The following is a 72,089-nucleotide window of genomic DNA, read 5'->3' on the forward strand; positions in this document are numbered from 1 at the left end:
GCAGAAGCACATCTACCCACTCAGCAAAGCAAGAGCACAGAGGGGCTCTGATAACTCCCTCCAGAGCCCTTCTGGCTTATTAACCCCTTTGTGTCTAAACCATTTTAGACCTTTAGGACCAGGCCTGATTTTTAAAATTTGCCCTGTGTCATTATAGGAGGTTATAACTTCGTGACGCTGTAACTTAACCAGGGGATTGTGAGATTGAAGTACAATGTGTTTAGTTATGGAAAAAATTGAAATTTGGCAAAAATGTCTTTAAATTATTCATTTTCAAAGTTCCAATTGCCCACTTTGCCTACCCATAGCACCGGCCCTGGACTGCTGTATGGGCACATGGCCGGGCATAGAAGGGAAGCTGCGCCATTCAGAGCAGATCTGCAATGTCACATTTTACAGGTTATAAAAAGTTTATTTTTTGTAATTTGGATATATGGGAGCTTACTTTTTTTTGTGGATGAGATCCTCTTTTCAGGCATTTTTTTTGACGGACATTCACCATACCATAAATATATATATATATATATATATATATATATATTTTTTTTTTTTTACAGAGCTGGTTTATAGCTTATTTTTTGCGGGACAAGCTGTACTTTTTCTTGGTATCATGTCGGGGTAAATGTCACTTTTTGATTACTTTTTATGCGCTTTTTATGAGGTCAGATGTGAAAATTTCATAATTTTTGCAAGTTTTTTTGTGTTTTTTTTAAGCCGTTAACCATACAGGTTTAGTGACAATTTTATTTTATTGTACGGGTTGTAACGGATGTTGTGATGCCCTATATGTTGTTTTTTTGGTGATTTTTTTTATGTTTTATTGGATTATTGCATGGGATGGGACTTCAAGGGACTTTTATTCTTTTTTTTATTGCACTTTTTTTAAAACTTTTTTTTACTGTTTTATTTTGTCCCAGGGTGGGACATGAACAAGTGATCATTTGATCACTTGTTCATTGTAATATACTGCAATACTAATGTATTGGAGCATCTTACATAGTCAGCCTATGCATTCTGCATAGGCTGACATCAGCACTGTTAGGATCGTGCTTACAGCATGATCTAACAGGCTTCTAGTGAAGGCAGCCCTGGGGTCCTTATCGGGCTTCAGGGTTGCCATGGCAATGACCGCGGCGTCTATAGGGTTAAACAGTCGGGATCACGATAGTCATGATCCCGGCTGTTACTGAGGGATCCCGCTGCAATTGCAAGGGCTCAGCTTCTGAGCCCGGGTGATCGCCGTGGCGTGATACTACGTCAAGGGGAGGGAACGACCTGCATCCTATGACGTAGTATCACGTCAAGGTGCAGAAAGGTGTTAACATAATTTTAAAAATATAGTTTTAGAAGCAAGGCAGCCATGGATATCAAATATAAAAAAAGATTACCAGTTTCAAAGTGCCTGGATTTATTAATAAGTGTCCCTGGTTTATCATGCCGAATTTTGATGGTAGATTTTCTTTAACAACTGGTCCTGGATAATACACTGCATTCGTGTCATGGTGGCCCCAATGTAATTGTGGCATGCATTATTTTACTCCATGTTGTAAGCATCATGGACTTGAAAGAAAATGGCTCAGTCAACCCACCAGTCCTTAAAAAAAAAAAATAAAAAAAAATAATATAATATAATATAATATAATATAATATATATATATATATATATATATATATATATATATATATATATATATATATATATACCAGTGTTCTGTAGAGAGGATGTATACATGTATGTGGGTAATACATATAGATGTAGATTATGAACATGCGCTTGAAATGTTTGCTATGGCACCACTTTAATGCTTACAAATAGCCCAATTATTTTCACCGCTTTCTTACCTTCTGCAATGCCTCATTTATTTTAAAGCCGAAAGTCAGGCAGTTCCCCGCATGAGATTATATTATATATTCTACCTATAAAATCCAACTTTTCAGCAGTTCTGTGAGATTTCTAAAATATCTGAGCAATGGAAAAAGAACATGTTACTGAAGGAAGTATTGAGAAAGTGGCTTTAGACTTAGGGGCGCTATTGCAATAATTAGAATGAGATGTTGACTTTTGCTACACAGGGGATTTGGAGACCACGATGTTGGTACCCAATTTATTTTCTGTTCATGGTGTTTGGGAATAGATAGAAAAAGAGCCATGACCAACCTATCAGTTCTGGACTCAGAAAAACTCCAAGCCCTTGGTAGGTTCAATAGTAGCTGCCGAATAAAGTTAATTAAACATATAAAAGTATGAAAATGAACCATAAAGATGTCTGCCGAGTGGGTGGCGACAGGTAGCCCCGCTATACAGCCATGTGCAGGGCTAATATTCACACTTGGTATATGTCACCATCTTCCATTACTTGACGTCTTCATTTCTAGGTATGCCTCTAAACGTGTGTGTTTTTTTTTTTTTTAGCTTTTTCCTTGAAAAACGAATCCTTTGAGATTCCGAAACGCGTTGTGTTGTTGAGCTACCAATAAAAAGTTTCTTATGAAGATTACTCCGGATTCCATTCCCTACCAGCGTGTACCCCATTGACTACTACCTTCCTAGTGATTTCTTCTGATCCAGACCGGTGTGGCTACTGTGCTCTGATGATCCAGTCGAATGGCAGCACCATACGGCACCCACTTCAGGCTTTCCACTAGTGTTGTGCCTGGTACTGGCACTGTATCTGGTACTAGCACTGTACTAGTTACTGTATCTGGTGAGCTTCTTTCTAATCACCTCATCAAAATATTCTAAATATTCTGCAAAATGCTACTCTATGAGCGCTTTCTGGTCTCTCCTTGTCCACCTTTTCTATTCAAATAACACAGGCTATGGGAACCGGTTACCAGTTAAAAAGGACATTCCGGGTTACAGGTTCATTGTAAAACTGTCTAAAAAGGTAAAAAAAAAAAAAATATTTCATGGCAACCAATAACAGCTCAGCTACCATTCTTACAATGCTCTTACAATATTAAAGCTGCACTTTTGTGGGATGCCATTTGTTACAATGGTTTTTAAACATTTCTCTACTTTTTACATGATTATATTTAAGAAAATGGCATTGCTCAAAAATCCTCTACATAAATAAAAAATAAAACTAGTGATCGTGCAAACCTCTAGGACAGAAAAAGAGCAAAAAAGTTCAAAATGAAAAGTGTAAGTTAAAAAGTAATTTTTACCTTTTTCCTCTATAGATTCCAGTGAAGAAAATAAGCAAAGGAGGTAACTCCAATAATGGTCCAGTGAAAAACCACCAACAAAGTTAATGACAAAACTCACAGCCCCGGGGGATCTGTGCTATGACACTACTGTACTGATGGTTTTACACTTTAACTATGATGTAACCAAGTTTATTTCCATTCCTTGAACAATACTGTGACATCACTGCACATCAGTAATACCCTTTACTACAGTCTATATTATGTTCAAACTATGACATCCCTGCGGCCACTTTTCCTATGCTACAACTTTCCTTTGGTCAGAACCCAGTATTGTAGCATCAATGTATTCCCTCCGCAGTTATATCATTGTTTACCATCTCTCTATTGTGTAATGTGCATAGTATCTCTAGGATGTGCATTATCCAGGTTGTGACATGGCTCTATATTGTCAGGGGCGGTGCAGGCATTGTGCAAGACTTCTATTCATGGAAAAAACACATGGAAATGTTCATGGATTGTTTATTTTGAAGAACATTCACTTATAGTTTGTTTAACTATATTCATAGATTGCTGGTGAGCTTTAGCCTTTAATGAGCAACTAAACCTTTGAAGCACTTAATTTTTTTTAATTTCTGAAATGTATAGAGCCGGGGATAATAGTAAACTTTGTAATATACTCAGTAAAGCAGATTTCATGTGCCCCTTTTTTTTTTTGTTTCTTTCTCCTGCAGAGAGCAATGTATATAAAATGTATTCAGAAATGTGTCCCCTTTAGACAGATAAGGAGACTAATGATTAACTCCTACCATACCGACAGCATATTTCCAATAATGGTTATGCTCGCTGAGAAAATTATACTCAAGGTTCAGTTTGTAAAAGCAAGGTCATTAGACGCTTTACCAGATTCCTTTATATCTCAGCTGTCAGTGGGTACAGGGCAGAAAGCCGATTCACTAAAACAAGGAAGAAAGGCAGGGAGAAAGAAGGACACAGGAACATATTTCTTGAAGGCTAATGTCACACTGACAGACATGTGGCAGAGCGCTGGAGAGGGGGGGGGCGGTGCACCGCTCTCCCCTTCCTATAGCAGGCAGCCAACATACGCCTAAAAGGAGCTACTTTGTCGGCGTAAAAGGGGCTAATAAAAGTATACTACAACGTTTACTATTTTTTTTGTATAACTATTTTTATTGAAAAGGTTTTTTTTTCTCTTTTGTATTACAGAAATAAACATGGTCAATACTTGGAAGTAAATGCACAAAGAGTACATGTACATTACAAGCATAGTGTTCGTTAGCTTGAAACAGAAAGAACAGAACCATTGAGGTAAAAAGGGCTTTTGTGAGCCAATTACTTTATAACAAACGTACATTTAGAGATATGGGGGCACAAATAGCATGAGATGTATATATAGAGGGAAAGGGGTGGCAGTTGGGGGAAGTGATATCTTCGCCTGATTGTAGGAGAGTGGACCCAATATTAGACCTTCCACTCAGCACTCAACTCTTTCCTTCCAGAAGTCATCTCAAGGAGCCCATATAGGATTAAATCTATCTACAGTATTCTGGAGAAGGGCTGTGAGATACTCCATGGTACATACTTCCTGTATCCTAGTACAAAGCTTGACCCCGGTCGGGGAGGTAGTTTGTTTCCATTTGGCCGAGATCAGGCATTTAGCCGTCATGAGCAAACGTAGAAGGAGCCTGGAAGTGTGTTTATCTAACTGCTTGGGGAAGAAGTTCAACAGACATATGGTAGGGTCCTGAGGGATGTGGAGACTTAGGACCAAGCACAGAGTATCTACCACCATTCTCCAGTATGGGCGGATAGCAGAGCAGTGCCAGAATATATGCAGGACAGACAGACATTCTCCCCTCTCCACACCTGCAACAAATCAGGGGAGTCAGGGAGTCATATATTCTGTGCCATAGGGCACCATTGATATGATACCAACAAAGTTTACTATTATCTGCACTATTCACTTATAATTGTTTCTCTAAGGTCTAGTTACACTTTAAGGCAGCAGCAGAGGCATACATTGCAGTGGCTGGGGCCCAATGGCAAATCTATTCCAATCCCCCTTACTATAATGTATTAAATTTAGTACCGGTCTCCTTATGTAGGAAGAGATATATGGGTCACCAAGGCTCCTGGACATCCTCTGCGCCCCCTCTGGGCTGGAATAAGGTCTCATGGCAAAATAAGTGGACTGATCCCTCTATAGGTCAGTCATGAGAGTTGGAGGTTCGGTCCATGATAAACCTGACCACATCATCGGAAAGTCCAGGAATAGGATCCACCTTCTTGGAGACTCCTCGAGAGGAGAAGGAGCGGTTGCTGGAGCAGCTCTGTAATATTTTCTCGCCCTCCTGATTCAACACAATCTTGCCCAACTGAAAACTCCGCAAGGCATATAAATGCTGCTTCTTGCTCAAGTCTGATATTTTCTCCGAAAACTGGTGAGACATAGCATCATCTTTTCCTCTCCAAGAGCTTTGTTCATAGAACGCATCCAAGCGAGCTCGAATCTGTTCATCATTTAGGCCTTGTTTTGTCTCCAGTTTGTGTAAGGAGTTCAAGGTAGCAGCACTTTGCTGTGTAGCTACGGATGCGTCACTACTTTGTGGCACAAACTGAGATTTTTTATCTTCTTCCAAAGGCAGCTCTTCATTATCGTCACAAGAATTTTTTCTGGAACCTGCAGAAGGACACACAACAAAAACGAAGAGAATCGCTGTTACTAAACCTCTATAAATACTCAGCCATGGGTAATGCTTGTGTTATCGATAGATTATAACCATTTGAGTCACCTAGTTTTTGTTTTTTTTTTAATCAAAAGGTAAATATCTTAAACTTTTTAATGTACGGTAGATTGGGCCCTAGAGAATCACTGGGTTCTTCTGTGGGTCTAAGATACTAATCCCTGAAGTTCTAGTACAAGGCATCTACACATGGAATCGCAAACAATACAAAATTCAATTATATTAAACAGAGGTTCTTCATGGGTGGGACTTTTTCAATCCTTTCCTCTGATGAGCCTATAGGACCCCGGTCCAACACTGTTGAAAGCAATAACTCTAAGCTAACTAGTATCCTAAAGAGTTAGTATCCTTTCACTCAAAATCTTAGGGTGTGTCAAAACTTTCTAGTAATCATCTGTACCTGAATCCCAAGCGCCAATGACCACACAGTACAAGTTTTCTAATCCGACTAAGGTATTATATGTAAACCGGTCTTTGGCTGCTGCCAGTGTGTCCTGGCATATACTTTGTGGGTAATCCAATGCCAACTCCTGTATTTAATGATCAAAGAATCACTGGAAGAGACAAAAAGCATAGGACCTCATGATGCTGAAAACTCAAAAGGTTTTAAGACTAATGAGGATAGGAAACAACTTATGCTGTACAGCTCATCTGCGGTTGCTCCCTCCATTGGCCCGGTATCCATGGTGGTGTCCTGAGTCACAGCAAATAAGAGATATAGTTAATTCTGCAGCGTGGCCCTGTCCGTTTTTTATGTCAAGAAATGTGACCAGGAGATGTGAGGTTAAATTAAAAAGATAATGACCACCGCATTTTAATGTCACATCATAATATTGGTTTCTGTATTTTTTTTGTAAATTTCTTGAGATTTTAAATATTTGTATTTATAATATATATTGTTCTATTTTTCCCTATTTCAGCAGTTTATGACCAGACAAAGATGGTAATATGGCGTCAAAACGTATTGCCTATTCAATTACTCCACAAACTACCTTACAGCCAAAGGTCACCTTTGTACAGAGTGTTCTTCTCTCTGATTTTGACAAATGATCAAGGAATACTATATTCATATATGGTGCATCTGCCTGCTCCAGGAAAAGCCACAATTACTTCATTATAGATATCTCGTAAATGCCAAAAAAGGGGTCCTCATATAGGCATTTTGTCTTAGATTAAAAGGAAACCTACCACATGATATGGTAGGTGTAAGATGGAAATACCGAGCACCAGCTCAGGGTGAGCTGGTGCCGGAGCTTATTTTTGTTAGTGTCCTAAACCACTGCATCGCGGTTTAAAACACTTTTTAATCTTTATAGCCGAAGCTGCTTTGGCTCACCATTCGTGCGGCTCCCCGGTATTTCCTATGTAGTCGTGCGCACGGTCACACGCTTGGTGTGCTGAGCGCGTACCTCCGTGCGCAGAAGCAGCTTCGGCCATTAAGTTTAAAAAGTGTTTTAAACCGCGATGCAGCGGTTTAGGACACTAACAAAACTAAGCTCCGGCACCAGCTCACCCTGAGCTGGTGCTCGGTATTTCCATCTTACACCTACCATATCATGTGGTAGGTTTCCTTTAAAGGGTTACCCATGCATTGTTAGCTAAACTAGCACACACTAACTAAACAGATCTTTAAAAACTGCTATTATATAGCAATACAGTTATGGTTATGAAAATTTACAGTGTCAGTTTGTAAAGTTGACTAATCATCTATTCATATTCATGTTCTTCAAGCTATTCATGATTGAGAAGGGGTCTGCTTTCTCTTCAGCTCAGTGGACGGAGTAGTTCTACTACATCATTCACCTTCTGGATGTGTGACTTGGTGAAAAGAATTCCTGAGGGAGGGAAGAATGAAGGGGGGATGAGAGAGAGGCTGGCTGAGTGACAAGTCAGCTCCCCCCTCCCTCAGGAATTCTCTTCAGCGAGATTAGTAGTCATGGCTGAGCAGGAAACACAAGACTATGCCAGACACAGCTCAGAGGAAAGACGATGATCGGACTCACATGGGGTCCTTTTCATGGTGAATCAACTTTACAAAACGGACTGTACAACTTTTCAGGCACCGGTAATAACAATATAGAGATATGTGTATAATATCAGTTTTCAAAGATGTTTTGTTAGTCTGGGTTAATTTATATGACAGGTTCCCTTTAAATCATCTACAGAGATAGATTCAGAACGATGGCTTATTATGAAGAATCTTATTTAAATGGAATATGATAACAGTTTTTACCATACAAAGCTGCAGACGGTGTTAGGCATTGTCCCTGGAGAGCTGTGTAATTACATCTTTATGTATGTTATTAAGAGTGACATGACTTTGAAAAGTTATATTCCAGCTCTGGAGCTCTTGCAAAGGCTCTGGGTGGGTCTTTCATACTGAAGTGCTTTCTGCTCGGCCCAGTGCTGCTCCACCCCTTCTGCTAAGAGTAGGATCTGTATCAGGATTTTGGTTGGATACTTACTTGTAGTCACTTGGAGCATAGGGGAGGGGGCTGTGCAACCGTTCACTGTAAGGAGCAAAAAAGCTGTTCAAACTGGAACCCCCCAGAGAATTCGCAAGAGCTGCAAACCTGGATTAAAAGTTCACTTATCACAGCCCTGCTGCTACTTAATACACGCAGATAAAATGTATAGTTGCACAGCTGTCCGGGGCCTATACCTAGAATAGTCTGCAGCTTATTACGGTGAAAACTGATTACTGATTCCCTTTAACTGTGCAGCCTGAATGATATGATATATAGCCAGAATTATAGTCAAGGATTCATCTGCTTTATTATGTTCCCTGTTTATCACTAGATTCAGTAAAACTACATTGGCTTCAGATTTCTGTAAATTAAGGGAAATCCAATAGAGATAAAAACCACCGCATAGCAAATCAAACAGAAACACAACATGTAGCTGCCAATTATGATGTTAGGTGAAAGTCACAATTATTTCTTCCATCTTCAAAAATTTACAATATCTGGAACTTTAAATGAGAAGGAAAAAGTGGTAAACCAAATGACATGTAAATACATTTCTGTGAATTTCAATACATCAAAAGACGGTGTCAGTCCCAAACACATTGTTTATCCTTCTGAAGCCCAATTCTGGCACCGTCTTATTATTTAGAGCTAGGAAAATCTCTCTGAACTAAATAAAAGTAGAACCATTACACGGAGAATGTAACCTTAAAGTGATGATTTGATGATGGGAAGAAAAAAGCTCCTGCACAGAAATCAAAATCTGACGTTCTGTGTAAGAAACAAGAAATCTCTAACAAATGAGGTTTTGCTGCACTCAGTGACATTACTATACCTGGAGGGAAGATCGTAGTTTTTGTAGACTGGCAGAATGAGTAAAGCCAGCTTGTTTTGTTTATATGGATATTTACCCATTTTATCCAGGAAAATAAATTATGGCAGCTAAATCAAACACTTCCCTAAGCCATGTAAAAAACAAAAAAAACAAACCAAAATGATAATGAACAGCAGGTTGTGTACCCACGGTGCTATCCAACCGGTTTAGCTTTGGGTCACACATTATGGCCTCACATATGCATACAACTGTGTGCAAGAGAGGAGGGGTGAGCGCTCCTCACCCTTCCCACTTCCATTCAAAGCCGATCAGCTGCACCACAATACGGCAAAATATAGGACATATCCTAGATTTTTCCTTGCAGCTGTCCGGCCTGAGACAGTGAGACCCTGGCCCTTTAAATACAGGGATCTTGCCCCAGGGGACACTAAAGGGTTTATTTTCTTGGTATATAAAAGTTGGCTGTGTTCTTATCATGAACCTTTTCTTTTACATATTGAAACTAAATTGGAGAAGTTGACCCGTGGACCGATTTACTGGATGAGGTCCTTACCTTAACACTATATGAGGCTCATTGTTCAAGATACATGAGGTTAACCGAGTGGCTTCTCCTAAAATACGCATATTGGGGCTCCTTGGAGAATCAGACCTGACAAATATCACATCTCTTCGTATAGGTGGGATGCTGTATGAAATTGTAAGCTAACAGCTCAGCACTGGCTGCGTCCCCCTGCACAAACTATTGAAGAATATAATTTTGAGAATTAACTCAATTATTAAACTTGAAAAGGGGGTTTAATGTAAATTCAAAGTGTGGATGAGGACACCCTTCCTTCTGGGTTTCTGCTCTGTAATCGTATGACAGCCTCTCTGTTATGTAGTGATGTTCAGCGTTTTATGCCATTCGATGTCCCCTTAGATGACTTGCTATAACAAAGGTTTTTATATGATCTATTGCATCTGGGGTGTGGTAGCCTTGGGTACCTTTGTCTGTAAGTTATGTGGCTGGATATAATACTTATCCCTGTGTCCTTGTTTGCTGTAACCCTCTGAACACCTCTCTATTCCGCAATGTCCTTTACCGTGCCATGCAGTAGGATGCCTTCTCATTGACTTGTTGTAATTGTTTATGCAATGTAACGCATGTTTCTATGCAGTGCTGTTAGTCTGTTTTTATGGGGTCAGACTGTGTTACCTGATGGGTGGGTATGTTTTTCTGTTGTAAAAGGTTAAAAAAAAAAATATAAAAAAAAATCTATAAAAAAAAGGATTAAATTCAAAATAATACATACGGTACTTAGAACCAAACTGATGGCCAAAAGCAGGATGGAGCGTGAGGGCCAGAGGGCAGCAGTGAGAGCAGCAGGAACCAAAACACAGTAATCATCAGTAAAAGTACGATAAACTTCATCAGGGGAGAATAATGAGCTATTGATGGAAGAGAAACATTATGGAGCGATTGAAAAGTTGATTTACTGGGTGAAGCATAACCAACGTTTCAAGAAAGTAAGCATAATTCAGTAGTTCTGTTCGTGTAAATGACAAATATCACTTTTCTGGTCATGTGATTTGCAATATTTATTCTAATAATTAATACAATTATTATTAAATTATAATTTATTAAAAGCCTTTTCCTCTGCTGCCTCTGAGCTGGTGGGCAAAGGCCTAGCTGCTGTGCCCAACTCCTACTTTCTGTGGAATTTGACTTTTGTCAAATATTACAAAGCGTATTGTGTTTTCTTGTACTATTAATTTATACAAAGTTTGTTGAAAAGTTGATAAGTGACCATCTATGGGAGTAGTATACAAGTATGAAGATTTTGAGAAAGATTGATGAGCGATTGAAAGAGTGATTGGAATATTGGCATCACAAGATAAACCCAAGGCCTCATTCACAAGGCAAATATATGTCCCCTATAGAGGGCTATGGCACCCGGGCTTGGTACGGGGAGCACAACGAGAGAAAAAAAAAAAAAAAAAGAAAAGAGAGTCCGATCTTCAGACGTAAGAACGGCGTGTGGCTCTATTTGCTACAGGGAGAGGATGGGTGAGCCCGCCTCCCATCCGTCCGTAGAATGCAGTTATAAAAGCTCGTGACTAATACAAACCCAGAACAAATCCACCATTGTGACTATAAGATCCATCACATACATCAGTAAGGCATACACAGGCTATGTATGTAAAGACATATGAACTTAATGTAATCAAATATGTAGAAAAAAAAAAAAAGTCATTTATAAAATAGGAGTACTATTTTTGACATGAATATGCCTTTCCCAGAGACAAAGGGCATCACATACAATGCTCATTGGCGACATCTATCATGGGTTATTCTACAGATGGATGGGGAGTGGGTTGGGGTATCCCTGTGCCAGGTTATAACAATGTTCCACCCCAGGTAGGACCTGGCATAAAATGGAGTCAGACACAAAAGCCGGAGCAATGTTCACGCTGTGCACCGGGTCCCGATAAATTTCCCTAATTTTTTATGGATTCTCATGCAGTAGCCATTTTCCATAGTCCCACAGTGGCAGTCATAATACAATCACATACAATACACATCTTCCACTGCGTCTGGTGAAGCCATAATGGAAATAATGGAATCCCACCCAATATAATCTATAATCATCTCTGTAGCCCCTCTACGGAATAAGGCTGGATTCACACGGCAGCGTGCGGGGAGAGGAGGAGAGGGAGAGCGCTGCTCACCCCCGTCCCTCTCCATAGGGATATATGGCGCACCGCGCCGTATGCCCTGAAAAAATAGGACATGTCCTATTTTTTCACGGGGCATGGAGCAGTACGGTGCCACATGTGTGTTGCACCGTACTGCTCCCGTAGGGCGCCGCACGCCCATTGCCGTCTATGGGGGACGTATATCGGCCGTATATATACGTCGGCTGTATATATGTCCCCCTTGCGGTAGTGTGAATGCAGCCTAAAAGTTAATATTTGGAAAAATGTGCATAGAACCAATGCAGTCACCTAGTAGAGGGGTCTTGCCAGATGCCAGGGATCTCACATTTAATTTCCAATAGTAACGTTCATTAGGTCAGGAAACCTTAGACCTACTTTTGACTTTTGTATGAAAAACGTTAGTTACAAGATCCCCCACTCCCAAAAAAAAGGAGTTGAAGCAGAGAATGCATATTCCAACCTGTTCAAAGAAAATGTTCGCATTATACATAAAAAAGGGGCGAGCTAAGGTTTCAGGCAGACGATTGCTATTTAATTAGAAACATTAGCGTCTTAGAGACCGTCCTGTACGGTGCAAATGTCATGTTTTATTAAGGAGCTCGGATTTGGTCGGCAGCTGGTGACCTAAGCAAATAAAGAACATTACAGTAGGATGAAGCAGCCATGGAGAAGAAGCTTTGTAGGCTCTGGATAAAATCCTCTCCTACACCTAGCACTTTCACACTGTTTTCTAAGAACCTCCATGTGACAGGCTCCATGAATTGCTGATAACCTCTCCCCTGTGATTAATTTATCTACAAGAAAGTAGTGTAATGTGAAGCAAAGACCTCATTTATCTCACAGTAGGAGATTGCTGGAAATATTCCACGGACTGATGCAGCACTTAACAACCCTACTCCAATCCTACATATTGGATGATGCAAGTCAAAACAATCCAATGCAGCCAGATTTAATAAAAAAAAAAAACTACACATTTTTGGCGGTTTCAAGGAACACTAGAATATGATTTAGAGTACTGGGCCTGAGGTCACAATACATGACTTCTGTTGGGTTTTCTGTGGACAGTCATGAGATACGGTTGAAGAAAAGATGTGGGTCCATCACTTGTAACCCATACTCCTACAGCGTTGTTCAAATGGAAGGCAAAAAACCCCAAAACTCTAAAAGCCTTCCAGACCTTAAATGTGACAGTCTGCATAAATACCTGGATGGTAGAATTTTTCACCGAGTGCCACGTTGAGTAGTAGAGTTTGAGTAGGAAGGGCTGCTGTATTACCTGTAGGCCCTTACTATACAAAAACCCCATAGAGTAGATTCTAAAAATTGGAGTAAGGAGTAAAAACTCCAGGTTCTGTTTCAATCTGCGGTCTCCAGGGATAATACACAAGGTTCTTACATTTTTTTTAAAAAGTCAGACAACGAGTTTCAAAAGTGGACTGCTTCCTTCATAAGGTTTTATTTTAATCTGCTGCCTCGAGGGATAACATACAAGTTTCTTAACAGAAAATTGACTTTATTAGGACAACGTATTTCGTAAGCATACTGCTTCCTTCGTTAGGTCCAAGGCAATAGAAATACCAATTTGGAATTTATTTCTCTCCTCACTCTTCTCATTTAAATCCCTGGATCAAAATCCTGAAATTTTTGTGTTTAAGTATAAAGGCCTTTGTTGAACAAATTTAAAGGAAACCGATTATGGTGATGGGACACTAAACCACCCACAGGTCTTCATGGATCAGTGGTTTAATGTCCCAAAACGCCCTGTATAATATTTTTGAGTGGACACATACAAAACCAACAAAAAAAAAAAAATATCCTCACTGCTTGTTCCGCTCGGTGCCGATACAGCGCATGTGCAATAAAGCAGGGGTCTTATAAAGTGAGGACGTCCAATTCTTAGAAATTCGTATGACAATTATAAAAAGAAAGATATAGTTTGCCTTAAGAACCCTTCTGGGACTTTTGGGAATCTCCAGGTCAAAAACTCTTTCCTATGGTAACCTCACATCTAAACTAACTTTTGGCTTTCATCACCTGTCAGATGGAATGATTTTATTTTCTCATCGCTATACACTACAACGAACATGTGTCTATCCTTGTGCTATCCGTTTTATTGGGGGGGGGGGGCATTTCACTTCTACGGAAGTCTTATCCACAGTTGAAAAAAAAAAAAAAAACTGTGCATGTAAAAGAGGGGGGAAGACATATAAAATTGCCACATAGAAAGCAAAAGGTTCAGATAACATAATGGTCATGTGTAACCTGCTCTCTGCTCCGCACAGGACGTCCCTACGATACCGAGCAACTCTACTGAACTTCTATGACAAGCACAAAGCAGAATATTCCATTTTTTCTCTCTTAGAGAAAATGAAGACACATAAGATAATTCCCCGGAGCGTGCCTTATCGCCGGTTGTCTCTAATAACTATTAAAATGGAACTCGCATCGCATATAAGCACGAACATATTCATCTGTTGTCACAGAAACACTAGTTATACAGACAATATCAGAATATGTCAGAACGGAGGAAGCAAAAGACCAAAAAATTCACAGGGAAGCTCTGAAAGAAGAGGTGACCCCTTCATAGCCAGAAAGATAATGAAACCCCCAGATCATTGGGAGTTCAGAGTTTGGAACCCTGACCAATTCCTGAACAAGAGTTGAATAGCAACAGAGAGAAGAATAGGAGCCGAGCTGCAGTTCCAGGAGCCGGCCATTCTCTATAAATAATAATAATATAAATCTATATTATTTATACAGGGCCATCATATTCCATAGCGCGTCACAAAACAATACTCTTGACTAGAGACTTCCAGAATCAGCTGAAGAATGGGGGTTTTCGAGTTTCGAATCCCCGCCAATCTAAAATGCATGGCCCTATCCTATGTGTATTCTCAATAAACAGACTGCAGAGTCTCACATTTTGGATTGTTTCTGCTCATTAGAGGTTTGGGCACTGCAGTCCAAATGCTCCAAAATGTCATGAACCCCGTTCGTCATTACTCTGAAGTAATACAATTTATGAAATAACCTTAAAATAATGCTATTTTACTCATGTCAGCATTCACTCACCGGCCACTTTATTAGGTACACCATGCTAGTAACGGGTTGGACCCCCTTTTGCCTCCAGAACTGCCTCAATTCTTCGTGGCATAGATTCCACAAGGTGCTGGAAGCATTCCTCAGAGATTTTGGTCCATATTGACATGATGGCATCACACAGTTGCCGCAGATTTGTCGGCTGCACATCCATGATGCGAATCTCCCGTTCCACCACATCCCAAAGATGCTCTATTGCAGTGATTTTCAACCTGTGTGCCGCGACACATGGTTGAGTGTGCCGCGGGGAAAGTTCCCCGAACTATGGTGCCCCTGTTTAGCGCTGCCGCCGCGCCCCTGTGTTTCGGCCCCCATACTTACCTACAAGCCCCGCGTCGGCGATCTGCCCATCTTCTGTAGCTCCTGCAGGTGCAGGAGCTACAGAAGGTGGGCGGATCGCCATTAGGAGTGAAGGTACGCGGAAGAAGACATCAAGGGTAAGTATATAAGGTTATTATTTGTATAGGGGTATAGGGAAGGCAGCTAGGGACTTTTTTTTTAAATTAGTAAAGGGAGGCCGCTAGGGGTTTTTTTGTTAGTAAAGGGAGGCCTTTTATGACTGTTTTAGTGTCATTTTGGTTGGTGGTGTGCCCCAGGATTTTCTAATTATAAAAAGTGTGCCGCGGCTCAAAAAAGGTTGAAAAATCACTGCTCTATTGGATTGAGATCTGGTGACTGTGGAGGCCATTTGAGTACAGTGAACATATTGTCATGTTCAAGAAACCAGTCCGATTCCAGCTTTATGACATGGCGCATTATCCTGCTGAAAGTAGCCATCGGACGTTGGGTACATTGTGGTCATAAAAAGATGGACATGGTCAGCAACAATACTCAGGTAGGCTGTGGCGTTGCAACGATGGTACCAAGGGGCCCAAAGAGTGCCAAGAAAATATTCCCCACACCATGACACCACCACCACCAGCCTGAACCGTTGATACAAGGCAGGATGGATCCATGCTTTCATGTTGTAGACGCCAAATTCTGACCCTACCATCCGAATGTCGCAGCAGAAATCGAGACTCATCAGACCAGGCAACGTTTTTCCAATCTTCTACTGTCCAATTTCGATGAGCTTGTGCAAATTGTAGCCTCAGTTTCCTGTTCTTAGCTGAAAGGAGTGGCGCCCGGTGTGATCTTCTGCTGCTGTAGCCCATCTGCTTCAAAGTTCGACGTACTGTGCGTTCAGAGATGCTCTTCTGCCTACCTTGGTTGTAACGGGTGGCGATTTGAGTCACTGTTGCCTTTCTATCAGCTCGAACCAGTCTGCCCATTCTCCTCTGACCTCTGGCATCAACAAGGTATTTCCGCCCACAGAACTGCCGCTTACTGGATGTTTTTTCTTTTTCGGACCATTCTCTGTAAACCCTAGAGATGGTTGTGCGTGAAAATCCCAGTAGATCAGCAGTTTCTGAAATACTCAGACCATCCCTTCTGGCACCAACAACCATGCCACGTTCAAAGGCACTCAAATCACCTTTCTTCCCGATACTGATGCTCGGTTTGAACTGCAGGAGATTGTCTTGACCATGTCTACATGACTAAATTCACTGAGGTGCCGCCATGTGATTGGCTGATTAGAAATTAAGTGTTAATGAGCACTTGGACAGGTGTACCTAATAAAGTGGCCGGTGAGTGTATATTCACATAGGACTACACAATGACCCTGAAATTGTGTGTTGTTCTTTAATTTTGATCTCAAGTGTGTAATACATATATCACACACATAGTATATACTCGGGTATAAGCCGACCCAAGTATAAGTTGAGGCCCCTAATTTTTCCATGAAAACCTGGTAAAACCAATATGCTTTTTACTTGAGTATAAGCAGAGTTTGGGTTTTCAGCAAATTTTTTTGTGCTGAAAAACTAGGCTTATACACATATATATATATATATATATTTTATAATGCAGATAAGACAGCTTTCTTGATCGGATATATTTAATTTTTTGACTGGTATATTGGCTGTCAAAAATTGTCCCTAGGCTTCAAAGTTTCGTGATCCAAACAACCATTGCCAAATGTGCATCCCTTACCCACATAAAATAAACATGACATACAATATACTACAACATATAATATACTACAATATTATAACGGTTCCTGCCTTATTCTAGGTCAAGGACAATCCTTTTACCTCTCTATTCCCTCCTACTCATTTGCTTTATTTTTAACTAGAAAAAGACTTCAATTGCTAATTCTGATTTAACACGTCCTTGTCATTTTATCACAATTACAAACTCCATTTCAAGACAACGACACATTTAGATACTGTGTATAATTTAAAAGTCAGTGATCTTTCAGCAAAATATAAAATTCATTAGAAATGTATTGTTAGGCCTTTAAAGGAAACCTACCACTTGAAGTGGCAGGTATAAGAGGGAACTACCGAGCACCAGCTCAGGCTGAGCTGGTGCCAGAGCTTATTTTTGTTAGTGTTTTAAACCGCAGTATCGGTTTAAAACACTAACAAAAATAAGCTCCGGCACCAGCTCAGCCTGAGCTGGTGCTCGGTAGTTCCCCCTTATACCTGCCACTTCAAGTGGTAGGTTTCCTTTAAGGAAATTTCAATTGAGAAACCAAGGCTTGGCCATCCAGCATCATAATAATAGATACCCTGAAAAAATTAGTATGTCTGAAATTAAAGATTATGAGATTACTAGCAGTGTCAAAGTGAATTATTTTTGCATTTATTTATTAATTTTTTTTTAAGTTTTACTATATCACATTGTGGGCTGTGGACTCACGGTGTCACCAATCCGGTTTGGCTAAGAGTTAAATTGCAAGGGAATAATCCACTGGGGATTTAATTCCCATTCAACACGACTCAGGGTAGTCCTTGTGTTGGCAACAGTTGGCCTGAACAATTTATGGGAAACAAGTGCAATACACCAGAAGCCAAGCGGGTGCAGTATGAAGAGCAGACAGCGATCTAGGAAGCAAGCCTTAGGTTAGGGCAGGCCGCAAACAGACAAAATCCAATGTACAGGCTAGAGGTCGGGACATAAAATATATGGATTAGGATCAGGTCAAGGCTCAAGAACACAAACTTGCAATCATGGTCTAGGAAAGGAGGGGAGAGTCAACCACAGAAAATGTAGGAGTTAAGGGCGATGTCCACCTTGATCTTCAATCATTTTAATTGTGCCCATTTGATTTAAATAAAAGTTACCTCTTACCCCTAGTGCCAGTACTGGGTGATAAATACACTCACCCAGTCTCCTTATCGACTTACTTTTGCGTCCACCAGCTGGAGAATTTTTAATTAAGTTTTTAATTTAGCCACTTTAAATTTTAATTTACATTTTTTGGTGCAGGCTAACAATGAATTTTTAAAAGAGCCCATGTCCACCAGCTTTACACTTATGTTCAGGCATAGAATGTGCACAAGAGCAGCTCAGTTTCGGAAAAATCCTTTTTATTAAAAAAAAAAAAAAATTCAAACATCTCTTCATCTTTTAAATTTTCCAAAATTATATTTTTCTCCTACCTAATCGCCTGAGAGAATAAATCAGATATATTATTTGCATTACGAGCAAACAGGGCATTCAACTAAAGATTTGTTGGTTTAATTATTAAGAGCAAACGGGAGTTTTGTCCCATCACCACTCATCTTCATGCCCACCATGTTCTTTTCTTTGTTGAATGCGATTGCCGAGAAGAGAAAAATGTTATTTTTAATTAACATACGTAATGTTTCATGTACACGGTTTCTCATACAAATAATATATGCAAGGACTGTTGAAAGATTATTTATCGAGTTCAAAGAAGAATCCATGAGCTAAACTACTGGTATATTAGGACCCATGCACACGACGATGTATGGGGACCGGTGACATCCCCACATTTTCAGCTGCATCACGGCTCCATTAGAGGTTTTTGGCACCTGGCCATAGTGCAGTGAGCAGACGGGTGCACCACAAAATATAGGGCTTCTCCTATATTTTGTTTTTACAGCGTAGCCTCAGTGGAGAGGGGAGGGGTGAGGAGCCCTCGCCCTCTTAGACCCGGCTGTATACCCGCAAGGTCCAAGATGAGTCATCATTTTAAACAATGATTCATGCATGGAAAATAGATTACAGACTGCTATAAAATACAATTACTTTTGGAGCAGGCGTAGGGCAGTAATGAGAAATAGACTAAAGGTCTAGGATTGGCTAGTTTTCTGTTTCTTTATGATCCCTGACTTTATACGACATTTGCACTAAGGGTGCTCAAACTCGCCGGGAATAAATTTGTCACTAAAATCAATAGGTTTTTCACTTTAAAGGGCAAAAACCGCAATCACTCATTAATGGTGGATTTGTGCCAAATTTGATGAATTCTGCGATTTTTTGGTGGAAAAATTTACACTCAGGTTGTGGGACTTTTTAGATGTAAAAAAACGGCTCAAATTTCACTGCAAAGCCAGGTAAACCATAAATTGGATGCAAAAAAGGACAACAACTAAACATAAAAATAGCACTCCGCATGCCCAAAAGATTGATAAATTCTCCCCTTTAAAAGTACTGAAGTTACCATTCCTTTTAGAAACCTTTCTGCTACCCTAAAAGGAAACCCATCACATGTTTTATGAAAATAGTTTATTTCTCTTAATTTGGCAGATGTGCTTCGGGAGGCATTACCAGAGCCCCTCCAGACCGCGACTTAATTGCCTAATCCACAACAGCGAAGCAATTGAAGGCTGATCGCTGCCTCCTCCGAAGCCTCCTTGTAGAGCATGACATTCCTGGTGTGCGCTGCCTCCTGCTTACTTTGGCAGGAAAGAGACAGTGGGTCGGCTAGAAGTGCCCTTCAAAGGTGAAGATATATATATATTTTTTTAAGGAATGAAACGCAGTAAAGGGCAATATAGAAGGTATGCCTGGCATGCGTAAGCTTAATCTTCTAGACAATTGTTACATTTTTGGGGGTAAAAATTTTGACTTAAAAATTGTAATTTAAAATTTTTCCAGATTTACTACCCAGCACAAGATATGTAGGATCTGTAGCAGTGACAAGTCAGTCAGTGAGCTAGACTTAATGCTTTAGGCTTAAAAATAAAAAAAGAGGCATCAGGAGGTATGCAATAAATAATCTATACATATATGAAAGCCAATGGATAAGCGTTGACTCGACAATTTGTCATCTTTGCACACACTGTCAGTTTTGCCTTCTCTTTTGATTGTAGAATCTCAGAGCATTTGGGGAAATGTTTCTGAAATCTTCAAAATGTCAATTTGCTGGAGAGGAACAGAGTCCTTTAGAGAATTGGGATTATTGTCAGGAACAAAACAACATTGTAAAATCTGGATCTTGTTTCAAATCTGTGTATTGTGTGCGCCCGACAAGCTTCAGAAGAGGCAGATGAGGATGTTTCACTACTCTGAGTATTACGGTTGACTATACCAGGCAGCGCCAATGTTATCTCATAATAAATGTGTCAAAAATGTTCACATATCGAAGGCAACTCAACCAAGGAAAAGAGACAAGAAACAACTAAGCTTTGCTCTTACAACATTTCACATGTATAAGTAATCGGCAATGAAATGGTTCAAACCTATCGCTTATACTGTAAAATACTAAAGGTTATGTGAACAGAACTGATCAGAGGAGAACAGATTGTGCAGAATACTAATATTTGAAATATTTGCATTATGTAAAAACTATAACAGAGGCGGAGCAAACAGGGGCTCGGAGGAGTTAGGACTTTTAAAGGGAGTCTACCAGCAGATTTGACCATACAAAGCTGCAGGCAGTGTCCGGTATTGGCCTTGAAGATCTGTATAACCATAACTTTAATGTTTTAGTAGAAGCAGGACTGTGAATAATTGATTCATATTCCAGGATTGTAGCAGGACTTTGAGAACTAGATGAGTTCTTTGATCTCTGCATTCAGACTGCTCCCCAATTGTTCTGTTCTGCTGATATACCTAACCAGTAGCCTGCTACTTCTCTTACTCAGAGCGTAGGGCAGGGACCGTGATGAGATTTCACAAAGAAGTGCACCAAGTCCAACGGCAATCTTATAATATAAATCCAGTTTTCTCAGCCATGCTGCTATGAACACCACACATGTTTAGAGAGATCTTCAGGCCTGTTACCTAGCACTGTCTGCAGCTTGTTATACAGGTGTCCCTGGTGATCTGAAAGATGAGATCCTTATCTTTAATATGGCACAATAAACATTTCTAGGTACTACAGAACCGAAGATAGGGGCTTCTGAAGCGACTTACCCCTGCAACCTCTGAACTGGATTCCTTTTATGTGCAAATCAGGAAGAGTCATTTACCTGACCTTGGGGGGGGGGGGGGATTTTATTTATTTTTTTACAGGTTAAAGAAAGAGATTTCACATAAAAAGAGGGAATTCAGAAAGGACATTTCATACCCCACCTATGGGGGCTGGTAGAAACTTTTAGATGTCTTTATTCAAGTTCCACTGATATTTCCATGGGATTAGAGCCACATTTCTTCTAAAAACTACTTTTATTGATGCCCTCAGTCATGGAGGCGGAAAGCTGCAGTCTACAGTCAAGCTACCCTGCCTCTTCACTGAGGGAGGGGTGAGGAGCAAAGTTCAATTCTGTTCATATAGCCAGCGTCTCTCTCAGCCCCCACCTTCCTGGGGGAGTCTGTCTCTCAATGTTTCCTACCCCTGTATATGTCTGATGTTGAATATTGGCAGATGGTCCCTAAGTACTAGCTCCATACCGGCAGCATGGTGGTAGCGGTGAGACCTGTCAATCAGGAACAGGGCGGTAGGGCAAGGAATAATGAATATGCAGGACTCACTTAGTGTGATTGGACTCACCTCAAGTGAGTTGCATACATTTACAAACTGATTTTTTCACATTGCAGCAATGGAAAGGAACTGATAAGGCAGATTATTATACTTAGAAGATTATTGATCACCTATCATTAAAATGGGTAATTTAGAAGAGCATATCGGGTCTGCCCAAAGTGTAGTTTCTTTCGTATTATGTGCTAAAAAAAAAAATAAAAAAAAAAAAAAAAAAATAGATTTTAGACTTATGCAGAAATACTGAGCTGATCACAGAACTGCATAAAATCTGCAAGGACACAAAAAAAAAAAACAGAACTGCTTTGTAAAAAGATAGGACATTATGCGCTATCAGTTGCGTGCAATAAAAAGAAAATGCTTCAGGAAATGAAATATTTTCCCTAGCTTATTGGTAGCGATGTTTGGAAAGAGTATATAGCATTGTTAAACATGAACAGAAAGGATCAGTTTGCTCAAGCCATGAAATTATCAATGACGTTAATACATTGCACCGTTGCTATGTGGGAAAGCATTGATGTTGCAGTTTAAACATACATCAGATGATAAATTGTAGTCCAATGTCCATATAAGAGTAATAATTCTGATTATAGGACTAGTATTCCTCATCTAATAGTTTTCACCTTTGCAGTCTGTAATTTGCAGTAGTCTCAAAACTGGTGGGTGAAGAGCTGCATCCCCCTCCCTTCTCAATAGACTTCCTTGTAAACGGACTCCATAAACGGATTCTTGCTAGGAAGATGGAATTCAGCAGAAAACTGCATGGATCATGCTGGGTATACCAAGAGGCGCAGGCTATTGTTAAAGAGTCATCCCATTCCGGCCCTATATGCCACTTGTTGTGGAGGTGACATGGTTGCAATTCCTGGCTCTATGGAAGGAGTTCAGACTTTTTCATGGCTTGTACACCAAAAAACCTGCCAGGATACTTACTACTTCTTACTACTAATTTTATTATAGAGATTAAACCCACATTGGGGAGATGGAATTATGGCTATAGGCTTCTTTCACATAAATGTGTAAAGGGCTGTTTAACAGGAACCTGTCATCAGAAATTGGCCTAATAAACCACTACCAGTCTGTTGTCAAGCAGCTGAACATCTTCTAGATGATATTTCTGTCATGGCCTGGTGTGGTGGCATCATCCAGAAAATCAACATTGAAGTGACATGTGAATTGGTTTTATGAAGTCAAGGAGACGGAGAGTTTAACACTGAAGTCAAGCTTTCTCTGCCTTAGAACGCCTCCTTTACTGTAACTGATCAAAGGACATCTTTGAACACCTTTCATATCATTCACTAAACTTCAGTAAATCTGATCAGAAGCAGAGGAGCTTGATTTCAGTCCACCTCCCTGACTCTATACATCTACAACCTCCCCCACTGGGGCCTAGCCTTTCTTCGGTGGCTGTAGACAGAATAACGGAGTGGCTGGCTTATGCGGCCTTGAGCATGCTATGGTCACAGTGCTTGTATAGGGACCGGAGGTTGGGCCTACAGCCTGGCAGGTTTCCAGCAGGTGGTGTGTGCGAGAAATATGGAGGGAGAGGTTGAAGCAATAGGTTTCTCCCTGGGGCCATCCCTGAGGTGTATATTGGAGTCCTTGGGTGATGGAGCTTGGGGAGCCTGTGGTGGCGATAGAGCCGAATCCGGGGAATAAACAGAGACACGTTACAGTTTTTTATTAAGCTTCAAACAGCAGGCTACAGTCAAATGGTAGCAGCAGATTTAGCAAGACAAAAGGTCGATGAAATAGATGGTCCACTGGAAAAATTTCTCACAGTCTGGTAGGAACTTCACGCTGGGCAGGTAAAGATGGAGCCAAGTCTGGATGGTGGACCTCTGCCCTGGGGCTTAAGACTCCATACTTGCCTTAAGGTGCTAGGCCTGTGGCCCGAGACACCTCTGCTTCCTGGTAGTGGGTCTGGAAGGCAGCTCTATGGGAGCTGCACACTGGACCCGCTGCTCTCTCTACTGATTAGAATCCAAGAACATGTGCTCCCGCCCAGCAGGGGTTTATATACTTCTTGGGGTCATTTGGTAGCACTCTTTAATCATCTTCCAGCTTGCTCTACAATAAGTATAGAGATTCTTATTGGTAAACAACATTTCACATTTTTAACTTTTGCCTCAGCAGTCAGTGGCTACAGCAATTACAAAGTTCTCCAGTATTAAGAGACCTCAGTGATCAGTCTCTTTAACAGTTCCTTACATGGAGAGGGCACCATTCGTAACAACCACCTTACCTATGCGTTGGCAGGGGTGTTGCACATCTAACGTGCATCTCACTTCAAAGTTGATTTTCTGGGCGATGCCACCATGCTGGGCCTTAAAAGAAACATGATCGAGGAGCTGGCCAACTGCTTGACAACATACTGGTAGTGGTTTATTAGGTCAATTTCTGATGACAGGTTCCCTTTAAGGCCTGATATCGGTCCCCATAGAAGGTGTACCAATGTACTGTGCAGTCCATGGGAAAAATATACACCCAAGTTTACAGCTGAGCGCCACGCCTCGCTATGGAGAGGGGAGGGGCAAGCAGCCACAATGCTGACAAAATAGTATAATTTTCCCTTAAAATTTAGAGAATGAAAATGTAGACAACTAGGATACACCAATCATTTCTTATCACATTAAATATCACAGTATATGACTCACAATGCGTTTGTAGTAATAATACCGCCATCTCTTTGTATAACATATATCTACCATTCCAATCTTTAATATTCTGCTCCAAACTTTTATGAAAGGAAATTAAACCTCACATGTGGATAGCGAAAGGACAGCCGACATACGCTCAAAGTGGAGAAAACAGGATATTGATATTAAAAAGTTAATTACATTCAGTACTTTCCCGTGGTTGCACAGAGTATGTCTTAGGACCTCGGACCTGTAAGTAAATGTGTGCAGATGGTCTTTGTAAAATGATAAAATCTGTGGCTGTATCTCGGAGCCGCTCGTACATCTGCTGCAAACTAATTGCCTTTTTTTTTTATTCCACCTTTTTTCTAAAGCGAAAGCTCCGATGTTTTCTCCTTTCTATAATTGTACAAGTGGGTGATTAAACGGTGACTGTAATGTGATTTATGGGGAGGTTGATCATAGCCAAAAGTCCTTTTTCTAACAGCTTGAGCTTGTAATAAAATTTCTCTTTAGCTAATGTTTTATTTCCAAGCGGTTCCAGAAGCCTTACCCTAGGCTGGACACAGGAGATGGAACACATGGAGATGCTATGATAACTATTAAACAGCTCCCGTGTTAAATACAGCTACAAGGCTTACAATTACATCTACATATTAATCCAAAACATTTCAGTTCAAATTGATTTTGAATACATTTCCAAAACTAGGTGACTAATTTGTGGACTTGGTGTTCTCACTCCCTTGGATATTCACTCACAATATCAATAAGGGTCAACTATTGGGGCACCTTCCAATCCTGGGAGTATGAATGTTCAGCACCTGACACAGGCCAGCTGCAGTGCCCGACACAACTGGCCAAGCAGAAGAGGCATTGGGAAAACTTAGGGAATGGAGTCCTTCATTGTTGGTCCCAGAGGTTGGACTTTGACTCAGTAGCGTAACAAGACTCCAGTGGGCCCCAGGAGAAACTTTTGATCATGCCCCATAGACCTAAACTTTCGCTGCTACCCTCATCCCATGTTACACTTGAGAATACACATGTATGCTACACAGACATACAATCAGCATCGTTCTCATATACCATATGTATAGTGGCCAGTAGTACTTATTAGATACTGTCCAGCAGCAGCCCCATCTTATTAAGTTAATATCCAGCAGCAGCCCCGCTACTAATGAAGTGCCTACAGCAGCAGCCCCCTTAATATTAAAATGTCCAGAAGCAGCCCCCTTTCCATAAAATAACCACAACAGCAACCCCCATTTTAATGTTTACAGCAGCAGCCCCCTTAATATTAAAATAGCCAGCAGCAGCACCCCCCTTACTATTTAAGGGAGTCTTCAGTAAAAAGCACCAACAACCACAAAATGCCAACCTAGAAATTTAAAGTGTTACATTACAGCCAGGGCTGGATTAAGGTTGGTGGGGGCCCCTGGGCGCAAAATCTGGTGGGGGCCCATTAAATGTAGTCCAGACAGGGAACAGCAATCACTATATACTGCTCCCCAGTAGTCACTATATACAGCGCCCAGTATTCACTATATACAGCCCCAGGTAATCACTATACAGACAGTCCCCTACTTAAGAACACCCGACTTACAGACAACCCCTAGTTACAAATGGACCTCTGGATATTGTTAAATTACTGTACTTTATCCTTAGGCTACAATAAACAGCTATAACAGTTATCAGAGGTGTCTGTAATTAAGATTTATTGTTATTCCTGGTTCTTATAAAAATCCAAAATTTATAAAGTTCAATTGTCACAGAGACCAAAAAAAATCCTGACCGGGGTTACAATTATAAAATATACAGTTCCAACTTACATACAAATTCAACTTAAGAGCAAACCTACAGAACATATCTTGTAAACCCAAGGACTGCCTGTATACAGCCCCCTATAACTATATATATATACAGCCCCCTATAACTACATACTGTCCCCCATATTAACTCTATACAGTAACCCTATAATAACTATATACACCCCCAATAATAACAACTATATACAGTCCACCTATAATCACTATATACACCCCCTATAACTATATACAGACCCCTATAATAACTATATAGAGACTCCTATTATAACTATATACACCCCCCCATAATAACTATATACAGTTCTAGGTAAAATAATACAATTGCACTCACCTTCCATCGTTCCCCCCGATGCCGTCCTCAACTGCCCTCGGGTGGATAGCGGAGCTTCAGCAAGATGGCGGCGCTCCGCTGCAGGAGGCGTCGCGGCGCTGTACGTTGGCGCGCTATGATCCGGCTCCGATTACAGCAATACCACCCCAGCAAATAAATACATTTGGAATTTATAGTAATAGCACTGGATGCCACATAGCAGGCTTAAAATACTGGAGACCCGCAGAGCAGACAATAATACTGGAGACCCGAGAGCATAAAACTAATAACATTGGAGACCCCTAAGCCTATAGAATAAAACTAATAATACTGGCTACATCCGTAGCAGGCAAAAAAAAAAAAAAAAAAATTTATAAATCCTCTCCTTTCTTACCTCTTCTTCTCCTCCCTGCACCACACTGCAGCTTCTTCTCTCCTCCATGTCCCATGCTGGTTGTATGCAGTGGCATCAGGACCCGGAACAAAACTGTGTTAGAAGCAGGAGAGGACCCGGAAGCAGTACACTACAGCAGCTTACTTACCACTCCTGAGCCCTCTCCTGCAGGCACTCTGCTCTGGGTCCTGACCTTGACCAGTGTCAGCAGGCAGAACACAGAGTGGAGTGGCAGGAGACAACATGGAGCAGGGAGAACTGAACTCACTGCTACCGGTGACGTGCCAATGATCTGTGATCAGTTATGGAATGGACTGTCAGCAGGGTTCGTACCGTAAATCAAGGCTTGACAGGCTGCATGTGGCCTGTCACTGTGACTTGTGCACCCTTTTAGTTGAGATGTATGTGGCTGCACTTTGTGTACATGCTCAGGAGTGAAGCTCCTCGGCTATAGATTAGAGGAATATGGGAAGGAATACCTCCATGTATCTCAGCACTGCTAGAGTGACCAGGAAAACAGGACTGCGGAGTCTGAGTCAAAGTTTGGGAAATTTAGGTGCCGAGTTGGAGGTTTGGGTTAACGACTCCACAGCCCTGCTTGATGGGTAGATTTATGTATATTTTATATTTATGGAAATATTTATTTGCTTATATTCCATCATCTTCCTTTGCTTTGATTCTAGTACAGAAATGTCCTTACCCAAGCGCTAGTGAACATTTTATATTAAGGTTACATTGCACTTTTCTCAATGTACTGCACTTCTGAAAACTCATTAATCTTAATACAGTAGATACAGAATGAGGATCGTTGCAAGAATGTCGTAGCAGTTCTATTACAGAATACATTCACTGCTTCCTATCCAAGAGAATTTCACTTTTTAAACAATCCCAGCAAAATTGCAGAACGGCTGAAGAAGTTACCACCTGTCATGTTATCTATGACATATCTGCCATTACATTTCCAAGGACCTGAGTCGTCACTTTTAGATGGGGGCTTGGAGCAATTTGGAGAACAGAGAAGGCTCCTTTGATGCATGTTGACTTCCTGGCACAGTTGGGAACACGGTGTCCCAGAGCACAGAGGAAGACAGCAGATATGTAAATTCTCCCAACATCAAAAAGCTCTTCTGACTACTTCATTCCCAGTGCATCCACAACATGTACAGTCATTATCACATTCTGCAGCTTTCAAAGTCCTTTCCGTTTATAATGTTCGCATCTAAAGGATCTGATAAATGCAGGTCATGAGAACAGTCCTCCATGAGCACTTGGCCAACATCAGGAAAGGCGAGCACACGCACATCCACTTTATACTCCATCACCACAATTTACCCACCTGACCTAACTGCTGTATAATGTAGGGTTATGATCACACATGCCACCAATACCTATGTTTTTATCATCCAGCGGCTGCTTCCATGACGAAATCTCCCTTCACAAAATTACTTTTGGCAGAGCACCTCAAGGCTTGGGCTCCACATCTTGCTGGCCTCAGGAGTGACATAGCTGAAAGGAGAAGGATAAGAGAAGATGTTGGGCAGCAGAAGTTTAGCGGTCAGAGTTGTTATTGCTGTAGACCAGTGGTTCTCAACCTGTGGGTCGGGACCCTAGCGGGGGTCGAATGACCAAAACCGGGGGTCGCCTAAAGCCATCAAAGCCGCAATTTTACTGTGTTTTTACTGCGAGTTGCATGGTTTGGGGTCACCACAGCATGAGGAACGGTATTGCGGGGTCACAGCGTTAGAAAGGTTGAGAACCACTGCTGTAGACCCAGAGCCTTGAAGCGTTCTGCTAATGCCTCCCAAAGTACTCTAGCCTAATTTGCATATTTATAAAGTTAATTTTACCATTTAAAGGGGTTGCCCGCTTTTCAATAAATATCTTCCATTAGACATATCTCTGAAATTTTATGTACCTGTACCTTAGCTTCGGCTTTTCCCCTTTCTCACCATGCTGCCCTCTGCATATATACACAGCTTCCTGTCTCTCATCGCTCCAGCCTATCCTCAGAGCGTCTCCCTCTGCGTCTCACACTGTCCATTCTAAACTGATAGGAGGGAGAGGAGGAGGACGAGTCATAATGTCCTGCTGCAGCCACTCCTATTCATCAGTGCACAGACATGTAAACAAAGATCCACAGCTAGTTTGCAGACATCACTAAAGTATGTTGCAGAAATGCTGAATCAGTTCATGAATATTCAAGTATTATTATTAAAGGCAGTAAAGCCATGAAAACTTGTGTAAAAGAGTAGCCAATCCCTTCAAAAAGAGCAGATGGATATATATATTTTCATTCAAGTTCACACCTTTCCCAAATAATCAGTCTGATGTTCTTTTCGCCATTTGTCCTCATTGACAGGCACAGGTAGAGAGGAGGAGGGAACCCACATCATTCACAAATAATTAATGTCCGTATTTTCAGATATAGTCAGATGGGCAGTGCCAGGCCTTCTGCTCCAACCCAAGACCACACAGCCTTGCCCTCCTATCTGACATTAGGGATCCAATAATATCATCATGGTGGAACCTAAAGAGAAAATTCCAGAATGTCTGCAATTTTTTTTTTCCCAGTGAGTAAAACTTTTTTTTTTGAAAATCCGTTTTAGGTCTTTCTGACGTTTGATCACATACATTACAAACCTAGGTCGGTTTTAAACATCTTATTTGGGGTGCTCTAGAATTTAGTCACTACTGAAACTTATCCTACAGAAATGTTAGTTGCACAGTCCAACAAATTTATATTCATTTGTTTGTGCCCAAATTTTGTCAAAAACCCACTGCACAAACAAGAAGAACTGTCAGCTAGTTTAAAGGGAACCTACCACCACGATTCTACCTATAAAAGGTAGATCGGGTGGTAGGTGGATGAATGGGACGTGAGGATAGCCCTTTTTTGTTTATCTTTAAGAAAACTTTAATCTGCGGATATGTAATTTTTTTTAAGCGGCTACTGGGGCATGGAGTAGCCGGACATGAGGCTACACATCACGGCTACTCCACGCCCCAGTAGCCTCTTTTCTCCGTCACCATTGCATCTTTGTAGCTGTGCGCCCTCTTCCGAAATACCTGGCGTTCTGTGCATGCGCATAAAATTGTGCTGAAAAAGCTTAACTCGGCTTATACACGAGTCACTGGAGATGCAGGCTACGTAAAATGAATGATAATCAATGATACAGGGAGCAGGGAAGTGTTTTGCTGCTCACCTCTGTGCTTCCGGTACACAGCAAACACGTGTCGGCTGCACTGTAGCGGGCCCGGGCTAAGGACAAGAGGGATGAATGAGTGCAGGGCTCAGGCGCTCATGACAGGGTCTGTAGTATGGCGGAGGTGCAGAGTGCCACCGCTAAAAGAGAACAAGGGGATGGCACCTGTGTTACGGGAGCAGGTGCCCAGCAGTGTGACAGGAGCGTGAAAGGAGGTCCGAGGTGGCTGTAATCGAGCCTCACACTATGGGGGAAGATGGGAACGAAAGGGTGTCCGGAGCACACACACCTCCTGTGCCATCCATCTCCTGACTGCAAAAGGAGAATTTTTTTTATCAGGCCACGATCGCGCCATTGGAGACTTTAACACAGCCTTGAAGTCTACTATAGAGGAAAGTTATCAGCAGCATAGCGCTGACCATTGGCTGTTCAAGCAAGCCCAGAAAGCTGTTGCTAGAGCAGAAGCTGTCCTGGTGAGTACAGTATGTGAACTGAGAGTTAACATCTGCTGTATTCTCCCTCAGCAATAGCTTTTCCCCCTAAAAATATTAAAGATTAAAATCTGTTTTAAGGCTTTATGCAGGTAGGAGGGCAGCATCAGGCATTTTATTACTGGGGAAGGCTGCAGGGCATTTCATTATATGGGGAGGCCGTTGGGTATTACATTACTAGGAGGCTGTGACCAATGCATTTCCCATGCTCGGCTTATACTCGAGTCATTAAGTTTTCCCAGTTATTTGTGGTAAAATTAGGGGCCTCGGCTTATATTCGGGTCGACTAATACTCAAGTATATATGGTACATATCGCCGATTAAAGTTTTCTTAAAGATAGCCGGGACGTGAGGATTAGCCCAAAAAAGTCCCATTCATCCACCTACCACCTGATCTACCTTTATAGGTAGAATCGTGGTGGTAGGTTCCCTTTAAATAAAGTATGCTACTGTGCTGGAGTACAGTTCTCTGGAACATGGAAGAACATAGTAGATAGAGCCTTCTGGAACGGAGCTGATGAAAAAAGTCCTCATATTGTATCACCACGCGCGCAGGCACGCTGGAAGCTTCAATATGTGGAAAGACCTTATAGGTAATGCAACCCATTGGCCGCATGTTTATCAAAAACTAGTGCCAGTTGGAGTGCAATTTTTTGGTTTTTAATCTTCAATACAGGAAATGACCTTTTCATGGCTTTTATATATATAAAAAAAAATAAAGTTAGTCCAAGTCCTTTTAGCCAATTTGTGTGCCAAGAGGATTCAAGTGGCACATAACATAATGGCCTTCACAAATGCAATTTCCAGTAATATGTAGTGAAGTACAGGAATCTAACAGTAGACAGTTTTGCAGACAATTATACTAAGCAGGCTCATTCAGAGCTTGAAAAAGAAGAGACTGGGCAGACAGGTGATGGATAGCAGGAGCAGTTTGGAGACTGGCAATCAGAGGGTAGAAATCTATATTTAAATCTCTAACTGGTGGGTACAGAGTATGCCGTAAAAAGCAATCCAATAGCATCAAGGAAAAACAAAAAATAAGCAGAATAGTTTTTTTTTTTTTTTGAGGGTTTGTATTGCATTTACAAACGCAATGCACACTCCCAGGACTCAGCCCGATCGCATATATGTTTCTAAGGAGACACATGAGAACGGTAAAACAATACAGAATACCAGGTGCAGATTACGGATCGCATGCATTTCCAGAAAACGTTAGACCACTAACACAAGTGCGTCTCATCCACTGCAGCCTGGAACCATCTTTGTTATAGACTAGAATTCACACATCTTGCCGAAATAAAAAAGTTTTAAAAATATGTAAATGCGCTTTAGGGGCTATGGAGGCATCAACAATGCTCCTCCAGGCTCTGGTGCATTTTAATTAAAGCACTTCTCAACTCCCTGCCTCTTCCTGGGGGCAATTCCAGGAGATGTTGCCAGGCTCTCTGCAAATCATGCATATGCGCATTACAATCTGCAGCCTCAGTGCTTGTCATCCGGTTGCGCAAGAAAAATGGTAACTTTTGCAGGATATAATTTATTTTTTATCAATTAACAAAAATAAAGTGAATGAATGAAAGAAAAGTGTAAATTAAATCAATGTTTAGTGTAACCACCAAGTTCCTTCAAAATAGCATCAATACTTCTAGGTACATGTGAAATGCTTTGGGGGCAGTAACAGAGCACCTCAGGGCTCCTGGTCCACAGCAATGACAGCACCCCTGCTACACTTCCGCCACCTTCTCTCATCCTTCCCCTTCACTTCTAGTTCCAGCGAGATATGAAGCCAGAGCCCTGAGGTGCTCTGACAAAGCACTTCAGCCTGATTTGCATATTTCTAAAGTGAACTTTAGGCATGGAAGAAACAGCTGGACAATAACTAAAGTGTCAGTTTAACCAGTGATGACACTTTGTCATTTTTGACATTTTTTTTGGGGGGGGTAAGCCTACATCTATGCCCACACATAGATGTAGGCTTACCCCCCCAAAAAAAATTTCAAAAATGACATAGTGTCATCACTGGTTAAACTGTATGACAGCATGTAGGGCAACACCAGCAACTGGTAAACACCCACTTGGCAATTAATTCATCCATTTCTAGGAGAAATAACAAAACAGTACATCGAGTTCTCAGAAAAGTTGTTCCACAATTGTTATTTTATGGAGAATGCAGGTACCAAAATAGACATGAGAAAGGCAATAGGTTCTGTTTAATATATCCGTGCAATACATAAATCATGTGCGGTTTCTATTGAACGGGGATAATCAGAACATATTCTGCAAATATTAACTCAAAAGCAGAACGGATGATGAGGGACAAAAACAAACAACAAAAAAAACGTAGCTGAGGCGCATACAACTCTATACAAGCTGTTCCATATCCAAATAGTTTCCAACACAAAAATATAGCATGATATAATGTTATGACAGCAAATAAAAAGTGCTAAAAGTTACATAACATTCCTTTCATCACACGTTCTGCAGAGGTAGAAAGAAGAAAATTGTGGGAATACATCAAATACATTTTATTCAACTGGGACATTGCTGAGACCTTTGTTTGTTCTCCTCAGTTCTCCACAGTTCTCCTCTGTGCTTGTTCTGCTCAGATACTGTAACATCAGCAAGTTATATTGGCAAGTTACAAGTAGCAATGAACGGACCAGTAAAAATACGGGTTTGTGCGAGTTCGGACGAACCCGAATTTTAAAACCCTGCGACAGAGGTGTCAGAACCAAATCGCGGATGTTAACGTTCTAAATAACGTGGACTAATTCACCACCAGCATTTAAATTCCTAGAGCCAAACACGCCGCCATTTGGGGGAGGATCTTCGCTCTTGATAACGTCATAAGCGAGCGAAAAATCCTCCCTAAAATAGCGGTGCCCTGCACCAATGGCAATGCTGTAACCATTTGATGCAGCAGGCGCCTTTGTCAGCACCGATCACAGGCATAAATGGCAGGGTTTGGTCTGAACTTTGACTCGTAAAGAACAGGTTCGTTCATTTACAAGAAAAAAACAAAAAAAAAACAAAAGGCACAAGAACAATGGAAAATAAAACGCCACAGAATGATGATGCCAAATCACATGCAGCGGGGAGGAAAATCCTTCCCATCGTCACACATGGTGGGAATAAACCCCCTGGATCAACGGCCCATCCCAAGAATCTAGTTCCCATTACATGTGATATTTTTCATTTAAAGAAGTGCATCCAGACCAAAAGGTTTCCACTGGGCTGAAGCCTTTCTAGTTACACCCCTGCTCATTATTATTTACTAATCATAGACAAGGCTTTATTATGAGAATAATGCTGATTTCTTAGAAATTTAACATGATCCTTTCTTAACACCCATCACTGAGACATTGTATAAGCAGCTTTGTGCTCCATCTCCAAGTAACCGAAAATTTATAGATTTGAAAAAAAAAACTCTCTCACACAGATTGCGACTGTGAAAATGAACTCAAACTATGAAGATCTGATGATACTTCAATAATCTACTACACAATAATTTACAGACTCTAATCAGATCAGTAGAAAATTATTTCAGACTGTGACAGGAACGATGAGACAAATGCATTATACCCGTGGAAATTTAGATATTATATAAATGTAATATAATTAAAAATTTGAGAAGATAATGGTAAAAGGTTATAAAATAGTCTGAAATAGACATTTTAATTTATAGGAAATCTAATGTCAAAACCCAAGAATTATAAACCAGGGATAGTTTCTCACAGATCCCGGTACTGTAACTGTGGCAATCTTCTTATATTTGTTATTCATGGCCTCCTTCATTTAAAATCCATTTTTAAAATTATTCAAAGTGAGCCTTTTTTTGACTGGGGGTGGGGGGGCCTTAACTGTATCTACATGTTGGTGTACCACTGATCACAGTGCGCAAGTGATTGGGAAAATGCCAAAGCCTGAAAGTGAAGGGGCAAAACCCAGTACAGGCAGTCCGCGGGTTACATACAAGATAGGGTCTGTAGGTTTGTTTTTAAGTTGAATTTGTATGCAAGTCGGAACTGTATATTTTATCATTGTAATCCCAGCCAGAACTTTTTTGGTCTCTGACAATTGGATTTTAAAAATGTTGGATTGTTATAAGAACCGGGAGTAACAATAAAGCTTCATTACAGACACATTTGATAACTGTTACAGCTGTTTATTGTAGCCTAGGACTAAAGTACAATAAATTACCACTATCCAGAGGTCCGTTTGTAACTAGGGGTCGTATGTAAGTCGAGTGTTCTTAAGTAGGGGACCGCCTGTACTGGAGCATGCGTACAGCAATATCAGTGCCACCATTTTTTAGTAAGGAAAGAGTTGGAAATGTTATTTACCTATATCTGATGGGTACCGGGACATAGTTACATAATAGCGGCACTGTACGTAGTCATTGCAGGCAGCTGGCAGGTAGATAAGAGTGGCTAATATCTCTAGGCATAAGGGGAACTTCCCTAATAGTATGTGCAATGTATGCCGTGTAACAGGATCTGCTTCCCCTGATGAGGTCATACGAAAAAACAGAGTCACACTTGTTCATGTGTTGTGTGGCATATGGCAACTCAAGCACATTTGACAGGCTTGGACGCCATGCTGTTCTAATGCTTTAATAATCCATCTTTATTGCTGCTAGGATTATTAAAGTTATATTTTAGACCAAAACAGAATGTTCCTTTTAAAATAACTTTTCTAGAATTCCCTCTTTTATGCTAAATGTATCAGCTCCAAAGTAATATGCAAGTTGGTAAAGAAGAGTAATTTTTTTCTCTGAAGAGTCACTTTTAGAGGCTAAGGAAGGGGGGACTCTTTAGACACCACTATCTTCTCAGGCTTGTGGTTTTGTCTGGTAGAGATATAGCACCTAGTGGGGGATTGGGAGCTGGAGATAAAATATCTAGTTTGTGTCTTCCTCTTTAGATTGAACCCGTCATTAAGATTTAACACTTGTCATCTAATGATAGCAATTAATGATAAAAGCAGGTTAGCTTCCCATAGTATTTAGAATATTAACATTACTGGTTCCACTGACTTTTAAAAGTTGATAAAAGTCCAGGCTCCCTGCCAGGAAACTGGATAGAGTCGCATATGCAACATCATTATCTGCACACTGTTCTCACAGTTATTCTTCCTGTTCTTTCCCCCACCTCCCTTCAAGCAAACGCGAGTTAACAGAGAATTTCTTTCAGCACACGGTCAGCTCACTTCTGCAGGAAGGAAGGGGAGAGGTTAGGAGGAAGTGGAGCTGTAAGAGCAGTGTGCAGATAATGATGATGACTGATTCACTTCACTTGCAGGGAGACCGGTATACTTTTATCAACTTTTAAAACTGACCCAAAGCAGTACAGGCGGTCCCCTACTTAAGAACACTCGACTTACATATGACCCCTAGTTACAAACGGACCACTGGATATTGATAATTTATTGTGCTTTAGTCCTAGGCTACAATAAACAGCTGTAACAGTTATCACAGGTGTCTGTAATGAAGCTTTATTGTTAATCCTGGTTCTTATGACAACCCAACATTTTTAAAATCCAATTGTCACAGAGACCAAAAAAGTTCTGGCTGGGATTACAATGATAAAATATACAGTTCCTATTTACATACAAATTCAACTTAAGAACAAACCTACAGACCCTATCTTGTATGTAACCCGGGGACTGCCTGTAATGTTTATTATAAAAGCAGGTTGGGTGTTAGTATTAAGAAGGTTATGAGAACCTGTCATTAGGTGAAAATGTGAAATCCTGATGACAGGTTCCCTTTAACTGTCTGCATCTCCGGTTCTGTAGCTCACAGAACCACAAACCTGATGTTAGCTAATTACATTGTTTTTTTTAAATAGGTAAACAGGTCAGATTTCACACGTTTTCTTTTTCAGATACAGTTTTTGATGTCCAAATCAAGAGTGCAGGAGCAGCTTCTCTCAAGTTCTCAATCATTATAATCCACACCTGCTTTTGGCTCCTAAAAAAAGCGAACGTGTTAAAGCACTCTAAAAGGGAATTCTAGAAAGGACATTTCATTCCCTACCTGAGGGGGATAGTTGTTCAATTGGTTGTAAAATCTGGAGGCAGTGTCTCTTTAAATTTTCCCCCTTTTTCCTTAATGTCCCCCCTTACTGAACATTTACAGCAGCTAGCTCATCTTTTTCTTACCATTATACTTAAAGAGAAGAGAACACAAGAATCTCCCAAGACATAACCTCATTCACCTGCGCACTGGAGCATAATATAAGTGGATTCATTAATTTCATTCACCCACACACAGAGCTAAAGAGCATCACACACCTGAAGACAGATTCCCCATCTCAAATGAATTTCCATGCAAAATGTATCTAGACGTAAGGAACATAAAAGGTGTAAAAAATACAACCCAGGACAGTAAAATGTTCATTAGAGGAGTTGGCGAACACATGTAGACCTCAAGGTTACAATATGCAGCAGCTCCTTAGAGATGCAATGCTATTAATACCAGGCGCTGTAATATAGGCAGAAATATCTATACATCAGGTGTTATCAGCTCGCACTCACATCTCTAGAGATGCCATGCTTCCACTCATTGGCCCAGATATATGAATGCCAGTTTTCTGACTGACTTTGCACATTCCTTCACGGTGGTTGAGTGGGTAACACTTCTGCCTTGCAGCGCTGGGGTCCTGGGTTCGAATCTCACCCAGGTCAACATCTGTAAAAAGTTTGTATGTTCTCTCTGCATTTGCGTGGGTTTCCTCCGGGTCCTCCGTTTTCCTCCCACACTCCAAAACATACTGATTGTGAGCCCCATGGGGACAGGGACCAATTTGACATGCTTTGTGCAGCGCTGCGTAATCTGTGTGCGCTATATAAATAAAGAATTATTATGATTATTATTCCTTTCAGAGCAACGGTACCCTCTACAGGCAATCTGCACTGCTTTTGATAAATGTGAGCCAATGATTCCATGTATACACTCACAATGCGATACGGTCAGACAAAAAGTTTACTAGACAGTTAATAAAAATGACATTTATGCCAAAGCTGTGCACAGGAGCCTTCATAACAAAATAGTACTAACAAAATATAGAAAAAGATTACTAGTCAATGTGAGAGATTTAGCAAAGTGTAGCAGAATAGACTAGTGCAAAGTTACACTACACATTCTTAGTGCCTATGGCACTTCACGTCTTAAGTATAATTTTAAAAACAGATTTTAGAAGGAAGGAGGCCATGAATAATAAATATAAGAACATTACCACAGTCACTGTCTCTGGAATCTAGGAGTAAGTGTCCCTTGATTTTGATGGTAGATTTCATTCAATGACCTTAAATACAAAAGCCCTTTGGAACACCCACCCACAGGTACTTCTAGTCTAAGGCAAATGCCCAAATGCATTTCTTGAAATATGGAGTCTTTAAAAGAATAAAAAGTGCAACACCCCTGACAATGCATAGGCAGGTGGGTAGTTGCGAATAATGCCCTCTCCCTGTCAGGATCTATTTGGTTAGCCTGCGCAATTCATCCAGAGGATAGTTCTAGGAGAACTTCGGTAAATTGCAGCTGTAGATACTGCCTGGAAAGGCAACGGTTAAATGGGTGTAAGTAATTAACCAATGACGTGGCTGTATTGTAAGCTGGAGTGTGATTGGAAAGGTGCTACCACCTGACCAAGGGGAGTATGAAACCCCAGTGCAGTGGAAGCACATGGTCTTACCACATGCTCTCAGTGAACAGAGTGAAGAGAGAGAGTGTCCAGTACACCTTAACTGCTGCCACAGATACCAATCCCAGGAACTGAGTGCGGAGACTCCAGAGGTGCAATTTGTACACAGCTCAATCTTCATTATCCCTGCCTGCATCTACTATCAGGCTGGTGCACTATTCCTGTGGACCCCTCTCCACAACCACTCCAGTTACCAGAATCCGATTCTATTGTTTGATAGTTTGGCCCGTTGCCTGCTGTCTACTGTTCAATAAAGAACTTTAAGTTGATTTGCACAACGTTGCCTCAGTCTGATGCCTGGATATAGCTGTTTACCACCACGGTCTTCCCCATCCATCACCCAGGGATTCATCCCACAGACACTCAGGGGTTGCCCCAGGGAGATCCAGTACATCAGCCTCTCCCCCCATATTTCTTGCACACACCACCTACTGGAGACCTGCCGCTACCGCCAGCCACTCCGTTATTCTGGGCCCAGGCTGCCTCCAGCCCCGGAAGAAAATGCTAGTCCCTGGTGGAGGGTGTTGCAAAAGCATAACTGCAGTTTTGTTTTCTCTGTTTTCATTTTTCTTGGTGTGGGGCAGAAGATAAATAACCTTATCAAGCTCCATCTCCCTGCTCCCATAGCAAAATGTCTGAAAGCATTGGTGCCTGCGAGCCCAAAAGCTCTGGTGGTAAAGCTGTCACTGTACCAATCAAAGGCTCCGGTGCTAATATGAGCGAAAGATGTGACGTTACGGTTCTCACTCCAAGGCTGCGACACAGGAAAACGGCAATTACCACACAAGAACAGAAGGTAACAGAGCAACAGGCTGCACACCACACAGCCATGTTATACCCCAGGAAAAGGAATCTACACAATACCATCATTATTATAAAATAATTACTAATATTTAAAGAAAAAAGCCTGACCTGGATTTCTCTGTGAGGCCAGTGAAGAAGTAGAGGTTAATGTGGAGCAGAAATCTTCTTGCCATGATCTAGGTGAATCCTCTTGTAGGGGGACACACTGTGATAGTTTATACGTGCAGGAGAGATCCACTACACCGCTGCAGTCCGATGTCTGGCTGCCTGCGTCTGCTGGATTCATTGCGCGGTCTAGATGGTGCAGCTAGGAAAACAAAGCCATACAAGGTTCAGGTAGGAGACAAGTCATCACACAGTTTCACTACTGAACTAAAAGATATATACAGAACTGCAAACATGTGAGCATCAATTCCAATACACCAGTTACCATGTCCACCCGCCTGCCTCTTCCATCTAAAAGTACCCACAATTACAGAATAAAGCTGTCACTGTACCAATCAAAGGCTCCAGTGCTAATATGAGCGAAAGACGTGACGTTACGGTTCTCGCTCCAAGGCTGCGACACAGGAAAACGGCAATTACCACACAAGAACAGAAGGTAACAGAGCAACAGGCTGCACACCACACAGCCATGTTATACCCCAGGAAAAGGAATCTACACAATACCATCATTATTATAAAATAATAACTAATATTTAAAGAAAAAAGCCTGAAGCATGTAAGTGTGCTTGGTTTACAATGCTGGATCCTGGTGGTAGATGTCCTTTAACAGAGCAGAGGGAAGATGGCAGCTCCCCAAGCTTCACTTTAAAACTCTTTGTACTAGTTTATTCACACGCAAGAACATTTCATCTGGAGCCTTTATGTGGTCATGGTCACCTGTGAATAAACTAGTAACCAAAGTTTTCAACTGAAGCTTGTAATGCAGGCTGTTTTTGGGGGGGAACTCATCAGGGTGATTTGGGACATTAAACCACCCACAGGTCTTATGGAACAGGGGTTTCTTCAGTGTCCCAAATAACCTTATATGAAGTGGCCACATAGAGAAAACAAACATTTATACTTACCTACATCTGGAGCTCCTGGCGCTGCGCGTGGTGTCAAGTAATGCCAGTATAGTACCCCCTGGCTTTGATGCACATGCGCAATAAGGCCACGATATTATTCCAAATTCACTTGCCACAAAGCGAGAGGCGGCGCCGTTGCAGGATTTGCAGTGGTAAGTGATGTACCTAGTCAGACTCATATCTATGGGAGTACTGTATTTTGTTTTTAGTTTTATTCAGGCAGCGCAAAAGGTATATACAGGTCAATTTAGGATCCTAATCCACAGGTCCGTACAGACCTGTAGTTGGTTTAGGGTCAATATCATTTCTGTTTCCTTTAGCTTTTTCCATTTTAAATTTTCTTTACCTATAATGTAGCATGGAGCTGGCACATTGTGCTAAACGAAGCCCAGAACAGTTCGTATTTTGTATATGTTCGCTTACATCCCCTTGATTCAGGGTTTATCAACTGGAAAAAAAACTTTTGATAGCAGATTATATGAGGTCTGTTCTTGGTGTTGGCAAAATTTAAACTACGGCATACAGTATAAAAAGAGCTGAAAGACACATAAACATACATAGATAGTACCATGCAACAAGCCTTAGGGATCACAGCACTCCCAGTAATGGCTACTTGGGCAGAGCACTCCATGTATACAGCTCAGGGAAGATTATCAGGCAAGCATACCATTCCTTCTCCTGGGGATAGCCCATCAAACACATAAGAGCTGCATGCACCCCTCCAGTTGGGAATCACTGGTGTGTGTGATAAAATAATTGCATTGTGAGTCACACTGGAGATCCGAAGAAGTTATTAAATTCTGAGAAAACTGTCTTGGAAATATAAAGAAAACGACTTTATATTAGTATCCAAGCACTCTTAAAATGATTGGCTTATAGGGAACCTGTCAGTAACTTTTGACCTTTTGCGAGTTTAGGGCACCATTCTGCAGGTACCCTAAACACTCAATAATGATAGGGCTCACAGGTGTAATAGTTATTGAGTTTCCACCCTATATAAATGCGGATTCAGTGCCTCCAGTCATGAAAGCGTTTCTGTGTAGTGTCGGAGTCACCGAGTCAGTGTTATAGGGCGACCCTACTCAGGTTACCCAATGCTTCCTAGTCCGCTGAAGTCATCGCAAACAAGCAACGTTTCCTGCTCTACATTGTTCAAAGAGAGGGGTGTTCCTGCAGTGATGACTCCATCGCACCACCACTACAGGGAGGACGCCTGCGCAAGGGTGCACCAGCCATGAGGCGAATCAAGCATCTTGCCTCAGGCAGCACAACCTGCAGCAAAATTGGGGGCCCGATGCTTAAAAATAATGTCATTCACTACAGATGTCAGCATGGGTGTGAGACACTGCATGGAGTACCCACTTTCTAAAAAGATAACCTGATATATTACTACTGAATGGTGCAGATTGGGCGCCGTTCTATAGCTCGTCTCAGGCAGCAGATGGTTTGGGTTCACTCCTGCACTTGTGTGACTACAGTTATACGAGTACAACCCCTGTCTATGTCTTCCTGAAGGTAGCCCTGGTGTGCAATATATTTATTGCTGATATATATTCATATGTGGTTATTCACTGCTGATATATAGTTATATGTTTAGCATAATGATATTTATACATGCGCTGTATAATCATTGCTGGTGTTTAATTATATGTGCGGCATAGTCACAGATATCTGTGTGTCCGGTATATTATTTTTTGGTTGAAAGTTTAGTTACCCTTTAAATAAACCAAATGTTGTACTGCAGGTATAATTAACTTGAGGGAGCTTCTTTGAGACTCACTAGGATATGCCACCTTTTTAACTACTGGATCCTCCTCTATGATCCTGAGAATAAAAGAACTGAAATACTGGAAAAGAAGCAAAACATCCTATAATGTAATGCATATACTGTACATTACATACAATTTGCTTTATGCATAAAACATTGTCTGACATATTCAAGTATACAAAGGGTTTGCAGATGCAAAATAACAAATCTTGGTTGCAAATGAGTTCATCATGTAATATCATATCAGGAGAAATGTATTTTGCATGTTGAAAATGGTCATCAAAAGGGTTGCATGAGGTTTGATATACAAGTTTGTTATACTAGATCCACAGTGGGAGATGGACTTGTGGGAGCCCCACTTATCACAAGAATGGGGTCATATTCTTACTCAACCATCTCTGGCAGAAGTAAGTCTTAACAGAAGTAACTATTGAACGGTGCCTAATGTGCCGCTTCATCAAAGAGCAAGATCTGGAGTCCCACTGTCATTATTATTGTGGGTCCCAGCAGTTAGAATGCTGTAGATAGGGGATAACAATCACATTTGGTATAACTACTTTGAAATAGCAGGAAATAGTAGGCCCAGTAGTGGGTGCGGTCACGCGTACCGTTTGCATTCTGAGCCAAAAGTGGCTCAGAAATTGGCTGTCTGATACTCCTAATAAATGACCAGGTTAAACCAAAACTAATTAAAGTGCATTTATTACCTTTAAAAACGCTGAGTGCAGATTTTTCCCATTATTATTAGCACTTCTACTAAAAATAAATTGGTAGACATATATTTCCAGCATTTCAATCAAACCACACAAATTTTTAGACTGGAAATGTAAATGTATTAACTCAATTTAATTATCCTAAAAAGATGGGAAGCGTTAATAGTCGTAATAAAACTAAGTGGAATTCTAGGGACCATTGTGTTGTATGGGGCCCCGCTTGATGGTCAATTATTAAATAGACCTTGATTTTCAGGCCAAGCTGCAGTCTGCTCAAAATTTAGGGGGGGGGGAGCTCGCCCTCCTCCCCCACGGAGCAGACAGGGCCGACCCCAGACTTCCCACCCCCACAGAGCTGGCCGGGGCTGCCGCCACTAAATTTATTTTTGATTTATTTTTGTGTGATTGAGGTCATAACGTTTTTTTTAGTAAGCTATTAATATCAGCCCCCGTCACACTACAGGATTGGGCGGTCACATAGACAACTCAATCTTGTTCATGGCTCTGTGTGCACGATCCCACACGGCCATAGGAATGTGGAGCTACTCACTGCTCCAGCCCTCGGCCAATGTAGAATGTCATATGATCTGAGCTCCGGTCACATGACTTTCCATCGGAGCCGCAAGATGCCTCGAAAGGGGAGGAGGGGTTTGTGTTGCTGAGAGGTAAGGCCCGAGCTAGCAGCAAGCACCGGCAGCAAAATAACAAGTGCATTTATACGCGTTGTGGGTTTTATTGGGAGTAAGCCAGTATCTACAAGCGTAGACCCTTGTATTGGATTGAGACCCATTAAAATCTTCCACTGTGTTTCAATGCAGCCAATTGGCAAGATCAAAAAGTTTTTTTTGCTCAAAATATTGTACACACTGCACTCCATCTCGACAGAAAAAAACTAGAAATTAAGATATTTTTGCCAATATATTAAACAAGAAAGCTGAAATATCACATATTCATAAGTATTCAGCCCCCGGTGATAAGTATTCAGCCCCTTCGCTCAGTATTGAGTGGAAGCGGCTTTGGAGCTGGTGCAGCCAGGAGTCTTCTTGGGAAGATGCTACACGTTTTTCACACCTGGATTTGGGGATCCTCTGCCTCTTCCTTGTAGATCCTCTCCAGTTCCCTCAGGTTTGATGGTGAACGTTGGTAGAAGCCATAACTTTTTGCATTTAAGGGATATGGAGACCACTGTGCTCTTAGGAACTTTGAGTGCTGCAGAAAATCTTTTGGAACTTCTTTGGCAGTTCCTTAGACTTCATGATTATCATGTGCCCGGATATGTATCAGAAAAGCTGAGAAGAGGAGATTTGCTTGATAACACAGCTCTTAACAATGCGTTTACAAAACATATGCGTTAAGAGCTGTGTAATCAAGCAAATCTCCTCTTCTCAGCTTTTCTGATGAAAACACATGCGTTACTGCCACATGTGAACGCACCATCGGCTCTGAGGTCTTCTATAGACAGCGATGTTTAATTGGACTCCAATGAAGGAGTAGAACCATCTCACGGAGGATCAGAAGGAAATGGACAGCACGCGAGTTAAATATGAGAGTCACAGCAAAGGGTCTGAATACTTATGACCATGTGATAGTTCAGTTATTCTTGTTCAATAAATTAGCAAAAATATCTACATTTCAGTTTTCTTCTGTAAAGATGGGGTGCAGAGTGTACATTAATGAGCAAAAAAAAAAAAACTGTTTGGATTTTACTAATTGCCTTCAATAAAACAAAGAATGAAAAGTTTTAAGGCATCTGAATACTTTCTGTACCCACTGTCTATAATCATTTCTTACTTTATTCATCTAGACTTTCCTTAGAGGTAATCAGTTTTCTTTAAGGCTCATTAAAACCAAACAGCAAAAGGTTTTAATTACATTTTTCCTCAGATTGTAGATTTATGTTTTCTATTTTATGTGTATTGTTATGGGGGCTGCCAACCTGCCAGTGGCGCAACTAGAGTCCTCTGAGCCCCAGGGCGAAATTCCCAACAGGGCCCCCCTCGCTACGCTTAAAAACATTGAACACCATCCACCAGTAGCCGTAATCAATGTCCCCCTCACCAGTAGCCATAATTAATGTCCCCCCATAGGTAATATCCCCCCAAATTGCCATTTCCTAACTTTCACCTATGCCCCCTGCACCCCTTCACTTCCCCACTATGCGCACATGGCGTGAAGGTGACGTACATCCCCGCTATGCGCACATGGCGTGAAGGTGACGTACATCCCCGCTATGCGCACATGGCGTGAAGGTGACGTACATCCCCGCTATGCGCACATGGCGTGAAGGAAACTGCGATTATTTGTGTTTGTACGCCATAAAACTGCTGGTGCTGCTGCTGCGCTTCAGAGTAGTCTTGTTGGATTTCCCGAAAGTACCACTAGATGGCGAAAAAACCCTCTGTACCATCATACACAGAAATGTTACCAAATGTTATAGCAGATGCTGTCACAGCGTTCAGGTCACTGGCGTGCAGCTTATTTGCATACTGTCTCTTATTTCCCCTACAAATAACAATATGTTTCCAACCTCATTCTTTTTATATATCAATTAGGAAGGAAAATTTTCAGGACAAATGTCCTAAACCACCCTAAGGACATTATGAATCAATGGTTAAGTGTCCCAAATCTCCCAATAGTATGTCCATCTGTGCCAGCAAAGAAAACATAAACCGGGCACCCGTGCAGAGATGCCACCGCAATATAACCAGGCATCACTGGGCATGTGCTGCGAGTATGACAATAGCACAATGAAGCCGGGGTGTACTACATCTCAGTTCACCAGAAAGGACTCCAATGCATCCTAATGGACTCATCTCTAGGTAACTATAAAGGTTTTTTTTATAGCACTCTTGGAGAGAAAACAGGGCATTTTAGGACATGAAACCATCGATCCATAAGAACGTGTGGTTGGTTTAGTGTCTCGAACCTCCCCAAGAGGTTACCTTTAACCTTTGCGTGCTTTTGATGTGCAGAACTTACATTGCACTCGGACCAGTTGTAATTAGAGATGAGCGAATATGCTCGTCCGAGCTTGATGCTCGTTCGAGCATTAGCGTACTCGAAACTGCTCGTTGCTCGGACGAATACTTCGCCCGCTCGAGAAAATGGCAGCTCCCGCCGTTTTGCTTTTTGGCGGCCAGAAACAGAGCCAATCACAAGCCAGGAGACTCTGCACTCCACCCAGCATGACGTGGTACCCTTACACGTCGATAGCAGTGGTTGGCTGGCCAGATCAGGTGACCCTGGGATAGACTAGCCGCTGCCCGCATCATTCTGTGTCTGGATGCCGCTAGGGAGAGAGCTGCTGCTGGTCAGGGAAAGCGTTAGGGTGTTCTATTAGCTTACTGTTAGGCAGGAGTGATTCTCCAAGAACCCAACAGCCCTTCTTAGGGCTACAATAACGTTCTACTTTTTTTTTTTTTTATTTGCATCTAGTACCATTTTGTGAGGAATTAGCAGGGGGACTTGCTACCGTTGTGTTTATCCACCTCAAACACCAAAGTGGGAAAATTTAGTAGGGGTTGGATTTCAATTAGGCACAGTCTGCCATTTTTCCTTTTTTATTTTACGTTTATTTTGTTTAATAACTCAGTGTCATCTCATCTGGCATAGTAGTGTGCTTTCATACTTGGCTAGAAAATAGCCATAGGAGAATCCAAACGGCTTACGCCTACAGTAGCGTTATATATTTGATTTCTGGTTGATCTGCTGGTGGCTGTACTTGCTGCAGTGCATCTACTAGCCAATTGTGAGCAATTTGTAGTGAGACTTGCGACCGCTGTGTTTTGCGCTTAGTGACGCACATATCCATTGCAAAGACCGAAGTGGGAAAATTTAGTAGGGGTTGGATTTCAATTAGGCACAGTCTGCCATTTGTCCTTTTTTATTTTACGTTTATTTTGTTTAATAACTCGGTGTCATCTCATCTGGCATAGTAGTGTGCTTTCATACTTGGCTAGAAAATAGCCATAGCAATAGGATAGCATTGTTTGGTTTTAAAAACTCAAAAACACAAAAAAAAAAAAAAAACACAAAAAAAGTTAAAAAAAAATTAAAGCTATAACTCTCATTTTAAAAATGTTTAACCCGAGGGCTAGGGGTAGAGGACGAGGGCGGGGACGTGGGCGTCCAACTACTGCAGGGGTCAGAGGCCGTGGTCCTGGGCGGGGTGAGACACCACCTGCTTATGAGGGAGCAGGGGAACGCCGCAGAGCTACACTCCCTAGGTTCATGTCTGAAGTTACTGGGACTCGTGGTAGAGCACTGTTGAGGCCAGAACAGTGCGAACAGGTGATGTCGTGGATTGCTGACAATGCTTCGAGCAATTTGTCCACCAGTCAGTCTTCCACGCAGTCCACCCATGTCACCGAAATCGCCACTCCTCCAGCTCCTGCACCTCAGCCTCCTCCCCCCCAGTCTGCCCCCTCCCAGGAAAATTTGGCATTTGAACCGGCATACTCTGAGGAACTGTTTTCTGGACCCTTCCCACAGTCACAAACCACTTGTCCGGTTGCTGCTGAGCAATTTTCCGATGCCCAGGTTTTCCACCAGTCACAGTCTGTGGGTGATGATGACCTTCTTGACGTAGTGGAAGTGTGTAAAGAGGTGTCCGACGATGAGGAGACACGGTTGTCAGACAGTGGGGAAGTTGTTGTCAGGGCAGGAAGTCCGAGGGGGGAGCAGACTGAGGGATCGGAGGATGATGAGGTGACAGACCCAAGCTGGGTTGAGAGGCCGGGTGAACACAGTGCTTCTGAGACGGAGGAGAGTCCTCGACCAGAACAGGTTGGAAGAGGCAGTGGTGGGGCCAGACGGAGAGGCAGGGCCAGAGCTGGTGCATCAGCGCCAAATGTGTCAACTAGTGAAGCTCCCGTGGTGAGGGCTCTTGCGGCGAGGGCTAGATCTTCAGAAGTCTGGAGGTTCTTTAAGGAAACACCGGATGACCGACGGACTGTGGTGTGCAACATTTGCCAAACCAGGCTCAGCAGGGGTTCCACCACTACTAGCTTAACTACCACCAGTATGCGCAGGCATATGAATGCTTAACACCCCACTCAGTGGCAACAAGCCCGTTCACCTCCGGCCGTGCACACCACTGCTCCTTCCCCTGTGTCAGCTGATAGTCAGCCCCCTGCCCAGGACCCTGCCACAAAAACCCCATCGTCGCCTCCACGATCCTCCACAGCATCCACCAGCGTTCAGCTCTCCATACCCCAGACGCTGGAGCGGAAACGCAAATATAGTGCAACCCACCCGCACGCCCAAGCCCTTAATGTGCACATCTCCAGATTGCTTAGCCTGGAGATGCTGCCCTATAGGCTAGTAGAGACCGAGGCCTTTCGCAACCTCATGGCGGCGGCCGCCCCTCGGTATTCGATCCCCAGCCGCCACTACTTTTCCCGATGTGCCGTCCCAGCCCTGCACCAGCATGTGTCAGACAACATCACCCGTGCCCTGACCAACGCCGTTTCTGACAAGGTCCACCTGACCACGGACACGTGGACGAGTGCTGCCGGGCAGGGCCACTATATATCGCTGACGGCACATTGGGTTAACTTGGTGGAGGCTGGGACCGAGTCTGACCCTGGGGCTGGTCATATACTGCCGACGCCGAGGATTGCGGGGCCTACCTCGGTCCAGGTGTTTCAGGCCTACTATGCCTCCTCCTCCTCCCACCCCTCCTCCACCTCCGAACTACCATCCGTGTGCACGGCGCCATCAGTCGGTAGCTCTAGGCACAGCAGCAGTGCCGTCGCTAAGCGACAGCAGGCGGTGCTCAAACTGCTGAGCCTAGGCGACAAAAGGCACACCGCCCAAGAGCTATTACAGGGCATCACGGCGCAGACTGATCTGTGGCTGGCACCGCTGAACCTGAAGCCAGGCATGGTTGTGTGTGACAACGGCCGTAACCTGGTGGCGGCTCTGCAACTCGGCAGACTGACACATGTGCCATGCCTGGCCCATGTGTTAAATCTGATAGTTCAGCGTTTCCTCAAGACATACCCCAATCTGTCAGATTTGCTCACGAAGGTGCGCCGCATCTGTGCGCATTTCAGGAAGTCCAGCACAGATGCTGCCACTCTCAGGGCAGCGCAGCGCCGCCTCCAACTGCCCGCTCACCGACTGTTGTGCGACGTGCCCACGAGGTGGAATTCAACACTGACCATGTTATCCAGAGTTTACCAGCAGCGCAGAGCGATTGTAGACTGCCAGATGTCAACTTCCACCAGAAGTGGTAGTCAGGTCAGTCAGCTTCCTCAAGTCTACAATGAGGAGTGGACGTGGATGTCTGATATCTGTCAGGTGCTGAGTAACTTTGAGGAGTCAACACAGATGGTCAGTGGCGATGCCGCCATCATCAGCCTCACCATCCCGCTGCTTGGCCTGTTGAAAAACTCTCTGATCAGCATGAAGTCGGAAGCTTTGCGCTCGTCACAAGAGACGGGGGAAGAAGATTCCCTTGTTGATAGCCAAAGCACCCTCAGGTCTGTTTCTCAGCGCATATCGGAGGAGGTGGAGGTGGAGGAGGATGAGGAGGAAGAGGAGGAGAATGTTGGCGAGACACAAGAGGGGACCATTGTTGAGTCCTTCACTGTTCAGCGTGTATGGGCAGAAGAAGAGGAGTTGGAGGAGTTGGAGGAGGAGGAAATGGACAGTCAGGCCAGTGAGGGGAGTGAATTCTTACGCGTTGGTACTCTGGCGCATATGGCAGATTTCATGCTAGGCTGCCTATCCCGTGACCCTCGCGTTCAAAGAATTTATTCCAGCACCGATTACTGGGTGTTCACTCTCCTGGACCCACGGTACAAGCAAAATCTTTCCACTCTCATCCCTGCAGAGGAAAGGAGTGTGAGAATGCATGAATACCAGCAGGCCCTGGTGCACAAGCTGAAACAGTATTTCCCTTCTGACAGCGCTAGCGGCAGAGTGCGTAGTTCTGCGGGACAAGTAGCGAGGGAGAGTAGGCGAGCAGGCAGCTTGTCCAGCACTGGCAAGGGTACGCTTTACTAGGCTTTTGCCAGCTTTATGTCACCCCAGCAAGACACTGTCACCTGTCCCCAGTCTCGGCAGAGTAGGGCTGATCTTTACAGAAAGATGGTGAGGGAGTACGTAGCTGACCATACCATCGTCCTAAATGATCACACAGCTCCCTACAACTACTGGGTTTCAAAGCTGGACATGTGGCACGAACTGGCGCTGTACGCCTTGGAGGTTCTTGCCTGCCCTGCCGCTAGCGTCTTGTCCGAGCGGGTTTTCAGTGCAGCTGGTGGCATCATCACAGATAAGCGTACACGCCTGTCGACTGACAGCGCTGACAGGCTGACGCTTATTAAAATGAATAAAGGCTGGATTTCTCAGAATTTCCAATCTCCACCAGGTGAAGGAAGCTCAACCTGAATAATTGATCCACTCCTCCTCCTCCTCATTTTCCTCCTTCTCCTCCTCTTTGTACAGTAAAGCAGAGGAAACTGGCTATTTTTTGACAGGGCCCACTGGCTCTTGCTATAGTACTTTATGCATTTAATTTTTCTGGAGGGCCACCTACCCGGTCCTCTGTTTGAAACAATTTTTGTGAGTGCCACATACAGGCACTCAATCTATTCCATTTTTCTGGAGGGCCACCTACCTGCTCCTCTGGTTTGAAAACTTTTTGGGACTGCCACATACAGGCACTCAATCTATTCCATTTTTCTGGAGGGACACCTACCTGCTCCTCTGGTTTGAAAACTTTTTGGGACTGCCACATACAGGCACTCAATCTATTCCATTTTTCTGGAGGGCCACCTACCTGCTCCTCTGGTTTGAAAACTTTTTGGGACTGCCACATACATGCACTCAATCTATTCCATTTTTCTGGAGGGACACCTACCTGCTCCTCTGGTTTGAAAACTTTTTGGGACTGCCACATACAGGCACTATCCAAATTAAATTGTCTCCATAGCAGCCTCCACACGTTGTCTCCATTGCTACCTCCAAAAGTCGTCCATATAGCTGCCTCCATACATCCTCCCCTTATCAAACGAGGTGTGTCAGGCAGAAATTTGGGTTGTTTTCATGGATTCCACATCAAAGTTGTTAACTTTGTCGCCACCCTGCTGTGTTATCCACAAAATATACTGGCAAACTTTTATGATTAACCGATATTATTTCAGCGCTTCTTGCGCAGCTGTTTACATTCCCCTCACCCGCCATATCCTAAACTTATAAGAACGCTACTACACTTGATCTTATACAAAAGGTTCTTAGAAGTGCTGTTTGGGGAGTAGCCTATAGACAGGGGCTTGGATTGGCGAAAGCTCGCCTGGCAGTGGAGCGCCAGCTCCATGCCAAGATCCAACTAACATAGTTTTAACTGCAGCACCTTTAATCTACTACTAGTTCACTGCCTCCATACATGGTCCCCTTATCAAACGAGCTGTGTCAGGCAGAATTTTGGGTTGTTTTCATGGCTTCCATGTTAACTTTGTCGCCACCCTGCTGTGTAATCCACAAAATATACTGGCAAACTTTTATCATGTACCGATATTATTTGAGCGCTTCTTGCTCACCTCCTTTGGTTCCTCTCTGCCACCCATTGGTTTGAAGCCTGAGTCCATTTAGGGTATGTCGCCATGACACTCTCTAGCCTGCTGCCGCTGCCTCTGCATGCCGTCCCCTATAGTGTCAGGGTCAATTATTGGATGTTTTAGATGCTATCTAGCTTCATTCTGTCCCTCTGTCATGGCCATGCTGTTGCCCATAATTTTGGCATAATGTTGCGATTATGCAGCCTCAGAGGCATCCATGCATGCTGCCCCTGCTGTTTCCTGTCCATTTCCGTGGTGTTTCCATCCTTTTCTGAGGTTCCCAGGTGTTTGGCCAAGCTTCCCTGTGCAGAGCCTTGGTCCCCTTGAAAAATGCTCGAGTCTCCCATTGACTTCAATGGGGTTCGTTATTCGAGACGAGCACTCGAGCATCGGGAAAAGTTCGTCTCGAATAACGAGTACCCGAGCATTTTAGTGTTCGCTCATCTCTAGTTGTAATCAATGGGCTTTTTTCAGACTTTTTTTTTTTTTTTTTTTTAAACGCAGGTTTAAATCTCGGCATGCTCTGCTTTTGCAAGTCACGTGCAAAAACGCACCATACAAGTCTATGGAGACGCATCAAAAACGCATTGCACTCTGAGACGCATGTAAGTCCAATACAAGTGCAATGCGTTTTTCACTGATCAATTGCCATAGAGAAGATAGAGCTCAGTATTGAGTCCTTTTCACGCACGTTATCTGCGCTTGAAAAACGCATTGAAATTGCATTGAAAACCCGTGTGAAAAACTGAGCCACTGAACAAACTCTGATGCAAAATGTCAGTTTTTCACTGACCAAACCCTGATCGCACCCTGATCAGACTCTGACGTTATCTTCAACGGAAATGTGGAAGGGGCCTTACTTAGATCCAGGCCCTGTGACTATGGTAATCACCTTTCTTATAAGATCTACCTAAAATTATAGTAATGAGCTTGAGGGGCTCTGGGGATGTTTCCAAAGCCCGTCACTGATGTCTTTTAACTGGTTATTAGAGTGAGCAGAGCAACTCACCCTCCGTCTGTGTAGCAGCAGCAGGATGTGCAGGGGGAGTGGAGACCTGCTCATTAGCATAGTTTTAAAAGTTGATTTTAGAAGGAAAGCGGCCGTGGATAACAAGTATAAGAAGATGACCACAGATCTATGAGGAAGCGTCACTGATTTATCATGATAGATTTTGATATAGTAGATTTCCTTTAATATTAATATCCAATCTGATTTTATCATTAACATAACTGGCTCAGCTCACTTTTGTTGACCTATGTAAACCAGCAAATTACATCAATTCATGGGGGCATCCAGGTCCCTGTGTTGTGGGTGTCATCAACATCTCTCCTCTAGCGCTCTCCCTCCTGGCCTCTCACCCCTTAATCCGGCCCTGTAAATGCACCAAATAGATTTAAAGGGGTTTTCCCCACAAACTAAAGTTAACCCTTATCCATGGGATAGGGCCTTATTTATTAATCAGGGGGGTCTCAGTGCCAAGACCCTCACAGATCATGAAAATGAGGGGACCCCTCATCGCACCATCAGAGTAATGGTGCAGAAGGCTGCACATGACCGTTCTGCTTCATTAATATCTATGGAGCTGACAGAGATTGGTGAGCGCAGCGCTCAATCTCCATCAGCTCCATTAAAGGAGCAGAACGGTCATGTGCGGCCGTCTGCTCCATTACTCTGACGGAACCACGAGGGATCCGATGGACCCCTCGTTTTCGGCGGAGGCTGCCATGGCAACTGATTGCCACCCCTCGATGACGTCACTGGGAGCGATGATCGTCACCAAGATGGCAGCGCCCATCTTTTTGAAGCTGCCAGGGGTGATGGACGGGTAAACACCTGTGATCGGCACCAGCACCGATTGCGGGTTTTACCGCAATGTGCAGCAAAGACTTACCGGCTATGGAGAGGGCTCAACCCGTGAGCCATCTTAGATTTCAAGTCACTTTAAGAGGCCTAAATAAAAGTAAAACCCCATAAATTACCCCATTATAAAAACTACACCCCTTAATGTATGTAAAACAACTTTCATGAAGGTTGTTAACCCTTTAATTATTTTACAGGGGATAAAACAAGATCGGATGCAATTTTGAAATTTACATTTTTTTGGCTAAAGGAATGTGTTTTTCAAAAAATGTACAAATTCTCAGTGGATAAAATACCAAAACTGTCCAAAGTTTGATACCTAATCCCTCCCGCGTATAACAATACCCCATATGTGGTGGTAACCTGCTGTATGGGCACACGCCAGGGCATCAAAGGGAAGCTGCGCCATTCAGAGCAGATTATGCCTTGTCCCCTTTTATTGGCTATACAGTCTTTTTGGGGGGGTAAATTTGGACAAATAAGGGATTATTTTTTGCGAAATTAGATACTTAACAAATACTTCATTTAAGTGGGTCATTAGCTCATTGATCAGATTTTAGTAACTGTATGTAGGGAAAAAAATTTTTGGTTTCCTTTCTTCTTGTATTTTTTGGGGTCATTCACCATACCATAAAAATAACATATCTTTATTCTATGGATCACTACGGTTATGGTGATACCTCAAGGGGTTAAAACTGACAAAAAAAAGGAAGTACAGGCAGTTACGTACAATATAAGTTCTGTAGGTTTGTTCTTAAGTTGAATTTGTATGCAAGTCGGTACTGTATATTACTGTAACCCCAGACAATTTTTTTTTTTTTGACAATTGGATTTTAAAACTTTTGGGTTGTCATAAGAGTCAGGATTAACACTAAAGCTTAATTACAGACACCTGTGATAACTATTACAGCTGATCATTGTAGCCTAGAACCAAAGTACAGTAAATTACCAATGTCCAGAGGTCCGTTTGTAACTAGGGGTCGTCTGTAAGTCGGGTGTTCTTAAGTCGGGGGGGGGGGGCACTGGTAAGGAAAAGGTTATTATGAGAAGTTTAAGAATTAGACACAAGAGGGCACCCAAAAGACACCTATGATTTGGTTTCTATCCTACAGGGCAGGAGAATGCAAAATTCTCTAAATATGAATACACAAAACATTGCACAACTGAACAACAGTCTCCACCACTGCAGAGAGATGAGGCCAGTGATGCTTCAGTTTAAAGAAAAATACATTGTAACAAAAACTCACCAATTTTCTGGATAATGGTGCAAAACGTTATTGAAAAGCCGTAAGGTAAGTCCACGCTGCACAGGCTTCTCTCATAGCATTCACTAGAGCTGCATGTGTTATGAATAAAAGTAGTCCAGGAAGTGCTTACTACAAACATTGCCCTATTCAAATATGGTGACTACGGTGTCCTAGCTGAGCCAAAAGTCCACATTAGAAACAGCTTTGCTTTTTTTTTCCAACAGATGTGATTGAGCTGTGTGAAGTTATTTTACAGCCACATTATTATATAACATGAAAAATTTGTTTGTACAAATTTGGAAGTATGCTTTACCAACAAAAATATTATTCAATGCTATATTATACAAAGAATAACAAAGAATAATCATGTATACTAATATATATGTATACTCCGCATATTGTCGACCTTTTGCCATCCATTCGCTTAATATTGTGGTCTCCTGTCCTCCAGTCTCCTCATATTGTGGCCCCTGTCTTCCATTCCCTTCATATTACAATGGCACTCAGGGGAACTTGCAGACCCTTTTTTTGAGACACCCAGTGATCAAACAATTGTGTCAATTTTGTGGAATAGGGTAAGAATACAACACTTTGTTTGTTTCATTCTAATATTTTTGTTTTTTTCTGTGATTTAGAAGGCTTTATTTTATGTAATTTTTTTTTTTAATCCCAATGCATAACCCGACTGTTTGATATTCTTATCGCCTCAATATCATACTATAATACTACAAATTACTATTCTCTTAGGGCTGTGAGCTGTGGGCGCCCATCATTGCCGTAAGTTTACTGGTTATCCTTTCATGCACCACTTTGGATGACTACTAATGTAGCTTCCTGGATAAGACTTGCCACTGGTTGACATGACACTTTGTTTCTTGCTGAGGTAACTCAAAACCTTAACCCAGAATGTTTCTTCCTTCCAACAAATTGACTTCAGATGACTTAGAGTTCTCTTGGTGGTCAGCATGTGGTTGGGTAATCATGACCTTGCTTCTGCAATGGTGTGTTGCTTTTACTTATGACCATATGTGTCCTACATTTAGTGTTTAAACATTGAGATTCAGGGCTGACACCTCCGAGTTCTCAGCCACTAAGGTATGTGGTGTTTTAATTTCCTGGTGCTTATCTTATTGTCATTGTATTAGGTTATATCTTGAACTTGAGTTCCTATCGCTCCATGAAGCAACGCCCAAATATTGATATAAGCCTCATGTTTAGAAGTAAAGGTTTATATAACCATGTGATCAAAGCTCCATCTAACCATCTGAGAGTACTGCATAAAAGCTTGTAAACTCCATGCATCAAAAAGATCAGTGCTGCATATTTATAGGCAGTGTAAATTGCTAAGGGGGGAATTTATGAAGATGAAGCTCCATCGTGCAATAGTCTTAATATTCGCCCTAAGAGGTTCCAGATGCACCTGGATTAATTCTGATAATAAACTTCTGCCTGTTCTACAATTCGGCTATAACCTGCGGCAAGATTCTGGCCCAGGATCTAGTCAAACATTGGGGAAGAGGGTGTTACTGTCCAGGCCCATCCTGATCCCCAGCTCTCTACCACCACTTGCGCAGGATGGTGGCTCTAACACCCTGCTACCCACTTGGGAGTCTATGAAGCGTTTCAGAAGGTTGTATAGCACCTGTAGCATAGAATTATTGCACCAAAAGAAAAGAGGTTGACAAATACTTACTATTGATTGCCTATGCTTAGAATTTGCAATCAATAGTTGATGTTGGAGGCCGCCCCTACACAGATCAGTTTCAGTGGGACATTCAGTGGGAGCCGCTGATGCAGTTGCCGTTTGCTTCCGGCTCCCTTGAACACACAGCAGTGTGGATGGCCTATCCAAAGGACTGTTCATCCATAGGAAATAATAGACAATCCCTTTCAAGGTGTGGTCACAGATGGTATTTGTATTGCGTTTAAAAGTGCAATGCAAATGCCCGGGAGCACGGCTCGGCCTGATCGCATTTGCGCTTCCCTAATCGATAACAAGCACCTGATGTTTTGCATTGTTTAAATGAAAGACACTCCCTTGCTGGCAGAGGTAGTTGATGTCACCTTGCTCTCCCATGCTCCCTGGATGGAAGAGGAAGGTGGCAAGGGATGTGCATAATTAGCAGCCCGGAGTGCTGGACATCGTGTCCCCGCGATCCTTGCTGCTAATTATAACTTTCTTTTGTAGGTGATCCCCGCTTGTCAAGACTAGTGGCGGACAGCGCCAGGATCAAGATGAAGAGGAGTAGAGGTGAGTATTTCTAGTCTCTTTTTTTTCTTTTTTAAGTGGTTGATTTCCTTTGAATGCCCCTATGCCGGTTTTCTGTCAGACTTTGCACATTCTTTTAGTGCAAACTGTTTGCACATGCATTAATGAAGTGTCTGCGACAGATTTCTGACGAACACAACACATTTGTGTCGCGACTGCATAACGCCAAATGCGACACCAAATTTATGAATCTGGTGCCCTCTGCACACTCCACAGCTGTTACGGTTTGTAAGTTTTTTGATAAATGTGGGCAACTGGGTTTTTGTTACCGATCACATGCATTAGTATCTAGATGCATATGCAATTTGACCCAACCAAAGGTGTTTTTAAATGCAATACAAACCCACCTGTGCGCATACCCTTAAAGGGATTGTCTATTTTTTTTTACTAATCATAGCTAGTCTTTGGATACACCTTCAATAGTTAATCTGCTGCTTATTCAGGACCCCAAGAGGGACAGATGCTCTTTATAGCCACACTACACTCCAGCCAAGAGATGAGGATACTAAATAGGAGACCACACCCCCCTCTCTCTTGAGTATAGGAAAAATGGGTCAATAAGTTATCTACCAGTGATTTACTAATGACAGTTATGTACCAGCAGTATTCAGTATTTCTAGGAATAGATCTGTTAATGACATTTGGACTTTGAAGCTTTGCGTCTTTGAAACACTGGTTTCCTCATATTATTGTCATAACCATCATACAGATTAGATTGCTTAAAACATGATGCAATTATAACAAGACTAATATTAGGGCTAGAGTTCACAAATAGCTCATTTTAGACGCAAGAAAGAAATTCCGTATGAGCAAAGTATGACAATTCCCTGCTGACTGCCCTGAGGTGTGCCAGTGTGGATTGAAGGGGTTGGTACTATCAGCTGGTTAGAATTTCATGTCAATACCACCTTTAGGGTGCGTTCACACATGGCGTTAACGCATGCGTTTCAAAACGTACTGCAACAGCGGAAGAGACATTTGCCTAATTCAATTGAAGTTCACATTATGGGGCAGATTTACTTACCCGGTCCTGTCGCAATCCCGCAATGTGTTGTTTGACGAGGTTTCGGGGATTCACTAAGCACGTGCGTCCGAGTCCCTGCATCCGTTGCTTCTGCGCTGAGGTCCGCCGGAGTTCACCTTCTTCTTCCCAGTGCATGTGAGTGCTTGATCTTGCGACACAATTCCTTTTTTAAATTCTGCGGTTTGTCCGAATCTGTCGGGTTGTCTGACGGCACGCAGCCCCACTTCTGCTGCGGGGCAATTCGGCGCAAAACGGAAATCACCGGGAAACCTGACGAAAATGCGGACCCTTAGTAAATGAGCCCCTATATGTTTGTAAAGCAACTTTTGTTAACACATGCGTTAACTGTTGTGTTTTGTAAACGCAAATGTTACATCCCACTTCAGTTGTTGCAATGCATTTTGAAGCACCTGCTTAAATGCCATGTGTGAACGCACCCATAGAAAGATATTTAATTGGTGAAGTGTACGATACCTGTTCCATCTGCTGTGTGCACAGCACATTGGTAAACAACTGGCTTAATGGTAGACTTGTAGAAAAATAGATATCCAGGAGAGTAAGTACCTTCAGGATGAAAAAGATGTGCCCCAAAGCAGGTCTGGGAAGTAAGAAGACTCCTTACAGAGACTTTGCCATTTAAGGCTGCCCCTGCAGGCGTGTGGAGACTTACAGCCATTGATGCTCCACTGCGGGGAATTCTATGTTTTCCAGGATGAGACAAGGAAGCCTTTCACCCAGATGTAACCAGTTCCCTACACTGTACTGATATCCAAACAGCACAGGAATCGGGAATCTGTTCCTTATGGAATAGAGTTACAGGTTAGGCTATCTGAAAAAGTTATGCTTGATGTTAAAGCGAACCTGGATTTCAAATTTTTACCTAACAGACTTTTTCAAAATGGGAGAGGAAGGCATCGGTCATGCACGAGGTGTGATGTCACCTCCATACTGGGAGAGGGAGATGCAGGGCCTTGCATAACTAGCAGCCCCAAGCGCCGACCATCTCGTCCCAGTGTTCAGCGCTGCTAATTATACGTTTTTTTTCTAGGAGATCCCGGCGTGTCAAGCTTAGAGCAGGACACCGCTGGGATCAACATCAAATAGAGCGAAGGTGAGTATTTGTAGCTGGTATGTCTACCAACTAATGGTAGATTTCCTTCAAAAGCAGATTGGGAATTATGATTGAAAAAGCTATGGGAGCCTATCATTAGGTGAAAATGTGAAATCCTGGTGACAGGTTCTCTTTTACATCAATCATGATTTTTTTTTTTCAAAAAAAAGTCTTATACCTCCCTACAGCTGCCTGCCTAGGACTGAGCAGTAAAAGTGGTCCCCAGGTTACGTACAAGATAGGGTCAATCGGTTTGTTCTTAAGTTGAATTTGTATGCAGATGTCACAGTGGGCAGAGGGGTCCGTCTTTAACTAGGGGTCGCCTGTAAGTCGGGTGTCCTTAAGTAGCCTGTATACGGTAAAAGTTACGCATACAAATCCTTCAGATACAAAGGAAAATAATTATAGCATTGAACCCACTGACAAGATGTTTTAAGGATTTTTGACTCAACAATGGCTAAGCTGCTGCAGCAACTGATTGGGAAGGGATTTTCTAGTCAAATTTAAAGCAAAAAATAACAAGGCCTGAATATGTTGATATTGAAAAGCTACTTTAAAAAGATTTTGATTATAAATTGATGATTTTTTTCCCCATTTCATGAGCAAGAAACAACTTATTTCTACCACAACAGGTGGCCACTTTCCATTAGTAATCTCTTGTACGGCTGAGGAAGCAAAAAAGTAATCATGTTAGGGCTACATATTTCATTTAAAAGACGGATAATACTTTAAAGGGGACCTACCACCACGAATCTACCTATAAAGGTAGATCGGGTGGTAGGTGGATCAATAGGACGTGAGGATAGCCCTTTTAAGGGCTAATCCTCACGTCCCCGCACTGTTTTGCCGAACAGCAGGCCCGCGTCTGTGCGGTCACTGCTCCGAAACAGGCGCGGGCCTGCTGTTCTGCGCCTGCAGGTTCGTCGGACCAGGGCGCGCAGCTGCAAGGAGCTGCGCACCGAAGATTGTGGGTAGGAGGGGTAAAGTGGCTACTGGGGCGTGGAGTAGCCACGCCGTGTAGCCACAGCTGCGGCTACTCCACGCCGTGTAGCCACAGCTGCGGCTACTCCACGCCCCAGTAGCCGCATAACAAAATTAGCATAAACCTTTTATATAAGTTCACAAAACAGTGCGGGGACGTGAGGATTAGCCCTTAAAAGGGCTATCCTCACGTCCTATTGATCCACCTACCATCCGATCTACCTTTATAGGTAGATTCGTGGTGGTAGGTTCCCTTTAACTTGTTTTAGACTCCTGATAAAAAAAAAGGTCCTTATAAGTTCACCTTTCTAGAACTGGTTTTATAATGGGATGAAAAGGACATTTTGGCCAGTGCAAAGAAAAAAAAATGACAGAGTTAATAATAATAATCTTTATTTATATAGTGCCATCATATTCCATAGCGCTTTACAAATCTTGGCCATTTAAATACTAATTCCCAATCTGATTTTATAATTAACATTACTGTTTTCACTCATTTTTAAAAGTTGACAAAAGTTTACCTGGTTCCTTGCAGGCAAACTGTATAGAGTTATGGAGACAATGGGGATAGAGCCGGAGTATAATAGCCCTGCCGCTTCTCTGGCACAGTCCCATACATCAAGAAGCCCCGGCTTATTTTATGGCGCATTTCTACACCAGACTTACAATATAAAATCACCTGGATTACAGTCACCTCACACAACTAACCTCACTGTAACCATATTACTACCATATTATTACTAGGAAAGTATTATATTATACCTCATGAATATATGTCACACGTTATACATATAATAAAGCATACTGTGTATATTATTTAAATTTATTCACTGCATACCCCTTATTACCAAAATACACAATAAATCACCTCCTTATAAATCAATATAGTATGATATTCAGCATAGTCATATGCAGCCACCTTTTATGCAGTTATTGATATGCAACCGCCCTAATTATCATAGCCAGCCCCCCCAGTATATACTATCTCCATCCCTACAGTACATACTGTATCCAACCCCCAATATATATCTCCAGCCCCCAGTATATAATATATCCAGCCCCCCATGTATATAGCTCCACCCCTCAAGTATATAGCTCCAAACTCACACTATATAGCTTTAGCCCTCCAGTATACAGCTCCAGACTCCCAGTATATAGCTCTAGCCCTCCAGTATATAGCTCCAGACTCCCAGTATATAGCTCCAGACCCCCAGCATGTAGCTCGAGCCCCCCAGCATGTAGCTCGAGCCCCCCAGCATGTAGCTCGAGCCCCCCAGCATGTAGCTCAAGCCCCCCAGCATGTAGCTTCAGTCCCCCAGTATATATCTCCACCCATCCAATATATAGCTCCAGATGCCCGGTATATAGCTCCATCCCTCCAGTATATAGCACCAGTGCCGCAATAATAAACAAAAATAAAACTGTACTCACCTTCCCCCGTTCCTGCTTCCATCACTTTGGTGCAGGCAGCGCAGTGTGATGTCACTGTGCCACCTGTACAAGGGCGCCTGACACAGCCAGGTACATGTGTCTATGGTGCCAGCCGCTTCTGCGTGAATGTGATGTGTGTAAAGTGGTTGCAGTAGTGGCGTCGCCACTGACATTTTGCCTGCGTCCGCCGGACATTTTCATATGGGGCCCTGGTTTGGACAGGCGTGGGATCATACCGCTCATATAAAGATCAGCCATCGAGCGCTCAATCCAGGATGGCCACACCGTAATACAGGATGGGATAGAACCTGCTCTATATCCTGCTGGCTGTAAGCTAGCTGACGTTTTTGAAGGCAACTCATGGCTGCGATATACCGTTGTATACATAAGTCCATAAGTGTAACTCTCCTTCCTTGTTTGCAACACAAGGTTCCATAAAGTACTGGCACCCGCCAATCTATACAAAGGGCACTCTTGCACCACAAAAAGGAGTTGTCCCACAAAGGACACTTATCCATTATTCAGTGGAACATTGGGTGTCTGAAAACTTGGACCCTTGGCAATTAAACGAATATTAACTTATAGATAAGCGTTTGATCACTGGGTGTTTGACAGCTGGGACTCAGCACCACAAGCGTGTTTTACCACAAGTGGTCCATGTGAATGGAGCAGTGTTATGTGTCCTTAACCATCCTTGTATTCATAATGCAGATCTAGAATGCTGGATCCTGCTCCTATCCTACTAGTGCATAAAGATGGAACAATTGTGTATCTATTGATTGATTATTGGGACATATATGTCGGATAATATCACTTGCATCTCTGACTAGTTTTAAAGATCCAAAAATAAGATATGTAAAAGCAAAAGTGCTGTGGATTTTTACACCTTTTCGACTCATCTATTGTCATTCCTCCATTTGCATCCCCCCTCATCCAGCGTGTTGGCATCATATATCTCTATCATTGTTTGCCATTGTAGAGTACTAATAGTTCTTATCAGGGAGATTCCGCTGGCGCCTGGAGATCTTATTTAATTATTTATTTGTTTAAGTTTTATAAATAATAGAAAAAAATGTCCAAGGAAGGAAAAGCAAACAAACAACAGCTCCAACCTTGGCACGCAGGCCGGGTCAGCATGGGCTCGGTACAGCCAAACAAACTCAGGCATGAAGGAACAAAAAAGAAGAGATCAACAACAATCTGAAAATAAACACATAAGAAGTGTGGACCAAGAGCCCTGAAGATGGGGAAAGCAGGAAGTAAGAGAAAAGGAGAGAAGCTCGGAGGGAGAGAAGGTTGAGAGGTAAAGAAGAGAATGGGGGAGGAGGGGACAGAGAAGTAGGAAAAGCAAGTGAGAGAAAGAAACTATGGAATGAAAGAGAGTAGTGGGTGTAGTGATTGTCCGCAATAGATTAGCTTCCAGTATAACAGGATTTGCTCCCAGAGATGCAGCGTTGGACAGGACCACCAAAGTGCCAGAGGATCCTCTGGTAGGCCCTCTGAATGTCAGTGTTGGCTTTTAAAAGAATCCTACCATATGAACCAAACATGCCTTGAGAATGCTCTAGCTACAATGATGCTGAAATATATCTTGTTTAATCCCTGAACTGAGTTGTTTTGTTGAAAAACCAATTATAAAACTATGATAATGAGGCTCTGTCGCTTCTGTGGGTGCCCAGGTGCTTCTCCTCTTATTCTAATTATGCACTGCTACTGTTTCGTCCCTGATAGACAGAAGTAATCAATTGCTGCACCATCCCCCAGCTGCTGTGTATAAGTCATCCAGCTCAGGTTGATTAGTCCTGTCTGGACAGTTCATAAAACTCCGTGTAATGTGTTTATGTAGGCAGCCAGTCTGCACCCAGCTTTCCCAAGGTCCTGAATTTAATAATTGTATTTTGAGCAACACCACTCGGCTCAGGAATTAAACATTCTCAGGGTATGTTTGGTTCACACAATGTATAAAAACAAATAGTAGGTTTCTTTTAAGAGAAAAAGGAACTTCAACTGGTCCAGTAGGCACATAAACTGTGTTGACAGGGACAGAACTATGGATGGATTCCAGAGTAGCTATAGGCCATAGTAGAGAGTTATCATGAAATCTACCATTTAAATCAAGCATAATGACTGTGGTGATCTTCTTATATTTGTTATCCATGGCCTCTGTCCTTCTAAAATCAACCTTTAATTTATGCTAATGAGCCAGGAGGGCTCTGGGGGGTGACCAGAGCCCCTCTGTGCTCTGGCTTTGCAGTATGTTACACTGTAGAGCAGTGATGGCAAACCTTTTAGACACCGAGTGCCCAAACTACAACCAAAACCCACATATTTTTCGCAAAGTGGCAATGTGACAATTCAAGCAGTAACTTATTACTAGCTGCTGTGTCACAGGTTTAAATTGTATAGGCACTTGAGGACACCAATACCGTAGAAAGGAGAAGTTTGGATTATCATTGTAGATTCCTTCTAGGGTCCTGGGCTACCTGGGACTGCAAAAGGCCTTGAGTCCTGTCTGGCAAACCCTACCCTGTGGTGATGGCATGGGTGCCAATATAGAGGGCTCTGAGTGCCACGTCTGGCACCCGTGCCATAGGTTCGCCACCACTGCTGTAGAGGATAATCTAAATTAAAGGAAATCTAAATAAAACTATTCAGGAGCACTTACCCCCTACCACTAGTTTGAGAATACAGCAGGCAGAGGGAGGGGGAAGTGCTCCTGCATAGTTTTATTTAGATTTCCTTTAATGTATGTGTCATATAAAGCCATAAAACATGACTAGGTGGCTTGGAAAGGTAAATGCCTAAAATTATCAATAAATAAATGTCTTTTCTTACGATCAGGCAAGAGCATATCATTTTTGGCAGACACTTTAGCAGATCTCCATAGAGGAAATTGTGCAAAATGCTGATGTAGCCCATGTAATATAATATGAAGCAAATGGAGATATTTTTTTGTTTATCTTAGTATCTTAATCAATTTACAAAATGCTTATAACATGAACAAAAAAAATTACGTTCATAAATGGTTCATAAATTCATCACATGACTAAAGTGAGTAGTATAGAGCACCTTGATCAGCCCCTCGCTGTAGTTGGCACTTTAAAGCCTTGAAGGATAAAGCATTTCTTGCAGTCTTTCCATTGTAGCACATTAATACTCTCAGCGTGAACCTTACAACCTTACATAAGTATGCGGCATATTTATTTCAGAGACAAATCTCGGCTGAATTTATTTTCTAATCTAGGATAAAATGTGCTGATTTATTGGCATTATCCAAGGCCTGTTACATAAAGTCATATTATTCCATTAACAAAGCAACAACAGTGTGTAGATCACCCCCGCAAAATAGATATTTTTAATGTAACCTATTTCATTATGGAAAGGGCAAGATCGTGCTGGCAGGCGGCAGCGCTGTCATTATTTAAAGGGAACCTGTCACCAGATTTTACCCCATTAAACCACCAACCTCCTTAGGTTGGGTATGAAATGTCCTTTCTAGAATTCCCTCATTTAAGTCAAATCCCAACTGTTTACCTATGAAAAAGTTTCCTGAAAATTCATATACAAGTGAGATGAGAAGATTCATATTTTGCAAAATATAAGTCACTTTTAGAGGCGTCACTTCAGATGCTCCTATCTTCAGTTCTATAGTACCTAGAAATGAGCTTCTGGTAACATATTAAAAATAAGAATCTTAGCTTTCAGATGACAACAGGCTTGTGGTTCCGGAAGCTACTGAAACAGGAAAAACAGACACAACTGCAACAGTTGGAAATGCAAACTCCAGATAAATCCTATCTTTGATATGATATTAGCTGCATGATTCTAGGTAATATAAAACCAAAGATAGAGGCATCTTCCCCCTGCAATCTATAAACTTGACTCATCTCTGACAAAATATGACTCTTCTCTGGTTATTTTTACTTGACTTTGGAGGTGTGTTTAGAGGTAGGGATACAATACTTGTTCCCATCCGTACATTTAAGGCTTGGTTCAGCAACATGGGTAAAAATTATTAGATCCTGTGCAAAAGTTCATCAACTATCTGTGATGCCCACCATACTGTCTATATGTTTGAGTAGCACCACATAACAATACAATGCAGTGATAGCAGCCAAGTTCTTTTTTTTTGCACCATGTATCTTTAGTTAAACCCTGTTTCTTGGGTCATTTAAAGATAATAGTATTCCTCGTTGGGATGGGGCATGTCTGGCAGCCTATATTATAATATATCCTTGATTGAAGGATTTACAATGCTTACACTTTCAAAGAGCAATGGAAATCAGTGTTGGGAGAGCTACACAATGGTTCTGGACACATGATTTACATTAGTCTCTAAAACTTCCTTATTGTTATCAGTATCAAAAAGGATGTTCAAAGATTAAAGGAAATCTAGCATAAAAATCCATCATGACAAACCATGCATGCTTGCTTATAGATCCAGGCACTGTGACTATGGTAATCTTCTTATATTTGCTATCCATGGTCTCCTTCCTTTTAAAATCAATGTTTAAAATTATGGTAATGAGCCCAACAGGCTCCTGAGGATGTTACCATAACCCATCCATACTGCAGATTCAAAGGCGGGTGCTTCCTTCTCCTACTGTGTGTGGAAACTTCCTCTGCTGCAGTGCAATTACATCAGGAGGGGGAAGTGATCCTGCAGTGTAACAGTCTGTGAAGCTGCAGCACCGAGGGGCTCTGGTAACACCCTTCAGGCTCATTAGCACAGGTTTAATAGATTATTTCATAAGGAAGGAGGCCATGGATAACAAATATGAGAAGATTATCAGAGTCACATGCTTTTGATGGCAAATTTCCTTGTAGATGACTGATGACCAGAGGTGAACAACAGTCTATAATGTAGCTGAAGATCCAGAATTTGCTTGTTTAACAATAACACTGATTATATCATCATTCATATTTAATTATTAATGTACTGTATTATTAAGTTAAAAATATAACATTCTGACCAAAGTCACTTGCTTTTCTGTTGTTTTTATGTTGAGCCATTGAAGACTCTCTGTAGCTAAGAGAGGTGACATATCATTTTGCTGCAAACATTGACCCACCAGCTCTTGCCCCCCTCACCACTTCCCTTTTTACATACCTTGGAAACAGACACAAAGAACTGTGAATACTGCCATAAAAACTAAAATGACATTGGCAATTAGTGCAGTATTTTTAGCAACTTCCTATTTCACAAGTTTTGGTTTTGTCACTTTTTCTTATTTCTTATTTTTGCAAAACAGCTTCCATCAGTTTTTTACAAAACCCTGAAAAAACCCCATAGTATTCCCAAAACTTATACTAGTGTTTAGCGCAGAATAATAATAAAAATAAAACGAAACATAACTCCTTCAGGACTCTAGGACGCGGTCCCATTTTTCAAATCTGGCCTGTGTCATTGTATGTGCTTATAGCTTTGGATCGCTATGAGTAGAGATGAGCGAGCACTAAAATGCTCGGGTGCTCGTTATTCGAGACGAACTTTTCCCGATGCTCGAGTGCTCGTCTCGAATAACGAACCCCATTGAAGTCAATGGGAGACTCGAGCATTTTTCAAGGGGACCAAGGCTCTGCACAGGGAAGCTTGGCCAAACACCTGGGAACCTCAGAAAAGGATGAAAACACCACGGAAATGGACAGGAAACAGCAGGGGCAGCATGCATGGATGCCTCTGAGGCTGCTTAATCGCACCATTATGCCAAAATTATGGGCAACAGCATGGCCATGACAGAGTGACAGAATGAAGCTAGATAGCATCTAAAACATCCAATAATTGACCCTGACACTATAGGGGACGGCATGCAGAGGCAGCGGCAGCAGTGGCAGGCTAGAGAGTGTCATGGCGACATACCCTAAATGGACTCAGGTTTCACCAAAGGAGGTGAGCAAGAAGCGCTGAAATTATTTCCTCTGTGAACAAAAGGTTGACGCTATATTTAGTCGATAACACAGCATGGTGGCGACATAGTGACCAAGTTCCATAACGTATCTGGTGAAACACACGAAAAATGAGCCTGACACAGCTCGTTTGATAAAGGGACGACATGTGGAGGCAGCCATAGAGACGACTTCCATGATTAAGAGCGACAGTATGGGGCATTCATATTGCGCTGCTATGATTGCAACTTCAGGTCTCCAGCATGGTGGCGACAGAAGGGCCGAGTTCCACTATGTATCTGGTGAAACACCTGAAAATTCTGCCTGACACAGCTCGTTTGATAAGGGGATGATGTGCTGCATATCCTCTCGTGCTCCAGCGTCTGGGGTATAGAGAGTTGATAGTTGCGCATGGAGACATTGGTGGACGCTGTGGAAGATCGTGGAGGCGAAATGGACAGGAAACAGCAGGGGCAGCATGCATGGATGCCTCTGAGGCTGCCTAATCTTGGGATGGAGCTGGCGGTCCACTGCCAGGTGAGCTTTCGCCTGTCCAAGCCCCTGTCTCTCGGCTCCTCCCCACCCAAAATGGGCCTGGGGGCCAGAAGCGTTTACTTTGAAAAAATTATAATTTTCAAAGCAGGCCAGGTCGTTTGAATATTTCACCTAGGAATAATGGAATAGCATAGTGGTTCTATTTTTAATTGTTTTTTCGGAAATGGTTCCATGATTAAGAGCGACAGTATGGGGCATCCATATTGCGCTGCTATGATTGCAACTTCAGGTCTCCAGTATGGCGGCGACAGATGGGCCGATTTCCACTATGTATCTGGTGAAACACCTGAAAATTCTGCCTGACACAGCTCGTTTGATAAGGGGACCATGTATGGAGGCAGTGAACTAGTAGTAGATTAAAGGTGCTGCAGTTAAAACTATGTTAGTTGGATCTTGGGATGGAGCTGGCGCTCCGCTGCCAGGCGAGCTTTCGCCAATCCAAGCCCCTGCCTCTCGGCTACTCCCCAAACAGCACCTCTAAGAACCTTTTGTATAAGATCAAGTGTAGTAGCGTTCTTATAAGTTTGGGTTATGGCGGGTGAGGGGAATGTAAACAGATGCGCAAGAAGCGCTGAAATAATATCGGTAAATGATAAAAGTTTGCCAGTATATTTTGTGGATTACACAGCAGGGTGGCGACAAAGTTTGATGTAGAAGCCATGAAAACAACCCAAAATTCTGCGTGACACAGCTCGTTTGATAAGGGGACCATGTATGGAGGCAGCTATATGGACGACTTTTGGAGGCAGCTATGGCGATGACGTGTGGAGGTAGCAATGGAGACAACGTGTGGAGGCAGCTAAAAAGACGACGTGTGGAGGCTGCTATGGAGACAATTTAATTTGGATAGTGCCTGTATGTGGCAGTCCAAAAAAGTTTTCAAACCAGAGGAGCAGGTAGGTGGTCCTCCAGAAAAATTAAATAGATTGAGTGCCTGTATGTGGCACTCCCAAAAATTGTTTAAAATAGAGGAGCAGGTAGGTGGTCCTCCAGAAAAATACATAGAGTACTATAGCTAGAGCCAGTTGGCCCTGGCAAAAAATAGCCAGTTTCCTCTGCTTTAGTGTACAAAGAGGAAGAGAAGGAGGACAATGAGGAGGAGGAGTGCATACATTATTCAGGTTGAGCTTCTTTCACCTGGTGGAGAATGGAAATCCTGAGAAATCCAGGCTTTATTCATCTTGATAAGCGTCAGCCTGTCAGCGCCGTCAGTCGACAGGCGTGTACGCTTATCGGTGATAATGCCACCAGCTGCACTAAAAACCCGCTCGGACAACACGCTAGCGGCAGGGCAGGCAAGAACCTCCAGAACATGTCCAGCTTTGAAACCCAGTAGTTGTAGGGAGCTGTGTAATCATTTAGGACGATGGTATGGTCAGCTATGTACTCCCTCACCATCTTTCTGTAAAGATCCGCCCAACTCTGCCGAGACTGGGGACAAGTGACAGTGTCTTGCTGGGGTGACATAAAACTGGCAAAGACCTTGTAAAGCGTACCCCTGCCAGTGCTGGACAAGCTGCCTGCTTGCCTACTCTCCCTCGCTACTTGTCCCGCAGAAGTACGCCCTTTGCCGCTAGCGCTGTCAGAAGGGAAATACTGTTTCAGCTTGTGTACCAGGGCCTGCTGGTATTCATGCATTCTCACACTCCTTTCCTCTCCAGGGATGAGAGTGGAAAGATTTTGCTTGTACCGTGGGTCCAGGAGAATGAATACCCAGTAATCGGTGCTGGAATAAATTCTTTGAACGCGAGGGTCACGGGATAGGCAGCCTAGCATGAAATCTGCCATATGCGCCAGAGTACCAACGCGCAAGAATTCACTCCCCTCACTGGCCTGACAGGAAAGGATGGAGCCCCAGGAACGAAGTGGTGGGCCGAGTCCAGCATGACTGGGGCTTGGAATTAGCGGATTGGCTAATTTGAATGAAGCAGGGGCAGTAGCCAATCAGTAAAAGTGCGGGAAATCTGGTGTGGGCTCAGTTGGTGATATAAGTGAGGCAAGCAAGTGGCTTACCTCATCTCTCCTGAATATGACCTCCACACAGGATTTACTGGGACAGCTTGTGGCAGCGGCAGGTGACAGAGGCGAAGAATGGCTGCGGGAGGCGGTGTCCGGGCTGATTGGATCCTCGGCGGTGGGAGCGGGTCCTGAGCGGCTGGCCAGGAGATCAAGGCCGCCTGAGCGTTTCTGCCCAGAATCGGGTCCCGCTCCGAGGGCTCGGGTACATCAAAGGAGCCCCACCAGGGACCCTCCGAGCCGGGCGCCGCGCTCATCTACAGTGGCACGGACGCCCCGGCGAGGGAGGAATCCTTACAGGCGCCCGGGCCCTGCGGCAGGAAGAGGGTCACAGCGTTCCAGTGTGGCGATGCCCACCTCCTGCCTGTCATCAGGTTCAACATCAAGCGCAGCAGCGGTGGGTCCCTCTGGCGATGTGCCTGTCGGAGGGCTCACCAGACATCATGAGGCAGTGATTCCATTTTATATGGCCGGTGCAGGAGGATTAAGGAGCGGGCTACAGGCGGTAGCCTCAGTACCGACATCGCAGTATCCAGTTTGCGGGCCGCAGACCGCGGGTCCAGAATTTCTCACCGGAGTAAGATGCATGCAGCAGACAGAAAGGGAGACAAATGTCGGAGAGCGGAGTGGTGCTGGAGCATCTTCCTGTCAGCAGCAAGGTCAGTCACCTACATTATGGCAGGTCAGCAGAAACGACGTCGCGGTGTCAGACAGCGGCAGCCTGCTTTTTGGTTCGGAACAGAGGCGTCCGGATTCAAGATGTTCAGCTGGCGGGACCTCAGCTCCCGGGCAGCTTGGTGAGTTATGTTCTTTGTCATGTCCATTTCCTCCTATTCTTATGTCTCAATGTGCAAGTAATCGGCCTGAGGGTGTTGTAGAGAGGGTGCCTGTTAGTGCGCCAGCTAGCACAGTAGAAACGGAGGGTGTACGGGAATTGTTAGGTAATGTGAGGGCCCTGCTAGAATGTTGTGATAGGGGTCTTTCACAGTCACCAGCAACGGCTTGGGTCCCTGTAACGGGGGCAGGGTCCATGGTGAGTTGTGGGGTTAGCACAGAGAGCTCTGTAACACGGAAGGAGATGAGAGTAGCGGTATCAGTACAGACTGATCAGGAGAAAGAGGACAGCGTGCATCTAGATGATAGAGCAAGGGGTCAGGTTTACATATGTTATGAGGGTCGGTTAGGTTCGCATCTCAAAAAAGAGGTAAAGGAAAAAATATGGAGGGATGAATACGTGGAAATATTTTCCTTATTGCCTTTGGAAAAATTTAATATTGATAAAGGAAAAAGGGATGAGAGTAAGAAGGAAGAGGAAGAGAAGAGGAGATGGCGACTTATTCCTCAGACATTTAGTAATTGGTGGCGAGCTTTTGCTATCCTAGCAAGTGTGATAGGGGAAAAGGCTCCAGACAACTGTTGTGACCTTTTTTGTTATATGGATACAATAGGTGAGGCTCATCGGGATTATGGGGGGCAAGCGTGGCTCCGTTATGATGAGCAATTCAGACAGCGCAAGGCAATTAGACCAGCTATTAAATGGGATCAGAAGGATATTAGCCTGTGGCTCAGGGTCATTGGTCCAACCAAATACGGGCATTCCTTTCGGGAGGGAGCCGGAGGCTCCGGCACGCATGGGAGTTCAGGAGGGCACGGTAGTCAACAGGCAGTTGTCAGGCCAGGTTTGTGTTGGCAATTTAACGAGAGCCAGTGCAGGTTCGGTGTTAATTGCAGATTTAAACATGCCTGCTCAGTCTGTGGGGGTAGTTCACATAGTGCCACAAAGTGTTACAGAAAGGGAAAAGGGAGGGGAAGTGGGGGTACTGGACAAGGGGGTGACACCAGTGAAGGTGCTAGAGATGCAACCGTTTCTCGACAGGTACCCCAATAGAGAGCATGCATTGTTGATAAGTGAAGGTTTTAGGAATGGTTTTGTAATCCCCCCTCCTAAGCACCAGGTCCCGTTTTCGCTAAAGAATTTAAAGTCAGCACGGGAGCACCCGGGAGTGGTTGATGAGAAAATTAGAAAGGAGGTACAATTAGGGCGGATGGCAGGTCCTTTTAGAGACATACCGATTCAAGGTTTAGTAGTATCTCCTCTCGGGGTGGTTCCCAAAAAAGAGCCTAATAAATTTCGGCTGTCCAATGAAGAAAGGATTTCCAGCGCAAAACTCTTCTCCGGTTAAAAACTTGCTTTTATTGGTGCAACACTACATCGGGTATATTCACAGTGAAGACAAAACGATCAACGCGTTTCGGCTATACAGCCTTAGTCATGATCTAATTAAACAGGTAAAATTTAACCCTTTATATAAAACTGACAAAAACGGTCACATGACCGGATTTGTGGAACAAGGAGGGAGGGGAAAACGAATTTAACCCTTCTCCAAAGAAGAGACATACTGCAAATGCCTAGCCTAGTAGATCACACAAAGGC

The 72,089-nt window shown here is 42.7% G+C and overlaps 1 protein-coding gene across 1 annotated transcript; it reads right to left on the reverse strand.

The window, feature by feature from the left end:
* Positions 1 to 3,439: 3,439 nt before the first annotated feature.
* On the reverse strand, positions 3,440 to 54,533 carry SHLD1 (shieldin complex subunit 1). The gene is made up of 3 exons (XM_072140506.1): positions 54,383 to 54,533; positions 39,265 to 39,463; positions 3,440 to 5,848 (listed from the first exon to the last, which is right to left on the reverse strand). The coding sequence occupies exons 2-3, from the start codon at positions 39,440 to 39,442 to the stop codon at positions 5,376 to 5,378; spliced, it is 651 nt and encodes a 216-aa protein (XP_071996607.1). The 5' UTR covers positions 39,443 to 39,463; positions 54,383 to 54,533; the 3' UTR covers positions 3,440 to 5,375.
* Between the last annotated feature and the right edge of the window lie 17,556 nt (positions 54,534 to 72,089).

This window comes from Engystomops pustulosus, chromosome 3, assembly GCF_040894005.1.
Source record: "Engystomops pustulosus chromosome 3, aEngPut4.maternal, whole genome shotgun sequence".
Classification (NCBI taxonomy): domain Eukaryota; kingdom Metazoa; phylum Chordata; class Amphibia; order Anura; family Leptodactylidae; genus Engystomops; species Engystomops pustulosus.

Bases quoted from the DNA above. Each gene is read 5' to 3' on its own strand.
- SHLD1 (XM_072140506.1), bottom strand. From the start codon at position 39,442: ATGAATCCAGCAGACGCAGGCAGCCAGACATCGGACTGCAGCGGTGTA. The intron at 5,849-39,264 runs GTCAGGCTTTTT...GTCCTTCTGCAG, and splicing joins GGCCTCACAGAGAAATCCAG to GTTCCAGAAAAAATTCTTGT.